The sequence below is a fragment of the Oncorhynchus gorbuscha genome, linkage group LG17, assembly GCF_021184085.1.
Source record: "Oncorhynchus gorbuscha isolate QuinsamMale2020 ecotype Even-year linkage group LG17, OgorEven_v1.0, whole genome shotgun sequence".
In the NCBI taxonomy this organism is placed as follows: domain Eukaryota; kingdom Metazoa; phylum Chordata; class Actinopteri; order Salmoniformes; family Salmonidae; genus Oncorhynchus; species Oncorhynchus gorbuscha.
Genome location: NC_060189.1, coordinates 11,766,781 through 11,838,869, shown reverse-complemented (window position 1 = coordinate 11,838,869; position 72,089 = coordinate 11,766,781). Strand labels below are relative to the sequence as shown.

At 42.3% G+C, this 72,089-nt stretch overlaps 2 protein-coding genes and 1 long non-coding RNA gene across 8 annotated transcripts; 1 reads left to right on the top strand and 2 right to left on the bottom strand.

Annotated features, from left to right (window-relative positions):
• The first annotated feature begins 30,367 nt into the window (after window positions 1-30,367).
• On the top strand, window positions 30,368-41,731 carry LOC124001911 (snake venom 5'-nucleotidase-like). The gene is made up of 9 exons (XM_046309067.1): window positions 30,368-30,708; window positions 30,907-31,129; window positions 31,264-31,452; window positions 33,054-33,251; window positions 33,837-33,991; window positions 34,150-34,258; window positions 34,509-34,658; window positions 34,929-35,129; window positions 39,457-41,731. Exons 1-9 carry the CDS (start codon window positions 30,397-30,399, stop codon window positions 39,621-39,623), a joined length of 1,704 nt encoding a protein of 567 aa, XP_046165023.1. The 5' UTR covers window positions 30,368-30,396; the 3' UTR covers window positions 39,624-41,731.
• On the bottom strand, window positions 41,086-47,859 carry LOC124001913. Of its 3 annotated transcripts, none has more exons than XR_006832885.1 (6): window positions 47,745-47,859; window positions 47,470-47,631; window positions 44,247-44,356; window positions 42,012-42,126; window positions 41,738-41,783; window positions 41,086-41,324 (listed from the first exon to the last, which is right to left on the bottom strand). It is a non-coding gene; the product is annotated as an uncharacterized LOC124001913 (long non-coding RNA). The 3 variants fall into 3 exon arrangements; XR_006832884.1 differs by having other exon boundaries at window positions 41,086-41,321; XR_006832883.1 differs by having other exon boundaries at window positions 41,086-41,321; window positions 41,738-42,126.
• Window positions 47,860-61,236: 13,377 nt separating this feature from the next.
• On the bottom strand, window positions 61,237-69,388 carry LOC124001746 (heterogeneous nuclear ribonucleoprotein Q-like). Of its 4 annotated transcripts, none has more exons than XM_046308776.1 (12): window positions 69,230-69,388; window positions 67,616-67,775; window positions 66,760-66,878; window positions 66,232-66,339; window positions 65,992-66,105; window positions 65,573-65,749; window positions 65,334-65,469; window positions 64,331-64,536; window positions 63,993-64,142; window positions 63,770-63,891; window positions 63,221-63,582; window positions 61,237-62,556 (listed from the first exon to the last, which is right to left on the bottom strand). In XM_046308776.1, the coding sequence occupies exons 2-12, from the start codon at window positions 67,761-67,763 to the stop codon at window positions 62,531-62,533; spliced, it is 1,668 nt and encodes a 555-aa protein (XP_046164732.1). In that variant the 5' UTR covers window positions 67,764-67,775; window positions 69,230-69,388; the 3' UTR covers window positions 61,237-62,530. The 4 variants fall into 4 exon arrangements, with proteins under 4 accessions (XP_046164732.1, XP_046164731.1, XP_046164733.1 ...); XM_046308775.1 differs by lacking the exon at window positions 69,230-69,388 and adding an exon at window positions 69,012-69,030; XM_046308777.1 differs by lacking the exon at window positions 69,230-69,388 and adding an exon at window positions 69,012-69,030 and having other exon boundaries at window positions 63,248-63,582.
• Between the last annotated feature and the right edge of the window lie 2,701 nt (window positions 69,389-72,089).

The following is a 72,089-nucleotide window of genomic DNA, read 5'->3' as shown; positions in this document are numbered from 1 at the left end:
CTTCTCTAGTTGAATGGTGATGAGACCTCCACCCTTGGTTTTATACAGCTGATGCTGCTGCCTGCCTCTGACAGGCGTGACAGTAAACATGCAGCTTTGATCACAATGGTTCTACTGGAGAGGAGAGCACATCTCCACTGGGTCATAGTGCTCTGTTTTCTGCCTGTCAATATGAGTCATGTATTCCTTTTATGTCATCAATATCCATGTTACAAGACATACATTGGACCTGAACAAAACATAAATATAGACTATTAGAGATCAAAACAGTTCAACATATAGTAGACCCATCACTTACTATGTCTGTCAAATCGTTGGCAACTCATGGTCTAAGTGAAATACCTTGTCAGAGTTATTGTAGACCTACTGTATATTGCATTTAGACAATACATCAATCATTCATTTAATTTCCAACATGTACATTAGGCTACATTGGTGCTTGAGCTATCTTCCATGGTTGTGGTAATATATTATGGATTGGGAGACTGCAGAGCCATTTTTTATATATAAACATTATTAATGTTCTCCAATGAAAGAGGAGAGGATTCCTCCACTAATGTGCACTGTAAAAGGTAATTAGTTCCGCTTACTCAATTTTAATGTCAACACTTTGCCTAAAACATTTGAGTAACCCAACTGACGATACTTACAGTAATAAAGTGACATCACCACCCGTATGGTTATATTTTTAAGTTGTAAATACTTGTGTTTTGTGTTTTATTAACTTTTGACAACACTAAATTGCATTATGTATTCTGAACTATAACGATTTAAGTTACTTGAACACTACATATTTGTTGCAGTGAATGTAACATTTATGGTCCTTAAATTATTAAACTTCATTACACATTTCTTGAAGTGTAAGTAGTTTCGATTTTAAATTTTCAGTGGTGGTGTCTTAATGTTTGTTTTATGTATTTGACGTTTTGTAATTTTAACCCACCTTAGCAGGCATTGTTGAACCCAGTTCTCATTCCTCTAGCAGTAATTTGAGGTAGATCTGTGAGTACAACAGGATGCTGCATTAGCCTCTGTCATTAAGTGTGGTGCACATGACCTTGTTGATGGTTGCAATGGCTTGTCTGATTATTGAATGTCAAATTTCCCCAACGTTTTTAATATCCATTCATCATAATCAATTACACCTCATAGGACAACAAACTGCTTCGTACTATTTTAGAAATATACTTTGCTTTATTCAAACGCGCATAGAACATTGTGTAAAAGTATCATAAAGTGTACAGATGTTGAATTACCCACAATCCTCTAAAAATAGTGTCACATGGCACTATTGAGTATTTATAACTTGCAAAAACAGAGTACTTCTATATCAGCACAACACAGATAAAGGAAGTGTTTTTTACTCAAATGTCAATGTGTCTGACTACTACTTTATTGTTTTAAGTAAAGACGTAATACAATAGAATCATGTAAGAACAACTTATTTAATAAATGTTAGATTGACTTTTAAAATATTACGTAATCATAACTTGTAAAAACTCAATAACTTTAGATGAGCAGAACACAAATACATAGCTCTACTGACTCAATAAACTGATATTTGTTAACAGTACTCAAAAACATGAAGTGATAAGAAATATTATTGACCACTTTTATGATTTGAGTTCTACTGACAGTTGGAGATGTTTGAGTAACCACTACTCAATTTCTTTAATGAGTTAGACAGCTACTTTTTACAGTGTGTGAAAGTGTAGTCATTTACTTGGCAGGTAGTGTTCAGGTGTGACAGTATTCCCAGTGCAGGCAAGTGTGAAAGTGAAGTTTATCTCATCCATCGTATCCTGTGCACCAGAGTGTGCAGATTTTACTTTAAGCTTGTCTTGGTTGGATCCTATTGGAGCTTTTGCAGCTTGAGTCAGGCAAAATGGAGAGGGAATAAAATATAAAATAAAATAAATATATATATATCGCAAAACAGAATTATTTTCATGGTCTTTCCAGTGTCTGTCAGGACAGAAACTAGATAAAATATATTGTTTGGCAAATGATACACATGCTGGTCATTTGCATATGTGCTGTACCTACTTAAGGACAGGTCGAGACCATCACTGACCAGCATTGATGATACTACACTGAACAAAAATATAAACACAAACATCAACAATTTCAAAGAATTTACTGAGTTATAGCTCATTTAAGGAAATCAGTCAATTGAAATAAATTCATTAGGCCATAATCTATGGATTTCACATGACTGGGAATACAGATATGTATGCAGCCACAGATACCGTAAAAAAAAAGGTAGGGACGTGGATCAGAAAACCAGCCATTTGCCTCATGCAAATGTTGTCTATAGCTTATGCCTGTCCATACCATAACCCCACCACCACCATGGAGCACTCTGTTCACAACATTGACATCAGAGAGCTGTTCACCCACACAACGACATACATGCTGTCTGCCATCTGCCCAGGAAAGTTGAAACCGGGATTCATCAGTGAAGGGCACATAAAAAGTTCTACAGCTGCACCATCGAGAGCATCCTGACTGGTTGCATCACCCCCTAATATGGAAACTACTCAGCATCTGACCGTAAGGCGCTACAGGGGGTAGTGCGTACGGCCCAGTACATCACTAGGGCCAAGCTTCCTGCCATCCAGGACCTATATAATAGGCTCTGTCAGAGGTAGGCCAAAAAATGGTCAAAGACTCCAGTCACCCAAGTCATAGACTGTTCTCTCTACTACCGCACAGCAAGCGGTACCGAAGCACCAAGTCTAGGACCAAAAGGCTCCTTAGCTTCTACCCCCAAGCCATAAGAGTGCTGAACATTTAATCGAATGGCCACATGGACTATTTACATTGACTGGGCTGGGGGTGAGAGAGAGACAATCTGGGCAGGGGGTGAGAGAGAGACATCCTGAGCTGGAGGTGAGAGAGGGACAACCTGAGCTGGGGGTGAGAGAGGGACTGGGAGTAGCTGCACTTGTTGTCAGATTGAAATTGTTGTTTTGATTGCTCACCATTGCACACTTTCCTTACATTGATATATGAATGCTTTTCTGAGTGTTTTGGTCAGTTTCTCCATAATTCAAAATGTTAAGAGTAATAACAGCGATCAGGTTGGTAATAATAAACATGCCCCAGGGATCGCTGTGCCCTTTTAGAACTGATAAAATTGAATCATATTACAGTTTAGTTCTATTTTCTTAATCATTTGTGGAGACATAAAACACCATGTCAGGCAAAAAGAAAGGTCTTGGAAGCAAACTATCCAGCATTAACCTTCTTTTGACATTTTGATATTAAATTTCTTCCAATACGACATGGATCTTTGGGCCTGCAACAAATATTTATAGTGCCTGTAATATATTTTTGATAGGGGGCATATCCAATTGACTGAGGCATAACTAATGGACATTTCTTCTAAGTAAATATCTCCATAAATGACAGCTATCAGCTTTTAAATTATGGTTTAGGATGGATATTATTGACATATGGTATTTATTAAGATACATTATTGATATTTTTCACACGCCACTGCCTGTCAGTGCTACAGATGAGGATCTGAAGATCAATTCCATCCAGCACATTTAGGACCCATGAATATGAATTATATAAATCAGTCATGCAACTGGAGAGATGAAGGACAGACTGTCCTTCGTCACTGTAGATGTAGGCTCAATAGGCAGCAAGTAGCAATATTGTGTAACAGACTTGGGTTCAAATAGTATGAGTTTTACTTCAAATTCTTTTCCTACACCTGATTGAGCTCGTTTGACGCAATGGAACCAATGGAATAGTCCCAGAAGTGCAAACCTGTTACAACAACCACCTGGCACTCCAGGCAGGCTCAATCAAACGCTTAAAGTCAAACTTTGTTAATTGACATTTATCGATTGAAGGCCAACTTTGAAGGATACTGGGTAGCCTCAAATGACAAAAGGATGGATTGATCTGCTCTTTCAAGCAGTGCTTATTTAACAAGACCAATTTCTCTGTTCTCAGCTGTCTGTCAAGTGGGAAATAATATTTCTGTTTCTTAACTTTTTGTTCAATGGTTCAGAGCTCATTTCGATTTCCTTTAGTCGAATCGCCTGTTCAAACTCTGGTTGACATCTAACAAAACCAGATTTTATCGTGGCAAACTATCCAATGGGAACCTTTTGGGGGTTTGTTCCTGGAAGACAAAGTGGTATCAAATAAATCATAGTTTGTCCGGCTTAGTTGTCACATTTCAATGAGGCACTTCAATGGGTTATCGATTCATAAGCGTGTATACGCTGGCTCAGTGCGGAGAACTTAACGTTATTTTCTTCACACTTGTTTGACTGTCTGCGGTGAGTCTTAACTGTCAATACAATGTAATAAACAGGGGTATTTGGATTATTGCCTACTCAGCGATGAGGTCATAGACTCCGATATCCAATCTTTCGTCTAAAATGATCACTCTATACATTTTTATTTTTTTAACCTTTATTTAACTAGGCAAGTCAGTTCAGAACACATTTGTATTTTCAATGACAGCCTAGGAACAGTGGGTTAACTGCCTGTTCAGGGGCAGAATGACAGATTTGTACCTTGTCAACTCAGGGATTTGAACTTGCAACCTTCCGGTTTCTAGCCCAACGCTCTAACCACTAGGCAACCCTGCCGCCCCAGTGAGGACCTCTGCCCTTTTCATCAATATAATCTGGTTGTGACAATTAAATGCTGTTTCCAGGCAATGTCAAGGTCAACTGACTGTACATGGGAGCTAAATGCAGATGAATGAATTAAGCACCCTAATATTTATATGGTAGCACACTGTAGAAGAAGCACTGACACCCTTTCAAATCAAATCAAATCAAATGTATTTATATAGCCCTTCGTACATCAGCTGATATCTCAAACCCAGCCTAAAACCCCAAACAGCAAGCAATGCAGGTGTAGAAGCATGGTGGCTAGGAAAAACTCCCTAGAAAGGCCAAAACCTAGGAAGAAACCTAGAGAGGAACCAGGCTATGTGGGGTGGCCAGTCCTCTTCTGGCTGTGCCGGGTGGAGATTATAACAGAACATGGCCAAGATGTTCAAATGTTCATAAATGACCAGCATGGTCAAATAATAATAAGGCAGAACAGTTGAAACTGGAGCAGCAGCACGGCCAGGTGGACTGGGGACAGCAAGGAGTCATCATGTCAGGTAGTCCTGGGGCATGGTCCTAGGGCTCAGGTCCTCCGAGAGAGAGAAAGAAAGAGAGGAAGAAAGGAGAGAATTAGAGAACGCACACTTAGATTCACACAGGACACCGAATAGGACAGGAGAAGTACTCCAGATATAACAAACTGACCCTAGCCCCCCGACACATAAACTACTGCAGCATAAATACTGGAGGCTGAGACAGGAAGGGTCAGGAGACACTGTGGCCCCATCCGAGGACACCTCCGGACAGGGCCAAACAGGAAGGATATAACCCCACCCACTTTGCCAAAGCACAGCCCCCACAAGACGAGAGGGATATCTTCAACCACCAACTTACCATCCTGAGACAAGGCTGAGTATAGCCCACAAAGATCTCCGCCATGGCACAACCCAAGGGGGGGCGCCAACCCAGACATGATGACCACATCAGTGAATCAACCCACTCAGGTGACGCACCCCTTCCAGGGACGGCATGAGAGAGCCCCAGTAAGCCAGTGACTCAGCCCTTGTAATAGGGTTAGAGGCAGAGAATCAAAGTGACATTATCAAAAGAGGTGCCTCATTGAGTGGGAAACCATAGACTTACCGGTATTGTAGCCCCCCTGGGAGACATGGCTATCCTGGAAAACATATTTAAACTCTCTTGATTGATTATGCTTGTTAGAGTTTCCCTGATTGAGGTTATGTCAGTAGCGTTTTTAGAAGAGGTTATGGCTTCAGGGAACTCGTGTGTGAGGTTCCGAGTGTTGTATTATTCTCTCTATGAAGTTACTGTAGTACTTTACACTGTAGTTTGAACAAATTGGTTGCTGCCAGGATCAAATTGTAAATGTTATAGCACATAAAATATGTTAATCTGTGACCAGATTGTGACTAATTCATGGAATCCATCCATGAAATAGATACATAATGTAGATCGATGTGATACATAACATATGCTTGCAATGTTTCCACCCCATGGAACTCCTACCATTTCTTATCATGCTTTCAATCCTTCATCACATCAAATGCTAAACCCAGGGGTCCAGCCAGCGTCTGTACCTTGGACATGACAGAGCGCCCCTACAGACAAACGTCAATTGGATGTTGAGAGAGGGAACTTGTCTCGTCCTCATGGTCAAAGTGAGATGAGTCTGTCATTGCTTTGCCCTCTGGGTAGACTACGGGCACAACTGTTCCTCGGGTATCTCTTCCTACTCTGTGACTGAAAAGGTTGATGCAATCAATATTCTCCATAAGCATCTGAAAGATGAGATTTTAACCATTCGTCCCAACACCCGTGACAGACATGTTTCAATCTAAGGAGACTGGTGGGAGGATTTGCTTTCAGGAGAGAAAAGTGTTTTTCTAAAAGGGGAGAATGCAGTAGATGTAATTTGTACTTCTGAGTAACTACCATGTTGTTCCAATGTAGGTCATTGCACAGTACGTTTCAATGACAAATTCTGTTTGTAAATGGCACCAATGAAGGTGATTTGGTTTGCTTGAAAACATCAAAGAAAGATAGGTTCCTTGTGTGACATTTTTTAATCTGAAGTAGGAATACGGTGATATTTTACATCACCTAGTGATGTATTCATGAGTGAAAGACTGGCTTTTAAAATGTAATCATTGATTTTGTTTAAAAAAACTCATTACCGAAGCTAATTTCCAAGACAATATATGACGTACCCTGAGGGAAATGTTGCATTCATCGCTCTTGTTCTATTGCCTCTCTTTTATCCAATGTAAAAGTGTGGCTCTGTGTCTGACCTCTAATCATAGAGAATGGAAGAATGTGGCTCTGTGTCTGACCTCTAATCATAGAAAATACAATGGAGAATATGGATAATTTCTTCAATAGTGCTCCGATTCATGGTGCGTTTTGATAATTGGGGGAAAAATAAGTGCTTTTTTGACATGATTTACATCGAGAGAAAAAAAAAGTGAGGGATAAATGCGGTGTTAACTACAAACATTACTTTAATGGTACCATTATATCTGAGGAAATATAAATGTCTTATTCATGGGTAAAAACATAGTTGCAACTGAAGCCGACCAAATATGACAATACAATGACAGAGAAATCAACAAATTCTTCTAGTGTCTTTGAACGATGTTGATTTAGTTTCAAGTGTAAACCAAGAGAAACATATCTGAGAATGACTTTTCTTTATCATCTGACCGCCCTGCCAGCCTGGACCACGTAGTCTATATCCAGAATTGCACCCAGATCCAGTTGCCAGCAGGGTTCCACTGTGCACCCAGGCGAGGCTCAGTGTATAAGCCTCTTTGTGTGCTGCATAGTGATTGTAACCTCAAACCATGAGACATCTGTGGCATTGTGTTGCGTGTCCCCAGCACAAGGTGCACCTGTGTATGGATCATGCTGTTTAATCAGCTTCTTGATATGCCACACCTGTCCTGTGGATGGATTATCTTGGCAAAGGAGAAATGCTAACTAACAGGGATGTAAACAAATTTGTGCATTTGAGAGAAAGAAGCTTTTTGTACGTGGGGAAAATGTATGAGATTTTTTTTCAGCTCATGAAACATGGGGCCAACACTTTCCATGTTGTGTTTATACTTTTTACTTTTGTTCGGTATATTTTCATTATAAAAAATGGATTATTGAAAGAATTGCATACATCAATGCTCAAATTCAAAAAAATAACAATGGCAGCAGTAGCAGGAGCTTGGCCCACTGCATTTGATCTAGCAGCAAAAGGATGATATAACCTCTGCATTACCTGACACCTTAGACCCACTGCAATTTGCATATTGCCCCACTAGATCCACGGATGACGCAATCGCCATTGCACTGCACACTGCCCTATCCCATCTTAACAAAAGAATGTAAGAATGCTCTTAATTGACTACAGCTCAGCCTTTAACACCATAGTACCCTCCAAGCTCATCATTAAGCTCAGGGCCCTGGGTCTGAACCAAGCCCTGTGCGACTGGGTCCTGGAATTCCTGACAGGCCACCCCCAGGTGGTAAAGGTAGGCAACAACACCTCCACTATGCTGATCCTCATCACAGGGACCCTACAAGGGTGTGTGCCCAGCCCCATCCTGTACTCCCTGTCCACCCATGACTGTGTGGCCACGCATGTCTCCAACTCAATCATCAAGTTTGCAGATGACACAACAGTTGTAGGCCTGATTACCAACAACGACAAGACAGAGTACAGGGACGAGGTGAGGGCCCTGGCGGAGTGGTGCCAGGAAATTAGCCTCTCCCTCAATGTCAACAAAACAAAGGAGCTGATAGTGGACTTCAGGAGACAGCAGAGGGAGCTATCCAAGTCGACGGAGCTGCAGTGGACAAGGTGTATGACGTACAAATCACTGACAATCTTCAATGTCCACCCACCACAGTGTGGTGAAGAAGGCACAACAGCGCCCCTTCAACTTCAGGAGGCTGAAGAAATTCGTCTTGGCCCCTAAGTCCCTCACAGACTTTTACAGATGCACAATTGAGAGCATCCTGTCGGGCTTCCCCGCCTGGTATGGCAACTGCACCATCCGCAACCACAGGGCTCTCCAGAGGGTGGTGCGGTCTGCCCAATATTTACTTCACTAAAAAAAAAAAAAAAGTCAATTAGTTATGCCTCAGTCGATTGGATATGCCCCCTATCAAAAATATATTACAGGCACTATAAATATTTGTTACAGGCCCAACATTCCATATCATATTGGAAGAAATTTAATACCAAAATGGAAATAGAAGGTTAATGCTGGATTGTTTGATTACAGACCTTTAAAAAAAACTAAACTGTAATATGAATCTATTTTATCAGTTCTAAAAGGGCACAGCGATCCCTGGGGCATGTTTATTATTACCAGAGTGATCGTTGCTATTACACTTAACATTTTGAATTATGGAGAAACTGACCAAAACACTCAGAAAAGCATTCATATATCAAATTACTCTGAAAGTAAGGAAAGTGAGCAATGGTGAGCAATCAAAACAACAATTTCAATCTGACAACAAGTGCAGCTACTCCCAGTCCCTCTCTCACCCCCAGCTCAGGTTGTCTCTCTCTCACCCCAGGCCCAGGTTGTCTCTCTCACCTCAGGCCCAGGTTGTCTCTCTCTCACCTCAGGCCCAGGTTGTCTCTCTCTCACCCCAGGCCCAGGTTGTCTCTCTCTCACCTCAGGCCCAGGTTGTCTCTCTCTCACCCCCAGCTCAGGTTGTCTCTCTCTCACCCCCAGCCCAGATTGTCTCTCTCTCACCCCAGGCCCAGGTTGTCTCTCTCTCACCCCCAGCTCAGGTTGTCTCTCTCTCACCCCCAGCTCAGGTTGTCTCTCTCTCACCCCCAGCTCAGGTTGTCTCTCTCTCACCCCCAGCCCAGGTTGTCTCTCTCTCACCCCCAGGCCCAGGTTGTCTCTCTCTCACCTCAGGCCCAGGTTGTCTCTCTCTCACCTCAGGCCCAGGTTGTCTCTCTCTCACCTCAGGCCCAGGTTGTCTCTCTCTCACCCCAGGCCCAGGTTGTCTCTCTCTCACCCCAGGCCCAGGTTGTCTCTCTCTCACCCCCAGCTCAGGTTGTCTCTCTCTCACCCCCAGCCCAGATTGTCTCTCTCTCACCCCAGGCCCAGGTTGTCTCTCTCTCACCCCAGGCCCAGGTTGTCTCTCTCTCACCCCAGGCCCAGGTTGTCTCTCTCTCACCTCAGGCCCAGGTTGTCTCTCTCTCACCCCCAGCCCAGATTGTCTCGCTCTCACCCCCAGCTCAGGTTGTCTCTCTCTCACCCCAGGCCCAGGTTGTCTCTCTCTCACCCCCAGCTCAGGTTGTCTCTCTCTCACTCCCAGCCCAGATTGTGCCACAATATCTAATGGCATATTTGTACTTTGAGCATAGGCAGAAGTCTAACTAATATAAAGTACACTTTCATTTACAAAGGATCAAAGGATTTTCACATGCATCTTGAGGGCTTACCAACTGGGCACATGTGTCAGTTCAATGTCTATTTTTTATCCTCAGCAATCTACACACAATACCCCATAATAACAAAGCAAAAACTGTTTTTTTGGTGCAAATTCTTAATAATAGGGAAATACCTTATTTAAATAAGTATTGAGAGCCTTCGCTATGAGAGTCTAAATTGAGTTCAGGTGCATCCTGTTTCCATTGATCATCCTTTTGATGTTTCTACAACTTGATTGGAGTCCACCTGTGGTAAATGAAATTGATTGGACATGATTTGGAAAGGCACACACCTTTCTATATAAGGTCCCACAGTTGATAGTGCATGTCAGAGCAAAAACCAAGCCATGAGGTCAAAGGACTTGTCCGTAGAGCGCCGAGACAAGATTGTGTCAAGGCACAGATCTGGGGAAGGGTACCAAAACATTTCTGTGGCATTGAAGGTCCCCAAGAAAACAATGGCCTCCATCATTCTTAAATGGATGAAGTTTGGAACCACCAAGACTCTTCCTAGAGCTGGCCGCCTGGCCAAACTGAGCAATCGGGGGAGAAGGGTCTTGGTCAGGGAAGTGACCAAGAACCCGATGGTCACTTTGACAGAGCTCTGGAGTTCCTCTGTGGAGATGAGAGAACCTTCGAGAAGGACAATCATCTCTGCAGCACTCCACCAATCAGGCATTTCTGGTTGTGGCCAGATGGAAGTCACTCCTCAGTAAAAGGCACATGACACTGGGGTGAAGGTTCACCTTCCAATGGGACAACAACCCTAAACACACAGCCAAGACAATGCAGGAGTGGCTTCCGGACAAGTCTTTGATTGTCCTTGAGTGGCCCAGTCAGAGCCCGGACTTGAACCAATTCTAACATCTAAGGTGAATGCACAAATTTGTAAGTCGCTCTGGATAAGAGCGTCTGCTAAATGACTTAAATGTAATGTAATGTAATCTCTGGAGATACCTGAAAATAGCTGTGCAGTGATGGTCCCCATCCAACCTGACTGAGCTTGAGAGGATCTGAAGAGAAGAATGGGAGAAACTTCCCAAATACAAGTGTGCCAAGCTTCAGCTTCATCAGTCTTCCACAGCATTCTGCAGCGATATGCCTTTCCATCTGGTTTGAGCTTAGTCGGAATATCATTTGTTTTTCAACAGAACAATGACCCAACACACCTCCAGTCTGTGTAAGGACTATTTGACCAATAAGGAGAGTGAGTGTGCATCAGTGCTGCATCAGATGTGCTGGCCTCCACAATCACCCGACCCCAACCCAATTGAGATGGTTTGGGATGAGTTGGACCGCAGAGTGAAGGAAAAGCAGCCAACAAGTGCTCAGCATATGTGGGAACTCCTTCAAGACTGTTGGAAAAGCATTCCAGGTGAAGCTGGTTGAGAGAATGCCAAGAGTGTACAAACCTGTCATCAAGGCAAAGGGTGGCTATTTGAAGAATCTAAAATCTAAAATCTATTTTGATTTGTTTAACACTTTTTAGGTTACTACATGATTCCATATGTGTTATTTCTTAGTTTTAATGTCTTCACTATTATTCTACAATGTAGAAAATAGTTTTAAAAAATAAGAAAAACCCTTGAATGAGTAGGTGTGTCCAAACTTTTGACTGGTACTGAAAATAGAAACGTCCTTTTTCAGGACCCTGTCTTTCAAATATAATTTGTAAGTCCAAATAACTTCATAGATATTTATTGTAAAGGGTTTAAACACTGTTTCCCATGCTTGTTCAATGAACCATAAACAATTAATGAACATGCACCTGTGGAATGGTCGTTAAGACACTAACAGCTTACAGACGGTAGGCAATTAAGGTCACAGTTATGAAAACTTTCTATTGACTGAAAATGCCAAAAGAAAGATGCCCAGGGTCCCCTGCTCATCTGCGTGACATGCCTTATGCATGAGGACTGCAGATGTGACCAGGGCAATAAATTGCAATGTCCATACTGTGAGACGCCTAATACAGCGCTACAGGGAGACAGGACGAACAGCTGATCGCCCTCGCAGTGGCAGGCCACGTGTAACAACACCTGCACAGGATCGGTACATCTGAACGTTACACCTGCAGGAGAGGTACAGGATGGCAACAACAACTGCCCGAGTTACACCAGGAACGCACAATCCCTCCATTAGTGCTCAGACTGTCCGCAATAGGCTGAGAGAGGCTGGACTGAGGGCTTGACCTGTTGTAAGGCAGGTCCTCACCAGACATCACCAGCAACAACATCACCTATGAGCACAAACCCACCATCGCTGGACCAGACAGGACTGGCAAAAAGTGCTCTTCACAGACGAGAGGCGGTTTTGTCTTAGGGGTGATGGTCGGTTTCCAGGGGTGATGGTCGGATTTGCGCTTATTGACGAAAGAATGAGCGTTACACCGAGGCCTGTACTCTGGAGCGGGATTGATTTGTAGGTGGAGGGTCCGTCATGGTCTAGGGCGGTGTGTCACAGCATAATCGTGTATTGTTAGACATTACTGCACTGTTGAAGTTAGAGAAATGCTTGTGTTCCTACACCCACAATAACATCTGCTGAATAGTTGTATGCAACCAATAAAATGTGATTTGATATGAAAATAACAGAACATATTTAACAGCATCACAAACAAAAGCTACTGAGGGAAGAGAGGTTAGTTGGTTTTTTTCTGCCTTGTCCAGGGGCAGAATAACAGATTTTTACCTTGTCAGCTCAGAGATTCAATCTTGCACCTTTCGGTCACTAGTCCAACACTCTAACCACTGGCTACCTGCCACCCAAACATATACCCAAGTTGGAGACCTGGTTTTCTTTGCAGAGCATACTGCTGCTTGGCACTTTGGCCATGACAGAAAGAGAGGAATCACTATTGGTCTACAGATCTTGGTATTTGATGTACAGGAGCCTGATAATGGACTCTTCACCATTAACACCTACAACAACGGCACCGTAATGATTCAAGGCCCAGAAGCTGCACTCATCCTCTATATACAGTACATGAGTTTACATCACTGAAAGAGCTAGCAGACACAGAGGACAGACCTGATGGCTAATCAGTTCATTCCAAAAGTCATCATACATAACCAAGCCACCCTAGCAGACATGGAGAGTGTCAACCTGGCCCAGCTGTCCCAGGCCTTTGGAAGTATCCCTCACGACGGCAGGACAGCGGAGTCAATCACCACCTTCCGGAGACACCTGAAACCCCACCTCTTTAAGGAATACCTAGGATAGGATAAGTAATCCTTCTCACCCCCCCCTTTAAGATTTAAGTGCACTATTGTAAAGTGACTGTTCCACTGGATGTCATAAGGTGAATGCACCAATTTGTAAGTCGCTCTGGATAAGAGCGTCTGATAAATGACTTAAATGTTAAATGTTAAATGTACTGGAGGTAGAGGTGAATGAGCTTGGCGGTGAGGTGACAGTTCTGAGGCAGGATAAGGAGGAGTTGAGAGAGAAACTGGTAGCGGTTGAGAGAATCATGAGGAGAGAGGTAGATGACATCAGGGAGGAGCTACAAAGGGAGTTGTCAGCAATCATAGAATTGCTAGAACACCGAGACACTACCAACCACACTCTAAGAAAACTGGAGGCTACCACAACCCTCACTACCACACCCTCATATCCCCTCATTGGCAGTACCACTTCTTATCACAGTGAACCTCAGGAACTCACACAGACTCTGTCAGGACCCAGTTACGAACCCGGGTCTCCGGAGTGAGAAACAGTCACTTAACCAACTGAGCCACGAATAGTCGGCAGAACCCAGAAGATGAGGCAGACACAGCAGTACTTGAGACAGTGTATTTAATGAAGTAAAAAGTGAAGTTCTTCAGGAAAACATGTAACTCCACAACCTCAAAAGGAATTCCACAAGAACAAAGGTAATCCTCCAAGACAAAAAGGTAAATCCACAAGGTGGAAGGCATAGCACAAAAAGCCTCAAAAGATACTCAAAAACAAACAAACAAGAACAAAAAACAGAATTCCACAAGAGAGATCTCTGCAGTTCATCCAGAGTGATCATGGGCCTCTTGGCTGCATCTCTGATCAGTCTTCTCCTTGTATGAGCTGAAAGTTTAGAGGGACGGCCAGGTCTTGGTAGATTTGCAGTGGTCTGATACTCCTTCCATTTCAATATTATTGCTTGCACAGTGCTCCTTGGGATGTTTAAAGCTTGGGAAATCTTTTTGTATCCAAATCCGGCTTTAAACTTCTTCACAACAGTATCTCGGACCTGCCTGGTGTGTTCCTTGTTCTTCATGATGCTCTCTGCGCTTTTAACGGACCTCTGAGACTATCACAGTGCAGGTGCATTTATACGGAGACTTGATTACACACAGGTGGATTGTATTTATCATCATTAGTCATTTAGGTCAACATTGGATCGTTCAGAGATCCTCACTGAACTTCTGGAGAGAGTTTGCTGCACTGAAAGTAAAGGGGCTGAATAATTTTGCACGCCCAATTTTTCAGTTTTTGATTTGTTAAAATAGTTTGAAATATCCAATAAATGTTGTTCCACTTCATGATTGTGTCCCACTTGTTGTTGATTCTTCACAAAAAATACAGTTTTATATCTTTATGTTTGAAGCCTGAAATGTGTAAAAAGGTCGCAAAGTTCAAGGGGGCCGAATACTTTCGCAAGGCACTGTAAATAGAAAATACAGGAATGTGTTGCTGAATATATTCAGAGCAGTGGAGGCTCTTCAGAGGAGGAGGGGAGGACCATACTCCTCAGTGAATTTCATAATAATACAAATAGTGAAGCATAAAAAAGTTATATTTTTTAGATTAAACTGTACTAAATATATAGCGCCATGGTGTAGCCGGAGCACAGCTAGTTTCCAACCTAGGAGGCTCATGGTTCTCACCCCCTTCCGTAGACTTAAACAGTAACTATGACAACTTCCGGACGTCCTCCAACCTATCAGAGCTCTTGCAGCATGAACTGACATGTTGTCCACTCAATCAAAGGATCAGAGAATTAATCTAATACTGAAAGTATAAGCTACAGCTAGCTAGCACTTGCAGTGCATAAAATATGGTGAGTAGTTGACTCAAAGAGAGAGAAAGACAATAGTTGAACAGTTTTGAACAAATGCATTTATTTAAAACCTTAGTGTGGGGATCCCGCTAGCGGGATCAAATTGAACAACATCCGGTGAAATCGGAGCGCGCCAAATTCAAAATACAAAATCGTAATATTAAACATTCATGAAAATACAAGTGTCATACATGACTCTTTAGCTTAGAGTCTTGGTAATCGAACTGCGTTGTCAGATTTCAAAAACGCTTTACGGCGAAAGCATAGCATTCAATTGTCTGAGGACAGCGCATCACATTAGCATATTTTCCAAACCAGCACAGGCGTCACGAAATAACAAATAGTGATAAAATAAATCACTTACTTTTGAAGATCTTCCTCTGTTTGCAATCCCAAGGGTCCCTGCTACACAATGAATGGTCGTTTAATTGGCGCCATTGAATTCAATAATCCAGTCCTTCAACATGCATACAAAGGATTAAAAAAAGTTACCAGCAAAGTTCGTCCAAACGAGTGACACAATGTTTTTTATTAATCCTCAGGTTGTCTAATATCTAAAGAAATTATCATATTTCAGACAGAGATTACTATGTTCAATAGCAAAGGAAAAGAACAAAGAGCGCGCCCACATTCACGCCCGTAAAAAGACTACTTTTGCCCTGGCACTCAACTTGGAAAGACTACAAGTATTTTTCCTATAAAAAAACAAGCCTAAAACCTTGTATAAAGACTGTTGACATCTACTGGAAGCCATAGGAATTGCAATCTGGGAGGCGGAAATTAGATCTTGCAATAGCATTGCATTGGAAGTCATTATTGGAAGTCAAAATAATTCCAGATCAATTTTCCTCTGGATTTTGCCTGCTATATCAGTTCGGTTATGCGCACAGACATGATTTTATCAGTTTTAGAAACTTCAGAGTGTTTTCTATCCAATTCTACCAATTATATGCAAATCCTAGCTTCTGGGCCTGGGTAACAGGCAGTTTACATTGGACACGTCAGACAGGCGGAAATTCAGGAAACTAGCCTTATTCGCAGAGAGGTTAAAAATGAAGGTGAAGCAAGAGAGAGAGAGAGATAGCGAAAGTTTGTTGTATTTTTATTTCACTTTCACTTAGCTATCAAATGCAGCTAGCTAGTTTAGTCTACTAAACACCAGGCTCAAACAGAGAGGGATGCTACATTAGCTAGCTGTATATAGCTATCCAACATTGGAACTCTTCCAAGTGAAGGTAAGCTTTTGGCTTTATTAATTTATTGCCATCGGGGCCCGCCGGTGTAACTGCTAAACTGCTTGCTGACTGTATACAGTGCTTTGTGATTGTAGTTGGTTTACTAACGCTTTAGTTCTTGTATCTATGTTGACTTTTACATTAGCTTAACCTTTTTGGGTATAGGGGGCAGCATTTTCACTTTTGGATGATTAGCGTGCCCAGAGTGAACTGCCTCCTACTCTGTCCCAGATGCTAATATATGCATATTATTATTAGTATTGGATAGAAAACACTCTGAAGTTTCCTAGAACTGTTTGAATGATGTCTGTGAGTATAACAGAACTCATATGGCAGGCGAAAACCTGAGAAAAATCCACCAGGAAGTGGGACATCAGAGGTTTGTAGTTTTTCAAAGCTTGGCCTACCGAGTACACATTGAGATATGGATGAGGTTGCAATTCATAGAGCTTCCACTAGATGTCAACCGTCTTTTGAAACTTGAATGGGGATTCTGCTATAAAGGAGGGGCTCATGAGACCTCTTTGAGTCAGTGGTCTGGCAGAGAGCCTTGGTCTCATGACGCCCGCTCCCGACAGAGTTACCTCTCGTTCCAGTGCCTTTCTGAAGACAAAGGAATTCTCCGGTTAGAACATTATTGATGTTTTATGTTAAAAACATCCTAACGATTGATTCCATACATTGTTTGACATGTTTCTAAAGGACTGTAACGAGTTTTTGTCTGGATGAAATGCTCGTGCCTCATGAAGATGGATTACGCTAACAACAAGTGGCTATTTGGACATAAATGATGAAACTTTATGGAACAAATCAGTCATTTATTGTCGAACTGGGATTCCTGGGAGTGCCTTCTGATGACGATCATCAAATGTAAGTGAATATTTATGGTGTTGTTTCTAACTTTGTTGACTCCAAAATAGCGGATATTCCTCTGGCTGTTTTGGGTTCTGAGCGCCGTTCTCAGATTATGCTTTTTCCGTAAAGTTTTTTAAAAATCTGACACAGCGGTTGCATTAAGGAGGAGTCTATCTTTAATTCTGTGAATAACACTAGTATCTTTTATCAATGTTTATTATTAGTATTTCTACAAAATCACCGGATGTTTGGGAATCAAAACATTACTGCACGTAAGGCGCCAATGTAAACTGAGATTTTTGGATATAAATATGCACATTATCGAATAAAACATACATGTATTGTGTAACATGAAGATCGTCAAAAGTTATTGATTAATTTTATCTATAATTCTGCTTTTTGTGACTCTGGATGAGTTTTTTTTCGACTTGGCGGTGACCTAACATAATAATATGTTGTACTTTAGCTGTAAAGCATTTTTTAAATCGGACACAATGGGTAGATTAACAAGATGTTTATCTTTCATTTACCCAAACTTGAACTTCTAATTTAAAAAATTAACCTCTCCAGAAATAAGTCTCTCACTGTTGCCGCCTGCTATCGACCCCCTTCCGCTCCCAGCTGTGCCCTGGACACCATTTGTGAATTGTTTGCCCCCCATCTAGCTTCAGAGTTTGTTCTGTTAGGTGACCTAAACTGGGATATGCTTAACACCCCGGCAGTCCTACAATCTAAGCTAGATGCCCTCAATCTCACACAAATTATCAATGAACCTATCAGGTACAACCCTAAATCCGGAAACATGGGCACCCTCATAGATATCGTCCTGACCAACTTGCCCTCTAAATACACCTCTGCTGTTTTCAACCAGGATCTCAGCGATCACTGCCTCATTGCCTGCATCTGTTATGGGTCCGCTGTCAAACGACCACCCCTCATCACTGTCAAACGCTCCCTAAAACACTTCCGCAAGCAGGCCTTTCTAATCAACCTGGCCCGGGTATCCTGGAAGGATATTGACCTCATCCCGTCAGTAGAGGATGCCTGGTTGTTCTTTAAAAGTGCTTTCCTCACCATCTTAAATAAGCATGCCCCTTTCAAAAAACGTTGAACTAAAAACAGATATAGCCCTTGGTTCACTCCAGACTCCAGATATAGCCCTTGGTTCACTGCCCATGACCAGCACAAAAATATCCTGTGGCTTACTGCACTAGCATCGAATAGTCCCAGCGATATGCAACTTTTCAGGGAAGTCAGGAACCAATATACACAGTCAGTTGGGAAAGCAAAGGCTAGCTTTTTCAAACAGAAATTTGCATCCTGCAGCACTAATTCCAAAATGTTTTGGGACACTGTGAAGTCCATGGAGAATAAGAGCACCTCCTCCCAGCTGCCTACTGCACTGAGGCTAGGAAACACTGTCACCACCGATAAATCCAACGGCTGGCTTTCCACCTGGCTACCCCAACCCCAGACACGCAGCAACTGGCCCAAGCCCCCCCCCCCCTCCCCGCTTATCCTTCACCCAAATCCAGAGAGCTGATGCTCTGAAAGACCTGCAAAATCTGGATGCCTACAAATAAGCTGGGCTAGACAATCTGGACCCTCTCTTCCAAAAATGATCCACCGCCATTTTTGCAACCCATATTACGAGTCTGTTCAACCTCTCTTTCGCATTGTCTGAGATTCCTAAAGATTGGCCACAGTCATCCCCCTCTTCAAAGGGGGAGACACTCTAGACCCAAACTGTTACAGACCTATATCCATCCTGCCCTGCCTTTCTAACGTCTTCGAAAGCCAAGTTAACAAATAGATCACCGACCATTTCGATTCCCACCGTACCTTCTCCGCTATGCAATCCGTTCTTTGAGCTGGTCACGGGTGCTCCTCAGCCACGCTCAAGGTCCTAAACGATATCATAACCGCCATAGATATGAGACAGTACTGTGCAGCCATCTTCATCGACCCTGCCAAGGCTTTTGACTCTGTCAATCACCATATTCTTATCGGCAGTCTCAACAGCCTTGGTTTCTCTAATGACTGCCTCACATGGTTCACTAACTACTTCTCAGATAGACTTCAGTGTGTCAAATCGGAGGGCCTGTTGTCCAGACCTCTGGCAGTCTCTATGGGGGTGCCACAGGGTTCAATTCTCGGGCCGACTCTTTCCTCTGTATATATCAATGATGTCTCTCTTGTGTGGGTGATTCTTTGATGCTCTACGCAGACGACACCATTCTGTATACATCTGGCCCTTTGGACACTGTGATAACAAACCTCCAAACGAGCTTCAATGCCATTACAACACTCCTTCCGTGGCCTCCAACTGTTCTTAAATTCTAGTAAAACTAAATGCATGCTCTTCAATCGATCACTGCCCCCACCCGCCTAGCATCATTACTCTGGGCGGTTCTGACTTAGAATATGTGGACAACTATAAATAACTAGGTGTCTGGCGAGACTGTAAACTCTCCTTCCAGACTCATATTAAGCATCTCCAATCCAAAATTAAATCTAGAATTGGCTTCCTATTTCACAACAAAGCCTCCTTCACTCATGCTGCCAAACATATACTCGTAAAACTGACTATCCTACCGATCCTTGACTTGTGCAATGTCATTTACAAAATAGCCTCCAACACTCTACTCAGCAAATTGGATGCAGTCTTTCAGTGGCATCCGCTTTGTCACCAAAGCCCCATACAATTCCCACCACTGCGACCTGTATGCTCTCGTTGGCTTGTCCTCGCTAGATATTCGTCACCAAGCCCACTGGCTCCTGGTCATCTATATGTTTTTGCTAGGTAAAGCTCCGTCTTATCTCAGCTCACTGGTCAACATAGCAGCATGCGCTCCAGCGGATATATTTTACTGGTCATCCCCAAAGCCAACTCCTTCTTTGGCCGCCTTTCCTTCCAGTTCTCTGCTGCCAATGTCTGGAACGAATTGCAAAAATCACTGAAGTTGGGGACATATATCTCCCTCACTAACTTTAAGCATCAGCTATCGGAGCAGCTTACAGATCGCTGCAGCTGTACACAGCCCTACTGTAAATAGCTCATCCAACTACCTACCTCATCCCCATATTTGTTATGGTTTTTCTGCTCTTTTGCACACCAGTATTTCTAGTTCAACATCCTCATCTGCACATCTATCACTCCAGTGTTAATTGATAAATTGTAATTACTTTGCCACTATGGCCTATTTATTGCTTTGCCTCCTTACTTCATTTGCACACACTGCATACAGATTTTTCTATTGTGTTATTGACTGTACGTTTGTTTATCCCATGTGTAACTCTGTGTTGTTGTTTTTGTCGCACTGCTTTGCTTTATCTTGGCCAGGTCGCAGTTGTTCTCAACTGGCCTACCTAGTTAAATAAAGGTGAAGTAAAATCAAATCAAAAAGCCTTTTGTGCGTGTTTACCTTAGTTGGAAAGTAGGCCTTAGGGAGAGTGACCCACTTCAGCTGCTGCACTGAACAGAGTAGAATCACCATGATTTCAGCTATCTGGGCTCACTAAATACATCAGAGCACAGCAGAGGCAGATCCATAGCATCCAATCTCAGGCAGGCCATACAGTCTTTTTATTTTAAGCAGGCAATAAGGTATCCAACATCAAACTCGTGATATCAGTCCCCATAAAAACAGTGTAAGTGGACTAATGATTATTATTATTTTTATTGGGGTATTTTATCTTTATGGGCATTGTCTGCATTGCTGTATATATTTGCATAATATCACTCACATCTCCAGGCAGGGTTTTTATATTTGGGATTACTTTTTTTGTTTTGTTACTGGGTCACGCAATTACTGGTTCACACCGAATAAGGAAAAACACAAATTCAGACCCCTGGATGTGTGGATATGAGACATCCCTTGGAATACTCGTTGTGGGGAATGGTTTATTCCAACCCCAGGTCATGATGTGAAACACGGAAGATTGACAAACCTGATATGGGTCAGTAATGCCTGGCGTCAGGCTAAATGGCTAACACAATAAACAGGATGCACACAGTTCAGGAAGTCATTGAGAAAGTGGGCTCTATAGCTGACTAGCACTCATTATGGAACTCTGATTCACCTATTGACCATGATACCCTGAATGGGCTAAACAGGAAAGACTGCATGTCATTTCAAGTTCGAACAATTATCTGCTCGTCAAATACTGAACTTGAAGGCATGCAGTGTCCAAAAACATTGCAGAGAGGATAAAATGTAGGCCACACACTGAGCTTCAGATCCATGTGACTATGATTGAATTCTCAGTTGTAGGATGACATATGGTGCTGGTTATTCCAGTCAGATCCTTCTCCAAAGCCTCCTGTTAAAAATGTGACAGGAGGGAGAAGGGGACTATTTTCAACTGGTCCCTTTTGAAGTTTCCCAAAACTAATGAAATGATTGGGGAGTTGAAGCTGCCCAGTTTGTCTGCTGTGTCGTCTTATGCAGATCTACATGGTAGGCTAGTACGGTGGCCCTGAGGAGCAAAGTAACTTCTAAGATTTCAAGAGTTCTATACGCCAGTGTCTGAAGTTCATTTGCACAGCATACAGAGGAAAAGGAAAGAGGACTCCTATTACAGAAGCTCTCCAGGGTAGATGACTCATAATGCCTTACCCAGAATGCAGCGGGGGACCATTTACTAAGTGCACTTTCGTGAGCAATGTTTTATATCCTGGAATGGAAGGTGTCACAGAAAATGAGATGATGATTGATGATTGGCTTGTATTTATGCAGGGAGGTCATGATAATGGATCGTTGAAGAGTCCATTTAGGAGGTGAATGAATGGCGGGTAACTTCCTCGCCACAAAATATCAATGTGCCTCCCTCACTCCATCAGTACTCATTAAGTGTAGGAAGTGGAACTGTTCCACACTTTGTTGAGGATAAAGCGCATGGTGATGTATCAAGACATAGGGGTTTACTCTGTTTGGATAATGTGATGATGCCCTAGAGTAGGGGTATCAAACGTATTCCATGGAGGGGCTAGTGACTACTGGTTTTCGGTTATTCCTTTAAATGAAGACCTAGACAACCAGGTGAGCGGAGTTCCAAACTAATCAATGATCTTAATTCATTAATCAAGTACAAGGGAGGAGAGAAACCCACAGACATTCTGGCCCTACCTGGAATGAGTTTGACACGTGTACCATAGAGCGTTTACCATTGTGGATGTTGTAGGTATTGTCGTTCTCTAAGGATCCTTCTGGTTCACCAACATTAATTTCAATTCTCACGCTCCTTTCATCTTTACAATATTATGATCATGGGCATGGGTGGCCATTTTGAAAGTTCTGCACCAGTGGTTCAACCTCACTTTTCGAGATTACACAAAAGTAGATCAATCTAAAAAACAATATTGTACTCTCTTTGGGGATTTTCTAATGCTGAGATAACACACAAAGACATCAATGGATGGAATATCAAGCAGAATCACCCAGGAGGACTCATTTCAGTCTTTTGTAGGTAGCGATCCCGTGTAATATCATACTATCTGGGGTGGTTTGACAGGTGCTGGTGTGTGTGGTGATGGTGGGGGAAGTGGAGGTGATGGTGGTGGAGGTGGTGGTGGTGGTGGTGATGGTGGTGGTGGTGGAGATGGTGATGGTAGTGGTGGAGGAGATAGTGGTGGTGGAGGTGATGGTGGAGATGGTGGTGGTGGAGGTGATGGTGGAGGACCACAATTTTATTACCTTTGCGATCGCAACAAATAGTCTGTTCAGACCCCAACCAAGAATCATCAGCTCTCTATCTACCGGATGTGTAGAAAACTCACTAAAAGTGGCAGTAATAAAGCCTCTCTTAAAAAAGCCAAACCTTGACCCAGAAAATATTTTAAAAACTATCGGCCTATATCGAATCTTCCATTCCTCTCAAAAATGTTAGAAAAGGCTGTTGCGCAGCAACTCACTGCCTTCCTGAAGACAAACAATGTATATGAAATGCTTCAGTCTGGTTTTAGACCCCATCATAGCACTGAGACTGCACTTGTGAAGGTGGTAAATTACCTTTTAATGGCATCAGACCGAGGCTTTGCATCTGTCCTCGTGCTCCTAGACCTTAGTGCTGCTTTTGGTACCATCGATCACCACATTCTTTTGGAGAGATTGGAAACCCAAATTGGTCTACATGGACAAGTTCTGGCCTGGTTTAGATCTTATCTGTCGGAAAGATATCAGATTGTCTCTGTGAATGGTTTGTCCTCTGACAAATCAACTGTAAATTTCGGGGTTCCTCAAGGTTCCGTTTTAGGACCACTATTGTTTTCACTATATATTTTACCTCTTGGGGATGTCATTCGAAAACATAATGTTAACTTTCACTGCTATGCGGATGACACACAGCTGTACATTTCAATGAAACATGGTGAAGCCCCAAAATTGCCCTCGCTAGAAGCATGTGTTTTAGACATAAGGAAGTGGATGGCTGCAAACGTTTTACTTTTAAACTCAGACAAAACAGAGATGCTTGTTCTAGGTCCCAAGAAACAAAGAGATCTTCTGTTGAATCTGACACGTAATCTTGATTGTTGTACAGTCGTCTCAAATAAAACTGTGAAGGACCTCCTCGTACCTCTGGACCCTGATCTCTCTTTTGACGAACATATCAAGACTGTTTCAAGGACAGCTTTTTTCCATCTACGTAATATTGGAAAAATGATGCAGAAAAATTAATCCATGCTTTTGTTATTTCTAAGTTAGACTACTGCAATGCTCTACTTTCTGGCTACCTGGATAAAGCACTAAATAAACTTCAGTTTGTGCTAAATATGGCTGCTAGAATCCTGACTAGAACCACATTTTTAAAATCATATTACTCCAGTGCTAGCCTCCCTACACTGGCTTCCTGTTAAGGCAAGGGCTGATTTCAAGGTTTTACAGCTAACCTACAAAGCATTAGATGGGCTTGCTCCTACCAATCTTTCCAATTTGGTCCTGCCGTACATACCTACACGTACACTATGGTCACAAGACGCAGGCCTCCTAATTGTCCCTAGAATTTCTAAGCAAACAGCTGGAGGCAGGGCTTTCTCCTATTGAGCTACATCTTTATGGAACGGTCTGCCCTCCCACGTGAGAGATGCAGACTCGGTCTCCACCTTTACGTCTTTATTGAAGACTCATCTCTTCAGTAGGTCCTATGATTGAGTGTAGTCTGGCCCAGGAGTGTGAAGGTGAACAGAAAGGCACTGGAGAATGAACCGCCCTTGCTGTCTCTGCCTGGCTGGTTCCCCTCTCTCCACTGGGATTCTCTGCCTCTAACCCTATTACAGGGGCTGAGTCACTGGCTTACTGGTGCTCTTCCATGCCATCCCTAGGAGGGGTGCGTCACCTGAGTGGGTTGAATCACTGATGTGGTCTTCCTGTCTGGGTTGGTGCCCCCCCTTGGGTTGTGCCGTGGCGGAGATCTTTGTGGGCTATACTTGGCCTTGTCTCCGGATGGTAAGCTGGTGGTTGAAGATATCCCTCTAGTGTTGTGGGGGATGTGCTATGGTAAAGTGGGTGGGGTTATATCCTGCCAGTTTGGCCCTGTCCTGGGGTATCATGGGGATGGGGCCACAGTGTCTCCTGACCACTCCTGTCTCAGCCTCCAGTATTTATGCTGCAGTAGTTTGTGTTGGGTGGCTAGGGTCAGTTTGTTATATCTGGAGTATTTTTTCTGTCTTATCCGGTGTCCTGTGTGAATTTAAGTATGCTCTCTCTAATTCTCTTTCTCTCTCTCGGAGGACCTGAGCCCTAGGACCATGCCTCAGGACTAACTGGCCTGATGACTCCTTGCTGTCCCCAGTCCACCTGGCTGTGCTGCTGCTCCAGTTTCAACTGTTCTGCCTGCAGCTATGGAACCCTGACCTGTTCACGGGACGTGCTACCTGTCCTAGACCTGCTGTGAACTCTCTAGAGACAGCAGGAGCGGTAGAGATACTCTCAATGATCGGCTATGAAACGCCAACTGACATTTACTCCTGAGGTGCTGACCTGTTGCACCCTCGACAACTACTGTGCTTATTATTATTTGACCATGCTGGTCATTTATGAACATTTGAACATCTTGGCCATGTTCTGTTATAATCTCCACCCGGCACAGCCAGAAGAAGACTGGCCACCTCTCATAGCCTGGTTCCTCTCTAGGTTCTGGCCTTTCTATGGAGTTTTTCTTAGCCACCGTGCTTCTACACCTGCATTGCCTGCTGTCTGGTGTTTTAGGCTGGGTTTCTGTACAGCACTTTGAGATATCAGCTGGTATCATCTAAGAAGGGCTATATAAATACATTTGATTTGAAATTTGATTTTGGAGGTGGTGGTGGTGGTGATGGCAGTGGAGATGGTGATGTTGGAGGTGATGTTTCGCTTTCTCTATCTGTTTCTATGCCTTTGTATGCTAGTCTGTCTCTCTTTCCATTTCTAAGTCTCTCATTTCTCTATTCCTCTCTCCCTGTCTTTTCTAGCTCCCTTTTGCCCTTAACTAAGATAAATGCCAACTCACCATGAAAGGAGTTTTTAATGTGATGCCATTATCTGTCTTTTTGAAGCACACATTCCCATATTTGATCTGACTTACAGAGAGGTCATGATTTCCTTTCTAATCAAACTAAGATACTCACTGTGATCATGTAGAGACCACAGATTCTGTCCCCTCAGGAGAGGTTATGTTGAGGGTAATATCAAATACATTATAGTCAGTGGGATGTTAACATATACTACTCTGACCCATATAGAGTGAACCTTTAAAGTTGCAATATATAACTTTTTGGCCGACCCAACAAAATTCACATAAAAAATCCCATGGAAAGCAAGTCTAGGAAGCGGAAGATCTGTTCTATGTGCGCTATTTCTATGCTTCCTGTTTTTAGGTTGAGTCTTTGTGTCTTTTGCTTTCAGTTTTGTTCACCAGCTTCAAACAGTTGAAAATACAATATTTTTGGTTATGGAAACGATATTTCACAGCGGTCTAGATGCTACAATCATTCTCTACACTATACTTTCTTGTTTTGACACATAAACTGAAATTAGGCAAACTATTAGAATTTTTGCAACCAGGAAATGGCAGAACAATTTTTGCACAGTGCATCTTTAAGTGTATTTTAAAGGGACATTAAAAGTTGGCATACCAATATACCAACTTACCAATAGCAACAACAAAAAATAATGGAACCTATTTTCACGCCATTTGTTTTGTAGATGGTGCCAATCCTTCCCATTTAATCAGATGTTCTAATCAAATCAGCAAGGAGTTCCGTATGTGTATGAAAGGCTGTGAAGAATTTGTAGTCAGTCATATTAATAAATTGTGTCTCATCATTAGAGATCTGTAGCTCCGCCCATATTCTAATTCCTCATTCTATAATTCCAGCCATCCTGTTTTCCCTATTAAATAGCATTCTTGATTTAGCCAAAGACATTATGCGTCCATCAGAAATGCATGTTTCCTCACCAGTCATTACCACAAGCCTGTCCTACCCAATTAAAGTGCCACCAATCTCTTGTGGTGGATACCCAGACTGCTCTCAGGGCAGGTCTGCTGGTTTTGACTAGCAGAAGTGACTTTTCTTGGCAGGTTAGGAGAACTTACACAGCAGGTTAGGAGAACTTACGCAGCAGGTTTAACGTGGCAGGTTAGGAGAATTAGGTTAAGGTTACGAAAAGGGTTAGGGTTAGCTAAAATGCAAAAATTGTTGTCACGAGGGACTGGGTGTGTGAGGTAAGAATCAGGCGCAGAGAGCAGAGAGTTCCAAAGGGAAAAGTGCACTTTAATATGGCACCAAAATGCAATGCCCAAAACACAGGGTGCGAAAAATACTGACCAACCCAAAACACAGGGTACACGGTCCGGAGCAAGAACACACCCAACGACGACAACAACAACAACAACAACAAAATCAATGCCGCACAAAACAAGGTCAGGTTTACTAGCCTTAAATAAGGAAGCACATCAGGAAAACACAATTAGACACAGGTGCAACTAATAAGACAAAACAAACAGAAAAAGGAAAAGGGATCAGTGGCGGCTAGTAGGCCGGTGACGACGACCACCGAGCACCGCCCGAACAGGCAGGGGAGCCAACTTCCGCGGACACGACTCAAACATATCTAGCTACAACCAGGCCTGCCCTGAGAACAGTCTTGGTTTTATTTCGGACATGTAGGCTAGGAATTGTATAGTACAATGTTCTCCAGTGCCTTGTTATATTCCCTGTAATTATATAGCTTGGTAACTTCTGTATAGTTGATGTGGGTATCTTATTGTGAATTGTTTCAGGCAGTTGCGTGAGGATGATGATGCTATGTTGTAGAGCGGTGAGGCGGCTAACCAGCACCTGGGAGCGAACACATAAAGTAAAGCCTAAGAATTTACAGACCACCAAGTTCTTCATTACAGTTTGACAGTTATGGCTTCGGTGTAGTTTTCCCACTTTGGGACTGTGCACACCTTTGTAAAGCAATAATACGTTTTGTTAAGCACTACAAACAAAAAAGTAAAGGAAGTAATTTTATTGAAATCCCAGTGATCTCATCATAGAGAAGTTATCTGTTTATCTCTGTCAGCTCCTCTGTTGTATTCACAGTAGAACCTTTGAGTGTTTGAAGTGTTACGTGTCACCACCTGCCGTGCAGTCTTCACATCACATTTCCGCTTCACTTCTAATAAGCCACGGCATCTATAAAGTGATGACAGATGTCATATACAGTATATTTCTGACTCGGATGATAAGGATGTGACTGTTTAAAGCCATTCCAACTTTATAAGCAATGGCATCAGTTTGGATGGTCAAGTTTAAGTGTTTAAGTATCTATCAGTAGTGATCACAAGGAAAGCCTTGAAAATGTTACTGATGGGACAATTTGAAGACTGCTATTAAGGACTTGATGAATAAACTGGCAGTGTGCCATCATTCCTTTGGGATCCTCACCTAACCCCAGAGACTAAATGTAAAAAGTATGTCCCTTATCTCTCAGGATGTGAACTCTGGAGATGCCACTTTAAAAACTCTTCAAACGTTCATGTTGCGCCCATCGCATTTGTTTGAAACCTTCCAGTGAGATATTCCTATTAATTTGTCATTTATTTTGGTCCAATTAATTATATTATCTTTTGCTCTTCTTGAAAGCTTTTTTTCTACCTTTTGTTTTGTGCATTGATCTTGCTACCCCTTGATAAACTTGCAATAGCTTTAATGTTGATGTTTTTTACTCTTTAATCAAATGTTCATTTAACTAATTCATCGTAAATGTGCAGGTTTCCCATTGAAGTATCACAGCGTTGTTGTGACAGATCGACACACAAGGGATATAAATCAAAGGCAAAAAAAAACATTTTGCTGCATGCAACATGATAGCCAGAAATCCTCCAAAATAGAGTCCATAACGAGAGCCTCCCTAAAGAGATTAAAGGGAACTGAAAATTGCATGGTGATTGATGACGTGAATCAGGATTTCACTGAAGATATATTTGAAAGGGAGCTGTATTTCATGAAAGGCTTCTGTGGGCTTCAATTTACCTTCAATATTCACTAGAGGGTACTGTTTCATTGTGTTTTTAGTTGGGGAAGTAAATTGAGCCTAGCAGGTTCAATCAAGCAAGGGTAGGATAGAGGTATCTATCTGGTCCGAAGTTCATGTGGTTTATCACTTTTACAGCCTCACAAATAGAGTAACCTTTGCAGTACTTTCCTACAACAATTGACAGCAACCCTATTTTCAGAACACCTCCAAGAGTTCCAGGACACCCCCAAGAGTTCTAGGACACCCCCAAGAGTTCCAGAACACCTCCAAGAGTTCCAGGACACCCCCAAGAGCTCCATGACACCTCCAAGAGTCCATGTATTTTGGACCTTGCTACTGGGCAGCATTTCTCATAATGCTAATGTCTAGCCTGTGACACTGATATGCTGGATCATAGCATACACTGCCATTCAAAAGTTTGTGGTCATTTAGAAATGTCCTTGTTTTTGAAAGAAAAGCAAATTTTTTGTCCATTAAAATAACATAACATTTATCAGAAGTACAGTGTAGTCAATGTTAATGTCGTAAATTACTATTGTAGCTGGAAACAGCTGATTTGTTAATGGAATATCTACATAGGCGTACAGAGGCCCATTATCAGAAACCATCACTCCTGTGTTCCAATGACATGTTGTGTCAGCTAATCCAAGTTTATCATTTTAAAAGGATAATTGATCATTAGGAAACCCTTATGCAATTATGTTAGCACAGCTGAACTCTGATTAACTCTGAACTCTGATTAAAGAAGCAATAAAACTGTCCTTCTTTAGAATAGTTGAGTATCTGGAGTATCAGCATTTGTGGGTTTGATTATAGGCTCAAAATGACCAGAAACAAAGACCTTTCTTCTGAAACTCGTCAGTCTATTCTTGTTCTGAGAAATTAAGGCTATTCCATGCGAGAAATTGCCAAGATACTGAAGATCTCGTACAGCGCTGTGTACTACTCCCTTCACAGAACAGCGCAAACTGGCTGTAGCCAGAATAGAAAGAGGAGTGGAAGGCCCCGGTGCACAACTGAGCAAGAGGACACGTACATTAGAGTGTCTAGTTTGAGAAACAGACTCTTCACAAGTCCTCAACTGGCAGCTTCATTAAATAGTACGCACAAAACACCAGTCTCAACGTCAACAGTGAAGAGGCAACTCCGGGATGCTAGCCTTCTAGACAACGTTGCAAAGGAAAAGCCATATCTCAGACTGGCCAATAAAAATAAAAGATTAAGATTGGCAAAATAACTCAGACACTGGACAGAGGAACTCTGCCTAGAAGGCCAGCATCCCAGTGTCACCTCTTCACTGTTGACGTTGGGACTGGTGTAATGTACATTTTACTTGACACTGAAAACAGAATGCATTGAAGATTTTGCCAATGAAACTGAAGAAATGTTTGCATATATTTAGCCATATAAATCCAGCGTAGCCACATGGTATTATAGTGAGGCACTGTGTGGAAAACATGAATGGGTATTCATGTGGTCTTAGCTCCTCAACTAAACCTACTATTGTTCTTTATGAAGAAAATTATAGGGACAGACGACCACGGCAACAACATCCGAGGAGCCAAGTATTTAAACATGTGTTAACACTTAACTATCCATGTACACGCCTACTAAATTAGTTTAATTTGGAACTAGAGTCTAGGCACAGAGCCTATTGCACAGTACGTGCTTTGAAGTGAGTGAAATGGATGTGTGGAGGACTCTGCCTCCGTGCATGCATTTGGCTTTGCTCTTTTTCTTCATGCATTTTGAAAGTGTGTCAACTTTCGAGCTGACATTGCTACACACCAACGATGCTCACGCTCGGATTGAGGAGAATAGTAGAGAGTCGGGTAAATGTAGCCCAGGTAGTCCTTGTTTTGGCGGAGTGGCCAGGAGGTTCACAAAAATAGCAGACATCCGGAGCAAAGAACGGAATGTGTTATTGCTGGATGCTGGCGATCAGTTTCAGGGTACTGTCTGGTTCAACTACTACAAAGGGGAGGAAGCTGCGTATTTCATGAACAAGCTTGGATATGATGCGATGGTAAGCCATTTCCATCAACCTTGATGAAATTGTGAATTAGGTATAGTACATTTTATCACACTTTATCTTTCTCAGTATCTCTCACACACGCACAAGTACATACACACACACACAGAGAGACAAAGAGCATGATCTGATATAATAATTCACTTAATCATGTCGTGAGACAGGTAATAGTTATCTTTCCCTGGCTTTCAGGCATTTGGAAACCATGAGTTTGACAATGGAGTGGAGGGCCTGCTCCGCCCTTTTCTGCAGAAGGTGAACTTCACTGTTCTCAGTGCCAACATCAAGGCAGATGCAACACTCGCCCCAACTATCAATGGTTACTATCAACCCTACACAACATTCACGATGGGCTCTGAAATAGTGGCTGTGGTAGGTTACACCTCAGTGGAAACTCCAGTCTTATCCTTACCAGGTAAAATAGAGGGTTTGGTTGATGGATCATTTGATGGGTTGCTCGCTTAATCACTAGCTTATTCGAGGAATTTCAGGTCAAGTCACTCACAGTTGTGTGACTCACCTTAAACTTTTCTATTGTGTACACTCCAGGTCCACACCTGATCTTTGAGGATGAGATCAAAGCCTTGCAGATCCAGGTGGATAAACTGATCGCTCTTGGTTACAATAAGATCATCGCCCTTGGTCACTCTGGATTTGACGTGGATATAGACATCGCCAAGCGAGTGAAAGGCGTGGACCTGGTCATCGGCGGACACACCAACACTTTCCTCTACACAGGTGCCCAATTATTCAGTTGTTACATTGTCATAGCTCTGTGATTACAGAAAGTTGAACTATGTGGATGTGTAAACAGGGTCAATGTCCACTATGTCAGCCTTTCACAAGTATCCTCTTGGGTTTTATCATATCAGTCACATTTTGGGAGTTTCTTGTTCAGCAAAGAAATACACTACCGTTCAAAAGTTTGGGGTCACTTAGTCCTTGTTTTTGAAAGAAAAGCACATTTTGTAACGGCGTTCTTCGTTTGTTGAAAGAGAGTCGGACCGAAATGCAGCGTGGTGGTTACTCATGTCTTTAATAAAGAAACGACGATACATGAAATAACTTATAGATACAAAAACAACAAACGGAACGTGAAACCTAATACAGCCTATCTGGTGAACACTACACAGAGACAGGAACAATCACCCACGAAATACACAGTGAAACCCCGGCTACCTAAATACGGTTCCCCATCAGAGACAACAAGAATCACCTGACTCTGATTGAGAACCGCCTCAGGCAGCCAAGCCTATACTAGACACACCCCTAATCAACCACAATCCTAATGCCTACAAAAAACCCAATACGACAATACAATAAACCCATGTCACACCCTGGCCTGAACAAATAATTAAAGAAAACACAAAAAACTAAGACCAAGGCGTGACACATTTGTTATCCATTAAAATAACATCAAATTGATCAGAAATATAGTGTATTTATTGTTAATGTTGTAAATGACTATTGTAGCTGGAAACGGCTGACTTTCTATGGAATATCTGCATAGGCATACCGAGGCCCATGATCAGCAACCACCATTTCTGTGTTCCAACCGGCTGTAACCAGAATAGAAAGAGGAATGGGAGGACCCAACTGCACAACTGAGCAAGAGGACAAGTACATTAGAGTGTCTATTTTGAGAAACAGACGCCTCACAAGTCCTCAACTGGCAGCTTCATTAAATACTACCCGCAAAACACCAGCCTCAACGTCAACAGTGAAGAAGTGACTCCGGGATGCTGGCCTTCCAGACAGAGTTGCAAACAAAAAGCCATGTCTCAGACTGGCCAATAAAAATAAAAGATAGGCAAAATAACACAGACACTGGACAGAGGAACTCTGCCTAGAAGGCCAGCATCCCGGAGTCGCCTCTTCACTGTTGATGTTGAGACTGTTGTTTAAAATAATAAACTTGGATTAGCTAACACAATGTGTTGTTGGAACACACGAGTGATGGTTGCTGATAATGGGCCTCTGTATGCCTATGTAGATATTCCAATAAAAATCTGCCGTTTCCAGCTACAATAGTCATTTACAACATTAACAATGTCTACACTGTATTTCTGATCAATTTGATGTTATTTTAATGGACAAAAAAATAGCTTTTCTTTCAAAAACAAGGACATTTCTAAGTTACCCCAAACTTTTGAATGGCAGTCAGTGTTACAAACCAAATTGAGATTTGAATGATTTGAATGAAGCACACACTGATTTGAATGAAGCACACACTGTTAAGTGTCAATGTAGCCTGTCAATGTTATGACACAATGATAAAGTTCAAATGTGAAATAGTCAAGTGGGAGGAAGATAGATAACAGGCCTGTTTGTCATTGTAGGGAGTGTCCCATCTTCAGAGGTGCCGATGGGTCCCTACCCCTTCACGGTGAGGTCTGAGGACGGGAGAGATGTCCCTGTGGTACAGGCTTTTGCCTTTGGGAAGTACTTGGGATACCTCAATTTGGTCTTCGATAAAGCTGGGAACGTGCTGAAGGCGAATGGGAACCCCATCCTGCTGGACAGCAGCATAGCCCAGGGTAAACTACTGGAAGAGTTGTGACTGACTATCTGGATCTGACTGATAACAATAGACATCAATATGCACTAGTCAACACAGTGGTTGTTTTGGCGGTGTCTGAGGTGGAACTGCGTAATAGCTGTCAAACCAGAAGAAGATCGTGGTGTTAACTTATCGCGGACACTGCTATTGGATGCAACAAAACCACATGCGACTTTATATCAGAGAAATCCTATGCAGCCACATTACAAGTTCGAACACTCGAATGCGTGATGTACTATTGTCTACACATCGATTTGACATATTTATATCATCGCTTGAGCCTACACCTTCTATTGAGATGTTGAACGTTTAACACAGTAGAGATAATAGGGAGTATTTTTGGACACTCCCTTCCTATCAGCTCATACCGCAGTTATGCAGTTAGTTATCTCCAACACCGCCAAAACATCCACCACGCGGATGTCGGACAACGCAGGTTAACACTCGATCTGATTGAATCGAGGCCTAACTGCAGTCATTGCTTTCCTCTTTCTTTTGTTGAACATTCATTCAAAGCCATGTTTTTACACTAAACAACATGACTCCGGTCTCTGTCTCTCAGATCCAGGTATCCTTGCTGATGTTGACGAGTGGAAGAAGAACTTGGCCCAGTACTCGTCTCAGTACGTGGGGAAAACCCTGGTGTATCTCAATGGATCCTTCAATGAGTGCCGGTTCCGAGAGTGCAACCTGGGGAACCTCATCTGTGACGCAATGGTGAGTACGTGGCAGACGCTTTCACCATGCGGAATATCATTCTCAGCCCAGGTGGACGTATGTCAGTGTTCTGTCCATTACAGGTGGACTTGACCCCGATTGAGGGCTTTCCCCTATACTGAAGTGTGTGACCACTGTGTTTCCACGGACTCTTCTAGATTCATCACAATATCAAGTATGCAGATGAGATCCAGTGGAATCACGTCAGTTTATGCATCCTGAACAGTGGAGGCATAAGGACAGGAATAGATGAAAGTCACAAAAATGGTGTGTCATAAGTCATAATGGGTTCATAAAGTGTTTTGAAACTTCTGCCAACTAATTTAAGAATCCTTATATTACTAACTAAACAGTCATTTTAAAATGGAAAAATTAGCCACTTTACAGTGATGCCATTCATGACTTCAGAAATGAAGGTCCTCACTTCTACAGTGTGAGGCTGTCCTAATAAACTTCTACAGAGTAAGGCTGTCCATATTATGGACACCATACATTTATTCTACATTGCTTTCTCAAGGCACCATCACCATGGAGGAAGTTATATCAGTCTTACCATTTGGGGGCACTTTTGATCTGGTGCAGTTGAAGGGGTCAACCTTGAAAAAGGCATTTGAAAACTCTGTCCGAAGATACGGGAGCAGCAGAGGAGAATTTCTTCAAGTTTCAGGTACCAGTCAATAAGTGATTATTTTGGGCACTGTGGTTTAAAAATATAATTGGAGGATATACTGTACATTATAGTTCTATTTTACATTCCTTTGTATGAAACAGCACTTATGTAATACACTCACTGTGATCTTTATAGATTTGACTTAATTCCTTCCTGTACATTTTGTATACAGTATATTGACCAACAAGTTGTATTTTTGGATCCCACTGCTGCCACCAAATGTAAAGATTGATACTGAATCCCTTTCTGGCTGCTTCAACTTCCCAGGAATCCATGTGGAATACGACCTGTCACGGTCGGTGGGGGACCGTGTGATGTCCTTGAGCCTCCGCTGCTCTCAGTGCCGTGTGCCCAGATACGAATCTCTGGACCCAGACAGGCTGTACAAGCTGGTCCTACCATCTTACATCGCAGACGGAGGAGATGGTTTTACCATGATTAAGGAGGAGAAACTGAAACATGACACTGGTGAGTCCATTGGGCAGGGTGCGATGGTTTGAACAGAACAGGGGCCTGTTCAGGAAGGTGCAAAGATACAGAACTTTCACATTGAAATGACTGTCTGTCATGGAGGATAGGGAATTATAAAACTGTTTGTTTGGATCCTAGATGCTGACTGGACAAGCAGCGTTCCAAACCATGCTGTATTGATGGACACAGGCCCACTATGGCCACTAACAGTTCCATCTGAAAATGATCACTGCGCCTCATAAGAATATCATGTTCATGTTGCTGTCAAAACATCTCTTGTATTTATCTCAACTCGCACATTATTTCCCTTTGCTTCCAGACTAGCATTTATTTTTACAGCAGTACAGCAGTACCAGTACCAGATCAATGTGGAGCTATATACAGGTATTTACCAGTACCAGATCAATGTGGAGCTATATACAGGTATTTACCAGTACCAGATCAATGTGGAGCTATATACAGGTATTACCAGTACCAGATCAATGTGGAGCTATATACAGGTATTACCAGTACCAGATCAATGTGGAGCAAAATACAGGTATTACCAGTACCAGATCAATATGGAGCTATATACAGGTATTACCAGTGCCAGATCAATGTGGAGCTATATACAGGTATTTACCAGTACCAGATCAATTTGGAGCTATATACAGGTATTACCAGCACCAGATCAATGTGGAGCTATATACAGGTATTTACCAGAACCAGATCAATGTGGATCTATAATATAGTCTAGTGAGTGTGTATATGGTGTGTATAAAGTCTAGTGAATGTGTGTATATGGTGTGTATATATAGTCTAGTGAGTGTGTATATGGTGTGTATATATAGTCTAGTGAGTGTGTATATGGTGTGTATATATAGTCTAGTGAGTGTGTATATGGTGTGTATATATAGTCTGGTGAGTGTGTATATGGTGTGTATATATAGTTACCGTTTTATAGTTACTGTTTTCCGAACTATCGCAGAGTGAACAGTCTATGGCTTGGGTGGCTGGAGTCTTTGGCAATTTTACAGGCCTTCCTCTGACACGGCCTGATATAGAGGTCCAGGATGTAGGGGAGCTCGGCCCCAGTGATGTACTGGGCTGTCCACCCCACCCTTCTTTAGCGCTTTGCGATCAAGGGCGGTGCAATTGTCATACCAAGCGGTGATGCAGCCAGTCAAGGTGCTCTTGATGGTAAAGCTGTAGAACGTTTTGAGAATCTAAGGGCCCATGCCAAATCTTTTCAGTCTCCTGAGGGGAAGAGGCACTGCCGTGCCCTCTTCACAACTGTGCGGGTGTGTGTGGACCATGTTAAGTCCTTAGTGATGTGGATGCCAAGGAACTTGCCAAGCCCCATCGATGTGGATTGGTTAGGATACGTTCTTATTCACTGAGGACATCGTCAATGATCATCATCGTCAATGATGAAGCCTGTGGCTGTTGTGCTAAACTCCTCAATTTAATTATGTAGCAACATGCCCAAAATAACTAACAACCAGATTTTTGTCCGGACTATATCTTCTTGTGGGAAGCACTTCCTGGTGTGCCTTATTGCTTAAATTATGTGAGCTCTAATCATTACATTACACCTCACTGAATATACCCGAGAAACAAAATTGTACAAAGTTAATTTGGAAAGTATTCAGACCCCTTGACTTCTTCCATATTTGCTATGTTATAGCCTTACTCTAAAATGGATTCAATAATTTTTTTCTCATTAATCTACACATAATAGCCCATAATGACAAAGCAAAAAAAGGTTTTAGAAAATTTTGCAAAAAACTCAAATAGAAATACCTTATTTACATAGTATTCAGATCGTTTGCTGTGAGACTTGAAATTGAGCTCAGATGCATCCTGTTTCCATTGATCATCCTTGAGATATTTCTACAACTTGATTGGAGTCCACCTGTGGTAAATTCAATTGATTGGACATGATTTGGAAAGGCACATACCTGTCTATATAAGGTCCCACAGTTGACAGTGCATGTAGAGCTCCGAGACAGGATTATGTCGAGGCACAGATACCAAAGGAAGGATACCAAAACATTTCTGCAGCATTGAAGGTCCCCAAGAACCAAGTAGCCTCCATCATTCTTAAATGGAAGAAGTTTGGAACCACCAAGACTCTTCCTAGAGCTGGCCGCCTGGCCAAACTGAGCAATCGGGGGAGAAGGGCCTTGGTCAATGAGGTGACCAAGAACCTGATGGTCACTCTGACAGAGCTACAGAGTCCCTCTGTGGAGATGGGAGAACCTTCCAGAAGGACAACCATCTCTGCAGCACTCCACCAATCAGGCCTTTATGGTAGAGTGGCCAGACGGAAGCCACTCCTCAGTAAAAGGCACATGACAGACCGCTTGTCCGCTTGTAAAAGGCACCTAAAGGACTCTCAGGCCTTGAGTAACAAAATTCTCTGGTCTGATGAAAACAAGATTGAACTATTTGGCCTGAATGCCAAGCGTCACGTCTGGAGGAAACCTGGCACCATCCTTATGGTGAAGCATGGTGGTGGCAACATCATGCCGTGGGGATGTTTTTAAGCAGCAGGGACTGGGAAACTTGTCAGGATCGAGGGACAGATTAAACGGAGCAGAGTACAGCGAGATCCTTGATGAAAACCTGCTCCAGCGTGCTCAGGACCTCAGACTGGGGCAAAGGTTCACCTTCCAACAGGACAACGACCTTTAGAACACAGCCAAGACAACGCAGGATCAGCTTTGGGACAAGTCTCTGAATGTCCTTGAGTGGCCCAGCCAGAGCTCGGACTTGAACCTAATCAAACATTTCTGGAGAGACCTGAAAATAGCTGTGCAGCGACACTCCCCATCCAATCTGCCAGAGCTTGAGAGGATCTACAGAGAATAATGGGAGAAACTCCCCAAATACAGGTGTGCCAAGCTTGTAGCTCATACCCAAGAAGAATCAAGGCTGTAATCGATGCCAAAGGTGCTTCAAAAAGGTACTGAGTAAAGGGTCTGAATATTTATGTAAATGTGATATTTCAGTTTTTCTTTTTTAGAAATGTGCAAAAATTCCTAAAAATCTGTTTTTGCTTTGTCATTATGGGGTATTGTGTGTAGATTGATGAGGGGGTAAAGACAATTTTATCTGTATCGTAACAAAATGTGGAAAAAGTGGGTTCTGAATACTTGCCGAATGCACTGTATGTACTGAAGCCTTGTTGGTAGTGAAATTGAATGAAAAATCTAAATAAATAACCCTTGTGCCTCATTATAAATTACACATAGGCTCATGTAGTAACTTTTCTGGAGGACAAATATCCAAATGAAAAGTCTCAAATGAGAAATGAATGTTCTCTGTTTTCTGAAAATACCTTTGAGTTGTAGTAACCTCAGTTTAATGGGCCGTTGGACGTGGCTGGCACATCTGGTGAACATCTGCATCGGTTATGACAAAACACTAGTTTAGGAGACCATGGTGTCATCCTCCTTGATTTGACAAGCAACATCCCTATGAGCAAAAGATGTTGATTTAGTTGAAAATACATATGTGCTCACTGGGATACAGCTAACTAAGTAGTTTTCCTTATGACCAACAAGCAACCTTTAAAGTTACATTCAGTGTTACATTAGAATTGATTGCCATTCAGTGTTACGTTAGAATTGGTTATCATTCAGTGTTATATTAGAAAATGTTCACATACAGGGTCTGGTGTATGTCCGACCAGTGAGTGTCACTCACGAGTAACAGCAGGTGTTACCAAGAATTAGCATTGTGTGAACTCTGGGCCTGTTAAACACTGTTTCCCAGACCCAAAGTAAATCTTTTACAGAAACATTACTGTAAGTACAATCTAAACAACCTTTCTTTAAACATTTTTCATACATGTAAAAAAATACTTCTATTTGTCCTCTAAAAGCTAAAACACTGCACAGATGAAGGCATTGCCTCTGCTGCTGTGACACTGTATATGACATTACATTACAGAGAAGATTAAATTAAAGGCCTTCAACTTACAGAAAATATCTGTGAAAAAAGTATCCTAGTTGAACTCATAAGCACTTGAAGAGACCCATTACTACTTCATGAGTACAAGCTTAAAATACTTGTTGACTGTGCTTATGGGGGCGTATTGCATGTCATACAGGCTTAAAAAATATGCCATTACAATGCAGTAAACATATTCACAGCGGGTTCAAATTATCTTTTTAATCAACATGGTTTTAACTAATATTGGTTGTGGCAACCATGATGCCTTACCTCAAGCCATATAGTGAGTGAATACCGTAGTACATGGGAAAAAAAATAAAAGAATCTATTACCCTGTTATAGCAACAGAGGATTAACCTCATATATTCTATACTATCGCCTATAGGTGATCTGGACATCTCGGTTTTCGGGAACTACATCAAGGAGATGAAGAGGGTGTACCCAACTGTGGAGGGCCGCATCAAGTTCAGAAACTCATCCATGGCGGCTGGGGCCAACTGTCTGACTTTGTTACTGCTAGGCCTGATGTGGGCCCTGTCCACAAGTTTATGAGAGATTATTTCCAGAAGATCACAATATGGCAGGTTTCTGTGGTGATGTGTCACATATTTTTATTTTTCTAAAACGGCTGCTGTTTATGAGAAAGAGTATTATACTATTTCAAGAAACAATGTATTTATATTTGCTTTACTACAGTATATGCAGGTACATACAGGCAAGTGACACAAAAACTGCCAATGACTTTGTTTTGTCACTTTTATAAAGTCATGTATATTTGCATTTTATTGTTGTTGCAATTTAGCCGTATTGATTGACATATTTGTGAAAGTTAATGAAAGCAAAATATTTTAGGTTAAAACCTTTTGATACTTTCAGACCCCTCAAAGATTTAGTAGATGAAGAGCTGGTGCATGTCAAATGTGTATTTTGCATGCAGGAGTGCCTTCAGAAAGTATTCATACCCCTTGACTTCTTCCACATTTTGTTGCGTTCCAGCCTGAATTTAAAATGAATTAAATAGATTAAGTCAAGGGGTATGAATACTTTCTGAATGCACTGTACAGTAAGTCTGACTGTCCTGTGTGTTCGGGGGAGCTGTTGTGTTTCCACTGAAGTGATGACAGTTCCGATGAAGGAATCTAAAGAATTCTCACCATTTAGCTCTGAGGCAAGCCAAATAATACCATGGAAAAACCCATGGCATTAAAACATCACTATTTCCAAGTCTTTCCGGAAAGGCAGGACTGCAAGCTGCCAATGACAGCGGCAGAGTGCAGACTAAAATGAGTCATGGCTCTGAACATGCGCATGTTTACTTCATGATAATTATAGGCCTATAAGGGCACAAGGCGAGACCCAAATGCAGACACAGGAGGCAAATGGTAGAGCTCCGATATTTATTATAACAAAGGGAGTAGGCAAAGGCAGGTCGGGGACAGGCAATAGTTCATAACCCGGGTCAGAGTCCAAACAGTACCAGGCAATAGGCAGTCTCAAGGTCAGGCCAGGCAGGGGTCAGAAACCAGATCAAGTCCAAAACAGTACCAGGCGATAGGCAGTCTCAAGGTCAGGCCAGGCAGGGGTCAGAAACCAGATCAAGTCCAAAACAGTACCAGGCGATAGGCAGTCTCAAGGTCAGGCCAGGCAGGGGTCAGAAACCAGATCAAGTCCAAAACAGTACAAGGGGATAGGAAGTATGTTGGTCAGAACAAGCAGAGTGGTCAGGCAGGCGGGTTCGGAGTCAGAACAGGCAAGGGTCGAAACCAGGAGGACTAGAAACAAACAGAGACTGGGAAAAATAGGAGCAAGGAAAACCACTGGTTGACTTGGCAAACAAGCGGAACTGGCACAGTGAGACAGGAAACACAGGGATATATACACCTGGGATAATAAGCGACACCTGGAGGGGGTGGAGACAATCACAAGGACATGTGAACCAGATCAGGGTGTGACAAGGCCAGACAAGAAACGATATGGGGAGGTTTAAAAAAGCAGCGACCAAGTTTGATTAATGAGTCTTCAGACATTTTTCTTTTATTACCACAATCATGTTCAGTCACTTCCCCTTTTCAGTATTATTGTTTTATGAATCAGTAAACATTATCACAAGTGCAGCGGTATGAGTGGTTTTAAGTGCTGTATATACAGTTTATTCCAACAACATGCAGCAGATGAAGCAGAGACTAAAGCCAGACAATCCTCTTGCCACGTCCATGGAGCCATGTTAGAAGCAGTCTCCTGCTGTCCCTGCTGCTGGTTGAAACCCCCCCCCATAAAATCCACATGTACAATCAATGTATGTATTAACATTAAGGCTGTAAAGCCCAAACATCTGTGTATGCTGATGCAGTGAAAATAATTAAAAACATTGAATAATGAAGTAAGCTTTATGTGACATATTTTTGAGTATGGACCCATTACACATTTTTGTTTGTATTAACAATGATGGAATTATTATAGGATGAATGTTCTGCTTTATCAGTCAGTAGAGCCATACTTCAGCATTTCAATAAAGTGAATTAAACATTGAAAAGTATTGTCTGGAAAAGTTGTGTGAATCAAATGACATGTTCCAACACAGCTACTAGAGTCTCCTAGCAGACATGCAGGTGCCTCACTTTCAATAAGTTACATTGAAATAATCATAACATAACTCATCAATTTACCTTGTTCAGTTCAGGAAACAGTTCTAAAAGAACCAGGTCCAGTCAACTGAGGAAAATAGATGCAAATGAATACAAATTCTGACACATCCTAATCTGGTCTTTTCATCACTGAACTGAAATGTGTTTACTTCTGTTTAAATCATGCAGTACAGTCAAACAGCCCTTAACTGTTGTTGATGAATTGTGGTAAACTATGTTGTGCAGTGTACTGCACTGAATACAGTGAGTGCCATACTTACTAGGGGTGTATAATATTTGATAACTTTTCACATACTGTACATAAAGTAGACCCCTTCCACAGTGATCATCTTCATGAAGTAGTTCTGGTTGTGTTTCTTCTCTGCTCTCTCCGATCGGTTGGCGTTGTTCTTGAACAGGTCATTGAAGAGCTAGGAAGTTCAAAACAAACATCACTTTACAATGCAGTGGAGAAGATTACAACATGACAGAAAACTTCCAGCAATGGCAATATATTTCTAGGATCATTTCTCATTTGGCTGGGATATCAAATGTCTCTCCTAACTAAAAACACTTGTCAGCTGAGGTAGGCAGTTCTCTGCTGCCAATGACTGGAACGAATAGCAAAAATCACTGAAGCTGGAGACTCATATCTCCCTCACTAACTTTAAGCATCAGCTGTCAGAGCAGCTCACAGATCACTGCACATAGCGCATCTGGAAATAGCCCATCCAACTACCTCATCCCCATATTGTTATTGTTATTTATTTATTTTGCTCCTTTGCACCCCAGTATCTCTACTTGCATTCATCTTCTGCATATCTATCACTCCAGTGTTTAATTGCAATTACTACGCCACTACGACCTATTTATTGCCTTACCTCCATAATCTTACCTCATTTGCACACACTGTATATAGATTTTTTTCCTATTGTGTTATTGACTGTATGTTTGTTTATACCATGTGTAACTCTGTGTTGTTGTTTGTGTCGCACTGCTTTGCTTTATCTTGGCCAGGTCGCAGTTGTAAATGAGAAATTGTTGTCAACTGGCCTACCTGGTTAAATAAAAGTGAAATAAAAATCCATTTAAAAAGGCGTGTGGGAGTCTGTGTGCCAGACACAAGTCGGAAAAGTATTCGTTTCCCTTTCAAATATGTCGTGTGCATTTGATTTAACTTCCCCAGTTTAATGGAACCAATGGAAAAGTGCAAAGTCCAACCTAAAAAAAACAGAAAGCAAACTAATACTATTTAGATCCAGGTGTGGTGTGTGTGACCACCTTCCTGTCATTCTCTGACATGTGATTGAGGATGGTCAGCTCTGGCAGGCTGGGTTTGGGGCTTGGGTAATTCACAAAGGACTGGCGGAATGGCTCCAAATACTGGCCTTTCTGAGATGGAAAAAAACACAGAGGAGATTCCTTATACGTCACCGGCCAGTTTATTAGGGTCACCCATCTAGTAACGGGTCGGACCCCCCTTTGCCTCCAGAACAGCCTGAATTCTTTGGAGCAATCTACAAGATGTCGGAAACGTTCCACAGGGATGTTGGTCCATGCTGACATCACGCAGTTGCTGCAGATTGGACAATGTTACATTCATGCTGCAAAAAGCCCATTCCATTTCATCCCAAAAATGCTCTATTGGGTTGAGGTCTGGGGACTGCGCAGGCCGCTCAAACTGAACTCACTGTCATGTTAGACAACAAAAAATTCCGCTCCTCAATTGTCCAGTGTTGGTCGTCTGCAGAAATAGCCCATCTGACAAAGATTGGTGAGTTGTGCGTTCCGAGATATTGTTCTGCGCCGTTATTTATCGGTTTGTGGCCCAACTGTTAGCTTGCACAATTCTTGCCATTCTCCTTCGACCTCTCTCATGAACTAGCTGTTTTCGCACACAGGACTGCCGTTGACTGGATGTTTTTGTTTGTCGCGCCATTTTCGGTAAACCCTAGACACTGTCGTGCGTGTTTGTAGGAGCCATCCATTTTTGTGAACGGGGTGGTGGAGCTCATGAACTGAGAACTTTTGATCTTTTTAACAGTTACATTTGTTATGTTACACTGAAGACATTGGATCCCTGCTCTTCCTATTTATTTAAACTGGCGCACTATAATAACATAGCTGACATGAGTTATAGGTGGATTCCACATGCATGTTGGGCTTACATTCTTAAAGGACTATCCTGGAATATACAGGAAGCTGTTGATGGGAGGATGGCTCATAATAATGGCTGGAATGGAATTGAACGCATGGAAGCCATGTGTTTGATAACATTCCATTTTTTCCTTTCCAGCCATTACTATGAGCCCATCCTCTCCAATTAAGGTGCCACCGGCCGCCTGTGCCGGGAATTATTTTACCACGATGCCCCCACAGCATTCTTTCCCCACCAAAGTCGAAAAAGCATGATGTACTTCTTTTATCAGTTGTCTGGGCACTGAGTTGATGGTCAAAGGAGTTCAACGGGAGAGCAGGTTGTGAGAGATGTTATTAACATAGAACCGCACAAACAGATCTGGGACCAGGCTACTTGGCCGGTGTTGCATACCTAGATTGACATCAGGCAGCATCTTGTCCACGAACTGAGTCCAGACTGTGAGGAGATGGGAAGTCTGCCAACAGCTGACTGTTGCTCAGCTCTGGGTCCTGGAGCAGTTTCTGGAAGATAGCCAACAATATTCACTTTGTTTACAGATTCATAGAGGGCTGACAGAATAGCACTTTGTTATTAATTTAGAACAATGGAACTTGAGAGACTGGAAACAGTGCAGGGTAAACCACAGTAAGCCTATATTTGGGGTTCAGTGGTAGATTTTGACCACACCAGCCCTGGGATTTGAGCCATCGACCCTTTGGTTACTAATCCACCTCTCTAACCTCTACACTTACTGCAGCCACTACATAAACTGGTAGGTATTCATATGGTGACAGACCACAAAGCTATTTCTGAAGCATGACCTCTGTTGTTTTACTGGTGCAGTGTGAAGTTGCCCCTAGAAGCTGATCAGTGGATCATTTTCCTCACTAATGGTTAAGGTTATGGTTGGGGAGGGGAAGCTGATCCTATATCTGTACCTAAGGGACACTTCACCCCAGAGCTTGTTTACTACATAACGACTACCTGGATGTACTCCTGGAACTTCTTGGTACCAGAACACATTAAAAAACAATGTTATAATAAAGCATTGCTTGCTTTGAATTCACAAAGGATCTCAGAGTAGGAGTGCTGATCTAGGATCAGGTTCCCCCTCTCTAGTTAATCTCAATCATTACAATCTGATCCTATATCAACATGCCTACTCCAACACTATTGTGAATACAGGCACAGGCTTGTGTGGAACGGCACAGAACTGCAGCAAGGTTAAAGGGGAAACACATTGCAAAGGACCACTGTGATTGAGTGACATATACAGGAAGTACTGTAATAAACGAGTACAGGATCTAAAATAGGATATGTATTCACTGACAACAGCTCTAGTAGGGGTAAAATACAGCTAGAATGGGAAATATCTAGTGCATCAGCTACGGAAGACTCTGGGAGAAGAATAATAAGAGCAATATACTGAGGTTCAAGTCTGCTGTGGGAATTATGAGGATAGTCAGAGGATAGAGGGCAGTGGTCTCTGCCAGTGAATCACACATTTGATCACACAACATTACATATTTTCTTAGTAGAAACCCTTAAATTATAATCCTGCTTGAAATTAATAACAGCAAAACAAGTAACTTTGACAACTTTGTAAGTTCACTAATGATCTTGAAAAGAGTCTCAGAGCTCATTTGAATCAATATTTCTGAATATTTTCCTCATTCACCTTTGTACAAAGAAAGAAACAAATCATGGTATTGAATAAGCAAATGTATAGGCCAGTAAATCAACATACATTGTACAGAACAGATCTTGATTCACAAAATGTACTGTGTGCCTTCCTAACTAATCCTGGATCCACACTGCCACCCAGGGGCCACACACTGTACAACCTACCATGTCGTCCTCTGCCTCCACCAGGGCGTAGGAGGGCAACAGTGTCTCCCGACCCCTCCTGTCTCAGCCTCCAGCATTTATGCTGCAGTAGTTTGTGTCGGGGGGCTAGGGTCAGTCTGTTATATCTGGAGTATTTCTCCTGTCTTATCCGGTGTCCTGTATGAATTTAAGTTTGCTCTCTAATTCTCTCTCTCTTTTTCTCTCTTGGAGGACCTGGGCCCTAAGACCATGCCTCAGGAATACCTGGCCTGATGACTCCTTGCTGTCCCCAGTCCACCTTGCTATGCTGCTGCTCCAGTTTCAACTGTTCTGCCTGTGGCTATGGAACCCTGACCTGTTCACCGGACATGCTACCTGTCCAAGACCTGCTGTTTTCAACTCTCTAGAGACAGCAGGAGTGGTAGAGATACTCTGAATGATCAGCTATGAAAAGCCAACTGACATTTACTCCTGAGGTGCTGACCTGTTGCACCCTCGACAACCACTGTGATTATTATTTTTTGACCCTGCTGGTCATCTATGAACATTTGAACATCTTGGCCATGTTCTGTTATAATCTCCACCCGGCACAGCCAGAAGAGGACTGGCCACCCCTCATAGCCTGGTTCCTCTCTAGGTTTCTTCCTAGGTTCTGGCCTTTCTAGGGAGATTTTCCTAGCCACTGTGCTTCTACACATGCATTGCTTGCTGTTTGGGGTTTTAGGCTGGGTTTCTGTACAGCACTTTGTGACATCAGCTGATGCAACAAGGGCTTTATAAATACATTTGATTGATTGACCACTACGGCATGAGGACCTCAGCAACTGGAGAGAGAAACACATATCAGCATGACTTGACAAACCTGCCATTTGTAAAAATGAATATTCTGCTTAGAAAACTGCTCATATGGGGCTCCCGGGTGGTACAGCGGTCTAAGGCACTGCATCGGTGCTAGAGGCAGGACTATAGACCATGGTTCGATTCCAGACTGTATCACAACCAGCCGGGATTGGGAGTCCCATAGGGTAGCGCACAATTGGCCCACCGTCGTCCGGGTTAAGGTTTGGCCAGGGTAGGCCGTCATTGTAAATAAGAATTTGTTCTTAACTGACTTGCCTAGTGAAATAAAGATTCAATACAATAAATAAAAAATAAACAGGAAGGGATTACCTGTACTTCAAAACCCCTTTCCTTTTTTTTGGCCGTTGCATAACAGTTTAAAATAACATGACCCCAGGCCTTACCAGCAGCAGACAGGCTGCTCTAGCAGACTTGTTGCACCATGTAAACGCTTCCACTTCGCAGCCATGTCCTCTCAGTGCCACTTGACACCAATTGACATTTTCATAAGTGTCACTTGGTGATAAGTAAGTCACCACAGACAGAGGAAGACAAGAGTGGTGAATGAGAGGGAGGAACTACAACCAGTGCTATAGCTAATTTTGGAATGTGTATACAGTGTGAAATAAATACATCTCTAATTAGTCTATTAGCTAGGTGAACTCAATACCTTATTTCCTGTGTAATGAAGGGCAGAAGGGAAGGGAATCAAGACTTGGACCTGGTCCAGAAACAACCCTTCCCCCCTTCGGTAAACAACCCCTTCCCCTTTGGTGATTGCAGATTTTAAGCCTTCAATTTTGACTGGAGAGTTTCTGCCATACTGCTTTCACTTATCCATTTCCTTCAGATTTCTAAACACCGAAGGAATAGAGGCTAGGGGGGGGGGGGGTTCTGGGCCAGGACATAGAGATACAATAGACTGAAAACTATCTGGGATATAGGTGAATGGCCAAAGCCTACTTACCCACCGTGAGGCAGAACTGGAGCACGTGCACTGCACCCTCCAGCGTGAGGAAGTTCATGAAGCAGAAGAGCAGGACCTGCTGCTCCCTGATCTTCAGCTGTAGCTTCAGCACTTGAGAGACTTGCTTGGCAATGTAAACATGTTTCCCTTGACAATAAAGCCCTTTCAATTCAAATGAATTGAGAGAGGGTTATCAGACCTAGGATGAAATTAGTTGTAGGGAAGGGCAGTATTTGGGAGAAGAGGAAGGAGGGAGGGGTTACTAGGCTACTTACAGAGGGCTTCTTGTTGCAAACGTCACAGTAGTTGTGCAGGAAGGGAACCAAGGTTGAGCTAGGCTCTATGGCGGCCTTGGGAGGAAAGTTCTCTATGAATATGAGAAGCAAATGGTTCATGGAGATCTAAAATGGGAATGAGAATTGATTTATAAAGGCCCATTTTGGCTTGTTTAAGTCCTGGGAGAGACAGCAAATCAAGCCTGAAAACAACCTTTTTCTATGTGAATCAGAATATAAATAATCTCTAATGTATCAATGAAACATGTTACAGGTTAAATATTATTAAGGTAAAAAAAATCTGATCACTAGAATAGTCTAAAGCCTGTTTTATCTTTTGAGTTCGGCGTACAAGCACAGCAGCAACAAAATGCAGAGTCACTCAGCTCATCCTCAAACACCTCATCATCTGTAATATCCCTTCACTGGTGAAAACAACCAGGTCATATGTTTATGCATACAAATATTTAATGCAACATGAAGCACTACTTTCGAGGAATACAGTAACACACTTGAGGTGTGTTCAACAAGGTAAATAGTTAGCTAACATATTCCATTTGTTTTGTGTTAGCCGCTAACAGTATTGAAGGGCATAGAAGATAGTGTGCGGCGAACAATGGTGTGTTCATAAATTCACTCTGGGTTGTCAGAATAAGCACAGAGTGTGCTCTGGGCGTTTGTAAATTCACTGCGTTGTCAGATTGTCCTCAGAGGTTTTGGCTCTCGGAGTGTTCCAAACGTGCTCTGGAACCTCTAGCCAAGGAGTAGGGTTGATCCGAGGATTCTGACCTCACAACGGCAGTCAAGCACCCAATATAACCGGCTAAAGTTAGCTAGCTTGCTAGCTACTTTCAGACAAATGAGAGAACACCTCACTCAGGCCATTTTTCTCACCCGAGCAGAGCTGGTTAGGCTGTTTATGTTATCTAATGCGTTGGTGACTGTAACTGTGCTGCTGGAAACAATTGAATTTCTGGTTTTTTTGCCAGAAGTTTATTGACACTGGTCATATTCAACAGGTGTTGCGCGTTCGGAAATTCAGTTATTTTGTACTCTTGCACACAGACGAGAGTCCTCTGAAATCGTAATAGATAGCTAAAGGGAATTTACAAACACACCCTAAGTGTCTGGTTCGGGCCTAAACTTAGACTGTTCATTCAAATCATTCAACTGAAATTGTTACTCTGGCAACATGTTCACTGCAAACAGAAGTCTTGTTTAACTCGCCAGTGATCCTCTGTACCAGGGATACACAACTTTTTGAAGAACCAGTTCCAGAACCTTGAAACAGAGCAAAAAAATATCACATCTTATAACAACGAACCACTTAAGAATGCACAAAATAAGGAGATCTTTTCAATGTCCCATACCTCTACCTAAAGAGAGGCATCCACTTGAGGGAACTTTCAAGTCCAGCCATGGTTGATAGTTCTCTAGAAGTAAGGTTGGTCTGTCAATAGATTAATATTAAGATAAATAATGCCAATTAACTCTACTTTCTGTTTTTTTTATCTGTTAAATATTGATAAAACCATTAGTCCACCCTTTTGTCACATATAACCAAATTAATAAAAGTGCTCAAGTGGGACCCTTTCAAATTCATGATGTGTGCCAGTATACTATTTGGCCATTGGGAGTCAGTAAAACATAAGACTGATGGTACTTCATTTATTTATTACGGTATTGCGAGAATCTATTCAAATGAATCTATTAAAACCGTAAACTCAGAGGCTTTCTCAGAGGCCTAACAGTAGGAACAGTACATTCTTCATTCTCAAACTCACAGAAATACAATATGACCAACATACTAATAGACATTCAGTCACACACATCATTTACATTTACATGTAAGTCATTTAGCAGACGCTCTTATCCAGAGCGACTTACAAATTGGTGCATTCACCATTTGTAGCAGCAAACTTACCTGTGCCTTTTAGATCTTCATTTTTCTCAGACTGCACAGCTACGCCCCAAGGGAAACAACTCCTGCTGGTTCTGCTGTAAAGAAAATAGAAAACCACACTCAATCAACCTGGACTAGAAGCATATACAGTTGAAGTCGCAAGTTTACATACACTTAGGTTGGAGTCTTTATAACTTGTTTTTTTAACCACTCCACACATTTCTTGTTATCAAACTATTGTTTTGGCAAGTCGATTAGGACATCTACTTTGTGAATGACACAAGTACTTTTTCCAACAATCGTTTACAGACAGATTATTTCACTGTATCACAATTCCAGTGGGTCAGAAGTTTACATACACTAAGTTGACTTTGCCTTTAAACAGCCTGGAAAATTACAGAAAATTATGTCATGGCTTTAGAAGCTTCTGATAGGCTAATTGGCTAATTGGCTAAATGACATTTGATGTCAATAAATCTCCAGGACACCTACACCACCCGATGTTACAGGAAGGCCAAAAAGATCATCAAGGACAACAACCACCCGAGCCACTGCCTGTTCACCTCGCTATCATCCAGAATGCGAGGTCAGTACAGGTGCATCAAAGCGGGGACGGAGAGACTGAAAAACAGCTTCTATCTCAAGGCCATCAGACTGTTAAACAGCCATCTCTAACATTGAGTGGCTGCTGCCAACATACTAACTCAAATCTAGACACTTTATATAACGCTTACATAACCTACATTGCTCATCTCATATGTATATACTGTACTCTATACCATCTACTGCATCTTGCCAATGCCGTTCGGGCATCACTCATTCATATATTTCTATGTACATATTCGTATTCATTCCTTTACACTTGTGTGTATTAGGTAGTTGTGAAATTGTTAGGTTACATTACTTGTTAGATATTACTGCATGGTCGGAACTAGAAGCACAAACATTTCACTCGCATTAACATCTGCTAACCATATGTATGTGACAAATACATTTGATTTAAAGGTGTACCTGTGGATGTATTTCAAGGCCTACCTTCAAACTCAGTGCCTCTTTGCTTGACATCATTGGAAAATCAAAAGAAATCAGCCAAGACCCCAGAAAAACTAATTGTAGACCTCGGCAGGTCTGGTTCATCCTTCGGAGCAATTTCCAAACGCCTGACGGTACCACGTTCATCTGTACAAACAATAGTACGCAAGTATAAACACCATGGGACCACGCAACCGTCATACCGCTCAGGAAGGAGACGTGTTCTGTCTCCTAGAGATGAACGTAGTGCAAAAGTGCAAATAAATCTCAGAACAACAGCAAAGGACCTTGTGAAGATGCTGAAGGAAACAGATACAAAAGTATCTATATCCACAGTAAAACAAGTCCTATATCGACATAACCTGAAAGGCCGCTCAGCCAGGAAGAAGCCACTGCTCCAAAACCGACATAAAAATGTCAGACTATGGTTTGCAACTGCACATGGGGCCGAAGATCGTACTTTTTGGAGAAATATCCTCTGGTCTGATGAAACAAAAATAAGTTTGGCCATAATGACCATCGTTATGTTTGAAGGGAAAAGGGGAACGCTGGCAAGCTGAAGAACATCATCCCCACCGTGAAGCCAGGGGGTGGCAGCATCATGTTGTGGGGGTGCTTTGCTGCAGGAGGGGCTGGTGCACTTCACAAAATAGATGGCATCATGAGGGAGGAAAATGATGTGGATGTATTGAAGCAACATCTCAAGACATCAGTCTTGGTCGCAAATGGGTCTTCCAAATGGACAATGACCCCAAGCATACTTCCAAAGTTGTGGCAAAATGGCTTAAGGACAACAAAGTCAAGGTATTGGAGTGGCCATCACAAAGCCCTGACCTCAATCCCATAGAAAATGTGTGGGCAGAACTGAAAAAGCGTGTACGAGCAAGGATGCCGACAAACCTGACTCAGTTACACCAGCTCTGTCAGGAGGAATGGGTCAAAATTCACCCAACTTATTGTGGGCAGCTTGCGGAAGGCTACCCGAAACGTTTGACCCAAGTTAAACAATTTAAAGGCAATGCTACCAAATACTAATTGAGTGTATGTAAACTTCTGACCCACTGGGGATGTGATGAAATTAAACCTGAATTAAATTATGCTCTTTACTAGTATTCTGACATTTCACATTCTTAAAATATAGTGGTGATCCTAACTGACCTAAGACAGGACATTTTTACTAGGATTAAATGTCAGGAGTTTAAATGTGTTAAATGTGTGGCTAAGGTGTATGTTAACTTCCAACTTCAACTGTAGCTACACTAAAGGTCTTTGGCTTGAAAGACTGTTTCTTTAGTGAGTTTCTGGGCCTAAATATTAGGAAGTAATAACTCCTGCCAGAAACAACCAGAAACCCATAATCATGTGCAGATATCTGTGCAATAAATAGGCCATGGTGGCGAAGTAAATACAAGTATAGTAATTAATACAAGTAATTAAACACTGGAATAGTAGATTTGACAGTAGATGTGTGCAAAGTAGAAATACTGGGGTGCAAAGGAGCAAAATAAATAAATACAGTAGGGGGATGAGGTAGTTGTTTGCGATATTTATAGATGGGCTATGTACAGGTGCAGTGATCTGTGAACTTTTCTGACAGCTGGTGCTTAAAGCTAGTGAGGGAGATAAGTGTTTCCAGTTTCAGAGATTTTTGTAGTTCATTCCAGTAATTGGCAGCAGAGAACTGGAAGGAGAGGCGACCAAAGGAGGAATTGGCTTTGGGGGTGACAAGTGAGATATACCTGCTGGAACGCGTGCTACGTGACCAGCGAGCAGAGATAAGGTGGGACTTTACCTAGCAGGGTCTTGTAGATGACCTGGAGCCAGTGGGTTTGGCGACGAGAATGAAGCGAGGGCCAGCCAACGAGAGCGTGCAGGTCGCAGTGGTGGGTAGTATATGGGGCTTTGGTGACAAAACATATGGCACTGTGATAGACTGCATCCGATTTGTTGAGTAGGGTGTTGGAGGCTACTTTGTAAATGACATCGCCAAAGTCGAGGATTGGTAAGATGGTCAGTTTTACGAGGGTATGTTTGGAAGTGTGAGTGAGGGATGCTTTGTTGCGAAATAGGAAGCCAATTCCAGATTTAACTTTGGATTGGAGATGTTTTATGTGAGTCTGCAAGGAGAGTTTACAGTTTAATCAGACACCTAGGTATTTGTAGTTGTCCACATATTCTAAGTCAGAACCGTCCAGAGTAGTGATACTAGACGGGCGGATAGGTGCAGGCAGAGATCGGTTGAAGAGCATGCATTTAGTTTTACTTGTATTTAAGAGTAGTTGGAGGCCACGGAAGGAGAGTTGTATGGCATTGAAGCTCATCTGGAGGCTTGTTAACACAGTGTCCAAAGAAGGGCCAGAAGTATACAGAATGGTGTCGTCTGCCTAGAGGTGGATCAGAGACTCACCAGCAGCAACAGCGACATTGATATATACAGAGAAGAGAGTCAGCCCAAGAATTGAACCCTGTGGCACCCCCATAGAGACTGCCACAGGCCCTCCGATTTGACACACTGAACTCTGTCGAAGAAGTAGTTGGTGAACCAGGCGAGGCAATCATTAGAGAAACTAAGGCTGTTGAGTCTGCCGATGAGGATGTGATGATTGACAGAGTCAAAAGCCTTGGCCAGGTCAATGATTACGGCTGCACAGTATTATTTCTCATCGATGGCGGTTAAGATATCATTTAGAACCTTGAGCGTGGCTGAGGTGCACCCATGACCAGCTCTGAAACCAGATTGCATAGCAGAGAAGGTACGGTGGGATTCGAAATGGTCGGTGATCTGTTTGTTAGCTTGGCTTTCAAAGACCTTAGAATGGCAGGGTAGGATAGATACAGGTCTGTAGCAGTTTGGGTCAAGAGTGTTCCCCCCTTTGAAGAGGGGGGTGACCGCAGCTGCTTTCCAATCTTTGGGAATCTCAGACGACACGAAAGAGAGGTTGAACAGGCTAGTAATAGGGGTTGCAACAATTTCGTCAGATAATTTTAGAAAGGGTCCAGATTGTCTAGCCCGGCTGATTTGTAGGTGTCCAGATTTTGCAGCTCTTTCATAACATCAGCTGACTGGTTTTTGGAGAAGGGGAAATGGGGAAGGCTTGGGCGAGTTGCTATGGGGGGTGCAGTGCTGTTGACCAGGGTAGGGGTGGCCAGGTGGAAAGCATGGCCAGCTGTATAAAATGCTTATTGAAATTCTCAATTATAGTGGATTTATCGGTGGTGACAGAGTTTCCTATCCTCAGAGCAGTGGGCAGCTGGGAGGAGGTGCACTTTGGGGTTGTACCTGGTAGGTTCATTGATCATTTGTGTGAGATTGAGGGCATCAAGCTTAGATTGTAGGATGGCCGGGGTGTTAAGCATGTCACAGTTTAGATCACCTAGCAGCACGAGCTCTGAATATAGATGGGGGGCAATAAGTTCACATATGGTATCCAGAGCACAGCTGGGGGCAGAGGGTGGTCTATAGCAGGCGGCAATGGTGAGAGACTTGTTTTTAGAGAGGTGGATTTTTAAAAGTAGAATTTCAAATTGTTTGGGTTCAGACCTGGATAGTAGGACAGAACTCTGCAGCCTAACACTGCCACCTTTAGCTGTTCTATCTTGTCTGAAAATGTTGTAGTTAGAGATGGAGATTTCAGAGTCATTGGTGGCCTTCCTAAGCCAGGATTCAGACACGGCTAAGACATCCGGATAGGCAGAGTGTGCTAAAGCAGTGAATAAAACAACAAACATGCATGAAACCAAGGCTTTTACGGTTACAGAAGTCATCAAAAGAGAGCGCCTGGGGAATAGGAGTGGAGCTAGACACTGCAGGGCCTGGATTCACCTCTACATCGCCAGAGGAACAGAGGAGTAGGATAAGGGTACGGCTAAGAGCCATGAGAAGTGTACGTCTAGGACGTCCGGAACAGAGATTAAAAGCAGCAGATTTCTGGGGGCAATAAAATAGATTCAAGGTACTGTATAGTGTACAGACAAAGGTATGGTAGGATGTGAATACAGTGGAGGTAAACCTAGGCATTGAGTGATGATGAAAGAGATATTCTCTCTAGAAACATCATTGAAACCAGGTGATGTCATCGCATGTGTGTGTGTGGTGGAACTGAAGGGTTGGATAAGGTATAATGAGCAGGGCTAGAGGCTCTACAGTGAAATAAGCCAATAAACACTAACCAGAACAGCAATGGACAAGGCATATTGACATTAAGGAGAGGCATGCTTAGCTGAGTGATTATAAGGGTCCAGTGAGTAGTGAGGTTGGTTGGGGTCACGGTGATTCAGACAGCTAGCTGAGCCATGGGTCGCAAGCTAGCAGAAGATGGAGGTCTGTTTTTAGCCACCCCGTGCGTTTCCGTCGGAAGATTAGTGTGTTCTGTGTGGTAGAGGGTAAACATTAAACTTAAATCCAGGACACTCAAATTAACATGATATGTTACGTTTGGTATGGTTACATAAGACAGATGGTTACTTAAAGAAAAAACAAATATAGGGTAGTTGGCCGGGGTGGATATATAACGCAAACGTCTAGCAACCGAAAGGTTGCGAGTACAAGTCTCAACAAGGAACTTTAAAAGTAGAACGTTTGCAGCCATCCACTTCCTTATGTCTGAAACACATGCTTCTAGCGAGGGCAATTTTGGGGCTTCACCATGTTTCATTGAAATGTACAGCTGTGTGTCATCCGCATAGCAGTGAAAGTTAACATTATGTTTTCGAATGACATCCCCAAGAGGTGAAATATATAGTGAAAACAATAGTGGTCCTAAAACGGAACCATGAGGAACACCGCAATTTACAGTTGATTTGTCAGAGGACAAACCATTCACAGAGACAAACTGATATCTTTCTGAAAGATAAGATCTAAACCAGGCCAGAACTTGTCCGTGTAGACCAATTTGGGTTTCCAATCTCTCCAAAAGGATGTGGTGATCGATGGTATCAAAAGCAGCACTAAGGTCTAGGAGCACATGGACAGATGCAGAGCCTCGGTCTGATGCCATTAAAAGGTAATTTACCACCTTCACAAGTGCAGTCTCAGTGCTATGATGGTGTCTAAAACCAGACTGAAGCATCTTGTATGCATTGTTTGTCTTCAGAAAGGCAGTGAGTTGCTGCTCAACAGCCTTTTCTAAAATTTTTGAGAGGAATGGAAGATTCGATATAGGCCGATAGTTTTTTATATTTTCTGGGTCAAGGTTTGGCTTTTTCAAGAGAGGCTTTATTACTGCCACTTTTAGTGAGTTTGGTACACATCCGGTGGATAGAGAGCCGTTTATTATGTTCAACATAGGAGGGCCAAGCACAGGAAGCAGCTATTTCAGTAGTTTAGTTGGAATAGGGTCCAGTATGCAGCTTGAAGGTTTAGAGGCCATTATTATTTTCATCATTGTGTCAAGAGATATAGTACTAAAAAAAAATCGATCTTTGGCCCCATTTGCAGTTGCAAACCGTAGTCTGGATTTTTTATGGCGGTTTTGGAGCAGTGGCTTCTTCCTTGCTGAGTGGCCTTTCTGGGTATGTCGATATAGGACTCGTTTTACTGTGGATATAGATATCTTGTACCTGATTCCTCCAGCATCTTCACAAGGTCCTTTGCTGTTGTTCTGGGATTGATTTCCATATTTTGCACCAAAGTACGTTCATCTCTAGGAGACATAACACGTCTCCATCCTGAGCGGTATGACGGCTGCGTGGTCCCATGGTGTTTTTACTTGCGTACAGATGAACGTGGTACCTTCAGGCTTTGGTTTAGGTAGTACCTTCAGGCGTTTGAAATTGTAGACCTTGTGGAGGTCAACCATTTTTTTCCTGAGTTTTTCCAAGCTGTTTGAAGGAGCAGTCAACTTTGTGTATGTAAACTTCTGACTCACTGGAATTGTGATATAGTGAATTATAAGTGAAATAATCTGTCTGTAAACAATTGTTGGAAAAATTACTTGTGTCATGCACAAAGTGGATGTCCTAACCAACTTACCAGAACTAAATTTGTTTACAAGAAATGTGTGGAGTGGTTGAAAAACGAGTTTTAATGCCTCCAACCTAAGTGTATGTAATCTTCCGACTTCAACTGTAATACGAATTGTAATTCATAACATATGATACAAAATGGTTGATGGACATCCACAAATTATTACGTACGATACGAAACATAACATATCATACTAAATGGAGTGTCTCGGATTTACATACAGAATAAAAAATACTTGCTCTGAGCCCAAGGCTAACCAGGAAAAAGGTGCAAATTGATCATTTGTTGTCTATACTCACCACAATCAAAGCTGCAGGATGAGTCAAGCTAGTTGATGGAGGAATACCTACTTATCATGATAGCCAAATGTCAACTTCCCCTCAGGGAAACACTATTTTCACTGCATTTTTTGTAGCAGGTAGGAGAACTTATGCAGCAGGTTTAGGAGAATTAACGTAGCAGGTTAGGACACTAAGTTTAAGGTTAGGGAAAGAGTTCGCAAAAATACTCTCCTAACCTGCGACGAAAAGCGCAGCCATGGGTGGATCTGAGAGGTCATAGGCGCACCCACTGGGTAGCCAGGCCCAGTCAATCAGAATGAGTTTTTCCCCACAAAAGGGCTTTATTACTGACATAAATAGTCCTGTTTCATCATCTGTCCGGGTGGTTGGTCTCAGACGATCCCACAGGTGAAGAAGCTCGATGTGGTGGTCCTGGGCTGATATGGTCTGCGGTTGTGAGGCCTGTTGGACGTATCACCAAATTCTCTAAAACAACATTGCTTATGGTAGAAAAATGAACAAATTCTCTGGCAACAGCTCTAGTGGACATTCTTGCAGTCAGCATGCCAATTACATGCTCCCTCAAAACTTTAGACATCTGTGGCATTATGTTGTGTGACAAAACTGCACATTTTAGAATGGCATTTTATTGTTCCCAGCACAAGGTACACCTGTGTAATGATTATGCTGTTTAATCAGATTCTTGATATGCCACACCTGTCAGGTGGATGGTTTATTTTAGCAAAGAAGAATTGCTTACGAGTAGGGATGGAAACAAATGTGTGCACAACATTTTAGAGAATAAGCTTTTTGCGCATATGGAACATTTCTGAGATCGTTTATTTCAGCACATGAAACATGGGACCAACACTTCACATGTTGCGTTTATGTTTTTGTTCAGTATACAATTACGCAGATATTACAAAGAGGAAAAAATGCTCAACCTCCAGATGAGTACGAGGTGGGAGTTTAAGTACTATTCTTACAAGCTGTTTGGCTGTTAGCTTATTCTTTAGATGTTTGGGGCTGCTGTTGAACCATGATGTGCAGGCATAATCAAAGTGACACTGGACTAGTGCACTTGCCAGAGTCTTTAGGGTGTCTAAGTTCCCATCCAATTGACGACAGATTTCCATGTGAATATTCTGAAACGATATGCCATTTCAGTTTCTTTTAGAAAAATTTGGCACCGGACATGACAGGGAAGATTTTAATTTACCAGACATTTAAGACATTTGACAGACATCCATATGCAATTCAGAGTCAACCTGGCACAGCCAGCACCATCAATAAACGCAGGATGTTGGCCAAACTTAAAAACAGCCTATAACAACTTACAACAACTTTTGTAATGTCCTATAGGCTTAGGTGTCCACTGTATCATTGTCACTAACAAAAAGGGAGACAACGCAGAGATCAAGGAATAACAAAAATATATTTGTAAAAAAATATAGAAAGCAGGAGCTATATTACAAAACAAAATAAACAGTCACGTGACTCTTCTAAGGCGGTGTCACAGTTGTGTATTGATTAGATCGGAGCGGGGCACAGATAACGGGATCACAGGAAAAATACTGACAGATTTCTTTGTAACATCGTTAGCCGGTGCAAGGACTAGGTCGCCACCGCTCATGGAACGCTTCACTGCGCACGCAGAGAACACCTCTGGGAAAATACGCGCGCTCATCCATTCAAAAGACCGCTAAGCGGAAAAAACTAGAGGTGGAGACAATAGGCCAAACACGCTCACCGGCCAAGTTATTCCCAGAATCAGTCTCAGCAGAGAAGGGTAACACAGACTAACACAAACGACTCAGAAGCACCTGTGTCCCTCAGGATCGACACGAAAGGTCAACGATCTGGGTCAATTGGGACTTTCACTGCTGGCGAAACGCAGTGATAGGAGTGAAGAGATGTGGGACCGGCGCTGCTAATGCTGTAGGCTTGGTTTAACTTTAGCGCAAGTACTGAATGTACCCTTAGCCCCGAGAACAGGACATTCATTTTTTCCAATGACCTGAACAATGACAGGAGTTGCACTTGACTTAAGTAAGCTTTACCACAGGAGCCAGGCTCAACCCTAGAGGAATGAAGCTCTGCCCGTAAACCAGAGGGTCTCAGTGGGCCAGGCCAAAATCTCTGAACGTCCCCACTCCCTCCAAATACGGGTCCCTGCAAAGCCACTTGTGTGTCAAAACATACTCATCCGCCAAAACCACAGCTTCGGAGACAGTCTACATTTTTCGATCTTTAATATACGTGGCTATACGATCAGGGATTGTGTCCTTAAATTGCTCTAGCATAATCAGATCACACAGCCCCTGGAAAGTCGTAACCGCAGAGGCGGAACCCCACATTTAAACTGAAGATAACTCTTGCGCAAACTCAACATGTCTGTTTATCAGCCTTTTTTATAGTTCTAAATCGTTGACGTACGCCTCAGCCCCAATTCATAAATCTGTAACAGCCATTTTAACCTTATCATAGCTGACACTGTCAGAGATCAAGGAATAACAAAAATATATTTATTAACTAAAGTAAACTATATACAATTAACAATGGTGAGTGGTTGCATGCATAGACAGTGCCAAAACAAACAAACTACAAAATTCCACAAACAAATATACAACGTCTGCATGGAATCTCCTCAAAGAATGGGGGAAAGGTGTACCTACACCACCCGATGTCACAGGAAGGCCATAAAGATCATCAAGGACAGCAACCAGCCGAGCCACTGCCTGTTCACCCCGCTATCATCCAGAAGGCGAGGTCAGTACAGGTGCATCAAAGCTGGGACCGAGAGACTGAAAAACAGCTTCTATCTCAAGGCCATCAGACTGTTAAACAGCCACCACTAACATTGAGTGGCTGCTGCCAACATACTGACTCAACTCCAGCCACTTTAATAATGGGAATTGATGGGAAATGATGTAAAATATATCACTAGCCACTTTAAACAATGCTACCTAATATAATGTTTACATACCCTACATTATTCATCTCATATGTATACATATATACTGTACTCTATATAATCTACTGCATCCTTATGTAATACATGTATCACTAGCCACTTTAACTATGCCACTTTGTTTACATACTCATCTCATATGTATATACTGCACTCAATACATCTACTGTATAATGCCTATGCCGCTCTGTACCATCACTCATTCATATATCTTTATGTACATATTATTTATCCCCTTACACTTGTGTCTATAATGTAGTAGTTTTGGAATTGTTAGCTAGATTACTTGTTGGTTATTACTGCATTGTCGGAACTAGAAGCACAAGCATTTCGCTACACTCGCACTAACATCTGCTAATCATGTGTATGTGACAAATAAAATTGGATTTGATTTATTTATCCCCGGGACACGCCCGGACAACCAAGTGTGTCCCATTTCGCTGACGACCCTCCCGGCTCCGCCCACCGACATCCTATGTCAAGTCTGAGTGTTCCTCGCCTAAAGTTCAACTGTCAGAGTCAGTTGGAGAGCCAGGGCGCACTGCCTTCCTATCATAGGCCTGCAGTAACTAAAGCTTAATAATAGTCACACCATACCAAACCTTCACAAATGTTTCTAAAACGTATTATGGTAATATCAAAAGTCAAGCTATTGTTTATAGGGAGAGTATGTGCAGAAGAGTGAATTTAAACCAGAGAAGAAAAAACCCACTACCCTCCCCTGTGCCGCCCCCCACAAAGACAACCTCCCCCCGCCAAAAAAAAAAAAAAAAGCTCACCCCTATTTTGGAACACCCATGTCCCTTCATTACATTTCGAGCTGTCCCTTAGCGGAAGAATTGCTTATGTCAACAATAGCTTCCCCATGCATTCACGGTCTTTGTATTTATGAATATCAATCATACACCCAACATGTGTTTTCGTCATCAAAATAACTGGAGTCGGTCTTCCCCATGCTTGTCACCTCCGGTTCATTATAGATTCACGCAACATTGTTGGCCGTTATTTTTTATAGCCTATATGTAGACATCACCTTCTATCATAACGATGAAGATACACAATATTCTAAAAGCAAAGCATATATTAATCTCTACAACGCTCATTTCATGTTGCAGCAGGCTGACAACAAAACCGATGTGTCACTGCCAAGTACTGATCAACGTAATGATTCAATTGAAATCACAGGACAGTACACATGTGCCTCTAATTGAAGAATCCCTGCATGAGAAAGTAGTGCTTACTGTGTTGTGTGAATCAGAAAGGATGTTACAATTCTATGCTATAATCAGTGCATAACTGAGATGGTTCAACAGAAAGTCATACAGAGAGTAAGACACAGATAGAAATCAAAAACTTTATTACAAAAATAAGTTACACTCACCTCCATTTTACAGTATAAAACAATTTATTTGCAGGAATGCAAAAAACGTTGTTGGCCACCAACAATGGTTTAAAACTGCTAACATCTTTTCAAAAGGTGGTTGTAATGATTTTATTGAGGGAGTTAACTGTGTACAAAACCGGATGAATAGTTCGGTATCCTTTTTGCTATACATGGAATACAAATCATAGCTGCAGTATCCCTTTGACCACAATGACAACGATCCCCCACCCCCCTGAAACAGCTACAGGCACACGGGCAATTCATTTCAATCAAGTGGCTTAACTAAATAGTAGCTGGCTTAGAGTTAGAGGGGGACTGTTCAAGATTTCACATGATTGGGACATTTCTTTTAAACTAAATGGAGGGGGGGGGGGGTGTAACTGACTGAACATAATTATGTTCTATTCTTTTATTTTTTAAATCCATTGGAGTGGCAAAGGGACACTGCAGGGCTTTTTCAAAGGCAGTTAATGCCTTCGTTGATGTTCAAGCCTTTACAAAAGTAACATTTTCCAAACTATACAACCAGTAACTACAATAATCTGAATAAGCAAGGCAGCTAATTCAGTTAAAAATAGGATAAAAGCAGGGCTTGTTCAGGCTCATCATATGCAATTATTTTGCACGGCCAGTTTGACTGTTTGCAGTGTCAGAACTGCAACAAAATTACTATATTACATTAAGTACTTTCGGTTGTTCTGCTGCTCTTGTGCATATTTTGTAGGAAACAAGCCCTGCTTTCATCAATATAGTTTCCCTATTTACAGTACAGGCAGGGTAGTTTAAACCTCTGTACTGAGGTAGTTAACCAACCCTTTAAAAGACAAGTTCTGAAAAGAACCACTTTCCTGGAATGCCTGACTTATCCATGCCTGGTGGTCACACCCAAAACCTGCAGATGTTCTCTTCAAACATCCAAATCAAACGATTAAGATTAACATGGATATTCCGACAATAAAAATTCCGATTAGCACAAAAATATACAATAGCATCAAGCTCCTTTGAGCCACTTCAAACTAAAACTTAAAAAGTGCAAATTCTTCAATAATTATCTAAAATGGCATTGGGGGAGGGGAGGGTGTGTGTGTGTGTGTGTGTATCTAAATAATCTGGTGATTGTTTAGGTGGCAGTTTGGGGGAGATGCTTCTGTAAGGCTGGAATATTGGACCATTTCGCTGACTTATCCATCCGTATCCGTTGCCGCTTCTGGTGTAACCCAACACAGTAGGTCAGTCTTCATAGTGACAGGTCAGGATCGGCCTCGAGCCCTTTTCCCTGTTGGCCAAGCAACAGATACAGAATATAATCATCACTAATGACATTCAATCATTTAACATTATATAAAACTAGTTCAGGGTAATCCTAATATGTGGATTTAAATATATGCTAATCTAAATATGCAGAGGAACAGACCTTTCAGAGTTGGTGCTCTGAAAGGTGACATCAGTCAAGGCAGTTGTCTTCAAATGTTGAGAATAAGCATACTTGCCCATCAATGGACACAAATCTGAGGAAGTCTTCATGTATATAATAACCTAAAATGTCCAAAGTGTCCAATCAGATCTTAGCGGTAAACTATCAGCGTAACCAGAGTTACTCCAGGATAGAATAAAAGTATTTCATCATTTGGACATAAAGCTAAAGACATTTGCGTACATAACATTTTCCCAATTTAATGTGAGGGACATCTAGCCCAGCTTTCAAAAGTAAAAATGGGTCCATCTGTATGACTGATTTCTTACTTTTCTAGGCTTCTCACACACATTGGGTCAATTTATGCCAAATAAGGAAGACAAATGCAGGAAAAAAATTATATTTGTATAAAAAGGTAATTCAAGTTAAGGGGGAAAAAGTCCTGTCCAAATAGTATGTTTTCATTTAACATATAGCTGATGGCAAAGATTTGCTTTGACTATTAACACAGCTAGTCCCCATTTACCCAGTGCCCCTTTGGTCCCCTGCACACCTCTGCTTGATCCAGGGCCACTTCCTCCTCGCTGGGAGAAACCCCCTAGTCTGCCCCTGGGCGTGATGGCTCCACGGCCCCGGGAGGATAGGACACCACCACGGGCTCCGCCTCGGGATCGTCCTCGGCCGGGAGATTGGAAGTCCTCATAGCCATAGTAGGGGTCTTCATAGCCGCCCCGGTAGTTGTGGTAGTCGTAGCCATAGTAATCGTAGTAATCGTCATAGCCGTAGTAGTCAGGGGGGTAGGAATAGCCACCACGGCCACCACCTCGTCCTCTGCCTCTTGTGGGAGGTGGCATCTGGGGTGGGCCGTAGAAATAGTAATCGTCATACCTGTGAAGAATGGGTAGGCGAGAGGATATACACTTGTTTAGTAACCATACAGGACACAAGAATTTTATGTTTTTCATGTTTTAAACTTCTCTGTTCAGTCACTCAAGAGAACTCAATGATGAAAGGCCGCCCAACAATGTAACTATAATGAAGGTCTCGAATAACTGCAAATCAATGGTTTGCTTACATTTGTGTTTTAGCCGCTTGCCTCTGGGCTTTGCGTTCTTTCCTCTTCTGATCAGGTGGCTTGGCGAAGACTATTTCAATGTGCTCTCCCTCCAGGTCTTTCCCATTCAGGTCGGCCAAAGCCTGTCAAGATGCAAGTTTAATAACTTTTCAAAAAAAATTGCCATTTTTACCACAATTTCGTGATACTCTCATTAGAGAAATATAAAGACTCCAGCCTGTACCTTGACTGCTCCGTCTCTCTCCTCAAAGTGGATAAAGGCATAGTCTTTCAGCTTCTTCACCCGCTCCAACTTCCCAAACTGACTGAAGGCCTTTTCAAGTATTTCCTCCGTTACAGTACTCGCAAGGTTCCGGACAAACAGCACTTTCACCTGGGAGGGGAAAAGTAGTGGTGGGTTATCAATCCCGTAAATCCGTTTCTGGCTCTATTCTTACTCCTTGGTCAACAGCCTCCAACACAAATCAGTGTTCGTCTACAAGTTTATGGATAGACAGAACAAAGATCAAATCACAATTTATTCACAAGCAAAATGAGCCATGTTATCTTTGCTCCCCATACCTTGGCCATGACTTCAGGATCAGGGTCTTCTATGGGGTCGGCCCACTCCACAGTCACCACATTCCCCCACACCTTGACCTTGCCACTCATCAGCCTGCGGCGGGCCTGAGCTGCAGTTTTGTGGTCTTCGTATTCCAAGAAGCAAAAGCCTCTGTTCTTTTTCTTGTCATCTGGCTGATGGTACAGTATGACATCGTTAAGACCCTCTGTTGAAAGAGGGGCAGAATGGGAAAGGCATAAAGGGTATCCTAGCTGAACAGTGACCAGTGCACCAGACAGCTCGCTCTAGCTCCTCCATATGCAATGCCAAGTCAAAAAGTTGAACTCTGAGTACCTTACTGAAAAGCATACAACAGTTGGCACCAGAAGAGAATATTTCACATTCAAGACTTTATGCAATCAAAGAATGTTCCCTTCAGTCTACTCAAAACATTTAGTGTCTCCTTTATTTGACACAGCTGTTCTCTTTGGACATTAGTCTCGAGAGACTGTTGATTTGTGCCCAGTTAAGTGTCCAGTCAGATCTTAGCGGTAAACTATCAGCGTAAACAGATTTACTCCAGGGTAGAATATATGCATTTCATCATTTGGACACAGAACCATCACATTGGGAATGAACTATTACATTACAAAATATAGCCCTCACATAACTCTTAACTCAGAATAAAACGCAATCTAACACACTAGTGCAGGCCTGCCAATCCTTGTCCTGGAGGGCCCAAGCACTGTTTTTCATCCTCTTCTAATCAGGGACAGATTCAGACCTGGGACACCAGGTGAGTGCAATTAACTGCCAGAAACAAAAAACAAAGGTGTTTTGGCCCTCCAGGACCAGGATTGGGCAGCCCTGCTCTAGTGCTTGATCATGATTGGTGCATTCAGTGATAGTAAGGCAACATCTACAGACAGTTGTCAAAGTTACTGCTAAGCCAAGGAAACGATCACTTTTGCCAAGACAACATGACTGGCTCTTCAAAATGTCCAGAGTATCATTCAACCTTACCTGTGACTTTAGCAAACTCTTCCACAATCTGATCTTTTGTTTTACTCTTGGGGATGGAACCAACAAACAGTCTATTATTGGCCACAGAGATGCACACGCCAATATGTTTGCCGGGTCGAATTTCATTGTTGTTACACTGTGGGGAGAGGATAAGAGAGTTCATGACATGGTTGGGTGGGCTTAAATTCTCCATTCCTACTGTTCTGTCAGGAGAGAAGTTTACCACAAGAGTTTCATACCAGCTTGACAGCCTCCTGTGCCGCCTCTTTAGTGCAGAAAGTGACAAAGGCGTAACCTCTGTTGAGGCCACTGAGTGGATCCATCATCAGACGCAGGTCCCAAATGGGCCCAGCTTTCTCAAACAGAGGTACCAGCTCATCCTCAAATAGATCTCTGGGGATCTTGCCAACAAAAATCTGAGATGATAGCAAAATGGAGGTCATCTTGGTGTGAAAGAAACATTGTTAAAATAAATCTCCAAAATACAGAATTAATGTGTCCAGTCAGATCTTAGCGGTAAACCATCAATGCAACTGAAGTCACTCCAGGAAAAAGTACATGATTTCATCATTTGGACACAGAATGCAGAAACACCATCCACACTGAGGAAAACTATTACACACTAATCAAACACTATTTAAATATTGTAGAGACATACCTCTGTACCGATCGTGGGCTGTGTCCCTGAGTGATCCGACTCCGGGGGAGGGCCTCCATACTTCCGCTGACCCGTTGTCACGTCAAGTGTGTAGCCAGTTCTCTCCAGTAGGGCCTGTTCATTTAAATAACATAATTCAGGTCAAACACCCTCCAGAGAACAACTGCACGTCATAAAATAATGATACCTTTATAAAATCTCTACGATTGCTTATTTCAAGAATATTTGTTAAAACCATACTTTGATTTTGGCCTCATCTGGTCCTTTGCTGGAGTCTGAGACTTTGGTCCCCTGTTTCTCCCTCTGTCTGTATGTCTTCATAACTCCACAAAGAAAGGCACTTTTGTTCTGTTGAGTAAAAAAATAACAAATTTAACTAAATATACATATACTTTATAGCAGTGTTACCCAACCCTGGTCCTCAAGTACCCACAACAGTACATATTTCCATTGTAGCCTGGACAAACACCTCATTTAGCTCATTCAGGGCTTGATGATTAGTTGAGAAGTTGAATCAGGTGTGCTACTTCAGGGTTACAATAAAAATGTGTACTGTTGGGGGTACTCAAGGACCAGGGTTGGGAAACACTGCTTTAGATGGTGAAATGGCAGCATTTCATTTAAAGACGCACAGTGCAGTCTAATCATTTACATTTGAGTCATTTAGCAGACGCTCTTAACCAGAGCGACACAGTAGTGAGCATACATTTTCATACTAATTATGCAGCTGACCCAACTTCTACTACGCCGCCCCCCCTCCAAACATACCTGGACATGTGAGAGGTCGCTGTCCTTGAACTGCAACAGAACTTGCAGAGCACCTTCTTCGTTGAACTCTTTCAGAGCCTCGATCGCTCTATCATCTAAGTCACTGTGAGATACTAAACCTGAGGAGACACCAGAAAACATCCATTACTAGCAGGAACAGAACTACAGGATATCTTCTCAAAACGCATCTAGCCACAATGCATGTTTGGAGGTATCAAAGTTCTTATTTTTGTGGCTATAACTGCGTTGGGGATCTCTGAAATTTTGAATAATGCAGTCATACTTCAGATAACATTGTCAGTTTTTTTGGACAAAGTGCATTGAGTAACAGCACCTTCAACCCTTGCAGAACTAATCACAACAGATGTGATGTAACAGTCCTCTGCACTGTGCGTTCCTAATGAGCGTGTCCACATTCTGCTCTTGGAAGACCCATCACCTGTCCCAGCCACCGACAGCTGCTGCCATTGTTCTTGCATGCGCCCATCTGGCTGAATTCTCTGCCTGAGACTGTACAGAGAGACCTCCGCCGAACTGTGGCCTAACTCGCCGCTCATCTGTGCTGATACACTTGAATTCTTAAACACAACACTGGCCGTGTCACCAGTGGTCTCTGCCCAGATGTACCTCTAAGACAACGGAAATGTAGACATGACATTTATTTCACACCGATATTGGTGGTGTCCAAATTCTCTTTTTTCATAACACTGCAGTACCCATTTTGGTAGGAAACCACAAAAAGTTGCTTGAGGATCCCAATTCCCACATTCAAAATGTAATGTAATACATGACAGCACATGCAATAGCAAAATTTTAATTATGTATACAAATATGCTGGGTATTCAGTGTGCCTTACCTGCTATGTAAATTTCATCTAGTTTTTCAGCAACTTTCTGTGGTAAACCAGCTTCTAATAAAGTCTGGAAGTGTTCAGAATGGGTAACTGCAGCAGTGGTATCCATTGGTTCTTCTGGACCATTTCCATTAATATGTTCTGTGGCCATGTCTCCAGAAATCTGTGCAAATGCAATGAGCCAAATTAATGCTGGGTCAAGTGCAAGGCTGTTGAGAGCTTTTGGGGGATGTCATGTTCAACAGGCACACATGGGTCCATGTGGTCCCTTACAGTGGAATCAGGTCACATTTTAATTACAATATTTGATTTTGCATGTCTATCAAATTTGATAATGCTGACACTTATGAATACCATTTTTTTTTTAAATTTTAACTGCATACGTTAATTTAATTTCCATTTGTGAGGAGTTAGCTAGGCTACATGGTAAAACGTGTGTACACGCAATTACTCATTTCCCGCCTTTGACTAGGTTTGAAGAACACATTTGCACAACACGCTAACCAACATTTACAAGGGCTTGGCCTGATTGCTAAATTAGTCTACTGATTGCTGACTTCAGCACTAACTAACGTTATAGTTGATACACGTGTTCCTTCGGCAGTGTAACTACCACCAGTTTCCGGTAGCTAGCAAGCCGGTCAACAAGCATGTGTACAGGAGTATACTACGTGGTCGACTATCAACAATGGTTATAACAAAATGTTTGATACGTTGTCTCAAGCCACTGAATTAACTAGTATGCAAACTTAGCGAGCATAAATGTAAGTCAAATTGAACTCCCGTTATTTCAGTTCATGCCAAGTCTTCATTGCAGCCAATATCGAACTAATCCATTTAGCTGGGTTGCTAAGTAGTTATCTATATCAACCAAAAACGCAAAGTTAGCATTGTGGCCTAACGTTAGCCAACGTCAACTAGCTAGCTGCGTTATCCAAATACTGTATATAGCCCAACAACTTAACGTTAGCTAGCTAACCAACGTTAGCTAAATAATAGCATGCGGTACTAACTAGCTAATGATAGTCCTCACGCTGTCAAGTCGCAATAACAAACCTTACTAGCTAAGCATGCCAGTTTGCTACGTTGGCGGGATGAAATGAAATGTTTTATTAGCCAACATTGGTTAGCTGAAGAACTAGCTCGCGAGTTGCATTAAAACTATGGCAGAAGACAATCCTCTTGAAGTTTGCACGCTCACGCGTTACTGATAGCTCCCTGGCAGGCTGGGTTAGCCACGGGCTGGGCTAGCCCGTGACAATGAACATGTGTCATTCCTGATCTGTCAGAATTAGCTCACTTGGCTAAATTAGCTATCTAGCCAAATTAAAAACATGATCGCTCATATGTAACTTGCTGGTTGACATAATTTGGCTCGAATGTCATAGGTTAATGTTACCAGCATCTTTGGTTTAACAGAGGCCTTCTTGTAGTATGCTAGCTAGCTTCGTGGTTTGTCAACGTGCCGCCACATAGGGAGAGTCCATTTTCAAAAAGCCGGTCTGTAGAACCCGTCCCAACCACCAGTTTCCACATTGTTTGAAACACCACAAGCTCAGAGACTTTAGCTATACATTGTACTATGATCACGTGACCAGTTAGTAGTATTCATCATACCTGCCGATGGATCACCAACTTGTATGGTGTTGACTGTTTCGGAAGGAAAATGTGAGAATTAAAAGAGGAAAAAGTGTAAAAACTCCCGGCACTGGTCCGGCTCCACTCATTCACTCTTGAGGATGTAAAATGGCTGCCACGTTCACGCGGTTTCTACTAGTTACCACAGCCACAAAGTAAAAATGATTTAGAAATGGATTTCGTAAACATTAATTAAAACAAAAAACTGATTTTGGGGTTTAATTTAAGGTTAGGGTTAGACATCCGGTTAGCACTGTGGTTAGGTTTAGGTTCAAAATAACATGTTAAGAATATTAATTATAGAACAAGGCGGGGTTTATGACTTTGTGGCAGTGGTAACTAGTGAATACCCGTTCACGCCGCGAGTTTTTTTTCTCATCGATGGGGTTTCTTAGACACCCATGCACGGGCTTGCCTAGTAGAGTGGCAGATGATCAAGGTTTTGCATGGAAGGCCATTCCCGCCACGATTTTTTAAAACGTCGATAGCTACCCTCTAAACATTGACATACTAACTAAAAATGTAGAGATAGCTTCTTCATTTGTAGCATTATGTGGCGATTTCCATCTGTCCATGCTGCAGAGATCAACACAGCAGGGCTGCCAGCAGACGGGCTGCCAGCAGACGAGCTGGCATATGCCCCAACACTTTGGATTCAGTTTAATACAAAATATCGACAAGCTTTGACTAAAGGGACAAACGACTATTGAGACTGATTTGTCATATGATTTGCCAACTCGTGCACAATTAATATGTGATTCAGTTAATTAGCCTACTGAGAACAATCAAAGCTGCAGGTAGGCAAGAAAAGCCTTTTCGCTCCAATTGCCTCTGTAAACAAAGCGGTAACATCAAATCAAATGTATTTATATAGCCATTCTTACATCAGCTGATATCTCAAAGTGCTGTACAGAAACCCAGCCTAAAACCCCAAACAGCAAGCAATGCAGGTGTAGAAGCACGGTGGCTAGGAAAAACTCCCTAGAAAGGCCAAAACCTAGGAAGAAACCTAGAGAGGAACCAGGCTGTGGGGTGGCCAGTCCTCTTCTGGCTGTGCCGGGTGGAGATTATAACAGAACATGGCCAAGATGTTCAAATGTTCATAAATGACCAGCATGGTCGTATAATAATAAGGCAGAACAGTTGAAACTGGAACAGCAGCACGGTCAGGTGGACTGGGGACAGCAAGGAGTCATGTCAGGTAGTCTTGGAGCATGGTCCTCCGGGATAGTGAAAGAAAGAGAGAATTAGAGAGAGCATATGTGGGGTGGCCAGTCCTCTTCTGGCTGTGCCGGGTGGAGATTATAACAGAACATGGCCAAGATGTTCAAATGTATGGTAAAATAATAATAATCACAGGCAGAACAGTTGAAACTGGAGCAGTAGCACAGCCAGGTGGACTGGGGACAGCAAGGAGTCATTTCAGGTAGTCCTGAGGCATGGTCCTAGGTATCAAGTCCTCAGAGAGAGAGAAAGAAAGAGAGAATTAGAGAGAGCATACTTACATTCACACAGGACACCGGATAGGACAGGAGAAGTACTCCAGATATAACAAACAGATAACAAACTGACCCTAGCCCCCGACACAAACTACTGCAGCATGTATTTATAGCCCAAACATGTATTTACAGCCTAAAATCGGCCCATTTATTTGCGTTAATAGAAAATGTGAATGTGATCCAATTTGGTTTTGTATTAAAATGTATCAATCCGGGACCTAGTGTTTAGAGCGTTGGGCCAGTAACCGAAAGGTTGCTGGATCGAATCCCCGAGCTGACGATGTAAAAATCTGTCGTTCTGCCCCTGAACAAGGCAGTTAACCCACTGTTCCCCGATAGGCCGTCATTGTAAATAAGAATTTTTCTTAACTGACTTACCTAGTTAAATAAAAGGTTCAATTTAAAAAAATATAAAATAAATTGATTGGAATTAAATAGACAAAATCTTGATGACATACTGTGTGAGCAATTTACAGCAACAAAGGCCTACAGGACTCTAACCTGCATAAAGCAAACTGCCATGTTAGTTCTATTTTCCAATCAGTTGTTGCCAAAAATGTTTTAAACAATATGACCTGGTCAGAAATAATATGGTCCCATCATAGCCCATGTAAAACTGTTTTACAGCTGATTTATTACTATATCATACCCTCCAACTAGGGTCCAGAGTTTTATCTGGTTAGGTTAGCCCAGTGGTTTTCAAATCTCTTCTAGGGACTTTCACAATTTTGTGTTAGATGTTCACCTGATTCACCTAATCAAGGGTTAGCTGACAAGTTGAATCAGGTGTGCTAGTTCTGGAATAGATCAAATACATGAACTGGCTGAGGATGCCTGAGGAGAGGTTTGAGAACCACTGGGTTAGCCTAGCAGATCAGGAAAAACTCTGGGCCCCCCTGTCTGCACAACACATATTGCAGGAACTATAAAATGTGAGATGATGTATCCTGACTGTTTATTGAAATACCCCCCTCCCCCACCATATCTTGGACCTGTGGTGCCACCTCTGAAATCACACAATGTTACAAATGAAGAAACATATCCTATAAGTATGCTCTACCACCCTCAAATTCAACTCTGGACCTTGAAACCAGTTGTACCCCACTAATTAGGGACTGATTTAGACCTGGGGCAACAGGTGGGTGCAATTCATTATCAGGTAAAACAGAAAACCTGCAGGCTCCGGCCCTGGCAGGGTAAGAGGTGAATACCCCTGCTTTACTCTCTCGAAAATTTCAACTTAGTATCTCAACATTTTGAGATAGTATCCCGAAATGTTTACTCGCGTATCTTAAAATTTCTACTTAGTATCTTGAAATGATGAGATTGTATTGACCTAA

Excerpts from the sequence above, each read along its gene's own strand:
- LOC124001911 (XM_046309067.1), top strand. The coding sequence starts at position 30,397 with ATGCATTTGGCTTTGCTCTTTTTCTTCATGCATTTTGAAAGTGTGTCA. Across the intron at positions 30,709-30,906 it reads AGCTTGGATATGATGCGATG|GCATTTGGAAACCATGAGTT; the intron begins GTAAGCCATTTC and ends CCTGGCTTTCAG. Across the intron at positions 31,130-31,263 it reads TCCAGTCTTATCCTTACCAG|GTCCACACCTGATCTTTGAG; the intron begins GTAAAATAGAGG and ends TGTACACTCCAG.
- LOC124001746 (XM_046308775.1), bottom strand. Across the intron at positions 66,106-66,231 it reads CAGATGAGGCCAAAATCAAA|GCCCTACTGGAGAGAACTGG; the intron begins GTATGGTTTTAA and ends TTAAATGAACAG. Across the intron at positions 65,470-65,572 it reads CACAGGAGGCTGTCAAGCTG|TGTAACAACAATGAAATTCG; the intron begins GTATGAAACTCT and ends CTCTCCCCACAG.